Source organism: Pinus tabuliformis, chromosome 6 (genome assembly GCF_031772625.1).
Source record: "Pinus tabuliformis cultivar Carrire ecotype Pingquan chromosome 6, CPIR1, whole genome shotgun sequence".
NCBI lineage: Eukaryota > Viridiplantae > Streptophyta > Pinopsida > Pinales > Pinaceae > Pinus > Pinus tabuliformis.
The window spans coordinates 1853492243-1853564331 of NC_142292.1; the positions used below are offsets into that span (position 1 = coordinate 1853492243).

At 38.8% G+C, this 72089-nt stretch overlaps 1 protein-coding gene across 1 annotated transcript; it reads left to right on the forward strand.

Moving 5' to 3' along the window:
- Positions 1–7086: 7086 nt before the first annotated feature.
- Positions 7087–47855, forward strand: LOC149266432 (uncharacterized). Its single transcript, XM_089396392.1, has 5 exons — positions 7087–7364; positions 8634–8804; positions 27085–27174; positions 47238–47357; positions 47585–47855. Exons 1-5 carry the CDS (start codon positions 7191–7193, stop codon positions 47627–47629), a joined length of 600 nt encoding a protein of 199 aa, XP_089252518.1. The 5' UTR covers positions 7087–7190; the 3' UTR covers positions 47630–47855.
- Positions 47856–72089: the final 24234 nt, after the last annotated feature.

Genomic DNA, 72089 nt, shown 5'->3' on the forward strand with positions numbered 1-72089 from the left:
AACAAAAATCCCATATCCATTATATCTTGCTTTTACATATAGTTCATAAATTCCTAATTTGCCAACTACATTTAGCTTAAAAGTTCTTACAAACTGCTGGAGAAGTGAAATACATTTGCTAAGCATATCTAATTTAAAGAGAGAATCAAGTGTCGGGACAGAGGTTGTTTTTTGTTGATGTGTGAAGCAAATCCTGATGATTCCTGAAGCTGATTGTTCATTTCATTCTTTATTAATTGAATTCTCTTCATTCAGCTGATACTTGTTGCCGTGATCCATCGAGTTTGAATTTTCACCTGGTTTCTTGGCCACCAAGTCTTGCAAGGTATGGAGGGTGTGCGCAACGTGTGCGCAACGTTTGTTGAGCTTCTCAATGGATTTCTGATGCTCATTACATTGGAAATTAAGATATCCCATCTTTGTTTTGCATTTTTCTTTCCACTGGTTGTGGAGAGCTCGAATTTGTTCCAAAACCACTTTAAAGGACTTGCAATCGGGAAAGATTACATCAAATCCATGCTGGAGGGAGTGAGGAATCAGAAAGAAAAGGGGGGCAAAGAGAGGATAGGAAAGAAGTGGCGCAACTGAGGGGCAGGAGGGGATAGAAGGGAAGGACATTGAGAATCGAGGGAACTTCTCTGCAGGAAGGAAGGAAAAGCACGAGAGCATAGAAAATCGAAACAAAGAGTTGCACGAAGAGGGGAAGGAGGTGAGGGGAATATAAAGAAAGGAGGAGCCACATGGGGAGTCCGAGATACCAGAGAGTCATCATATCAATGGCTTTGATATGCATAGCAGTTAGAGGAGTGAAATTGAGGAGGGTCGCATATCTGCATTGAGGATAGAGCTTTGACTGAAGGGGGATATGATGAGATAATGACATTGACAAGTATTTGAAAGGAGGATAAAAGGATGTGATGCTTTCTGAGAACGGAATGAACAAATGAAGGGGAAGAATTATGGGATGGATTTGGTAAAGATATCCTGGTTTATTCTTGCCTGTCCTTGAGGTCTGATGCGAGCCTTGTTTGCATACTTGTCAACAATATTGTTATTTTTTCAGAGAACATGGAAGTAAGAGACCTCTCCTAAAAAAATTAAATGGTGTTGGATTCTGGAGATAATTTGGGCAAGATCGACTTTTTTGGGCTTCGATTTCATGACCATTTGTTGAATGAGAATAACAAAATCCCTAATTATGATTGGATTCATATAGTTTTCGCTGTTGAGGATTTGGGAACCCATTAGAAAACCATATCCCTTTGCTTTATTGTTTGAATCGATGCCAAGACCCCACTCGACGGAGATTGCGTTTGCACTAAGATGATCAAAGATAAACCCACCTACTCTTGCATAACCAGGATTGGATTTGGAGGCTCCATCGAAGAAAAAAAAGCAAGGTCTCTTAAGGGAATTTAACGAGGTTGATAAGTCCCTTTCATTCGAGCGGATCTTCCAATTACCAAGCTTGGGATGGGTAATTGTGGGAAGGCATCCCACAATTGAATGTCGATCCAACATGAATTTAAACCAATTTTTTTCTTCTTGTTAGAGAAGGTTTTCATCCAGATTCTTTATCCCTTTTGATAGTATGAATTCAGTTTCCAGACTCCAAGTTTTGGCCAAGATTTTTCGAATTTCTGGCTTTGTGCTTTGAAATATGAGCTTATTTCTAGCTAGCCATATCTGTCAACATAAAAATGAAGGGAGACTTATCCAGAATCTCTTTAACATGTTCTTATTTTTTTAAAGAGTAGGGATAACTGGATTTCCAATTAGCAAAGAAATCTAATATAATGAGACTTGAGTTGATGTGGACTTCGAGAGGATTGACCAAAATTTGCTAGCATTCTGCGGAGAATTCACAACTGATGAAAATATGTTGTGTAGTTTCTTCTGCTCTATGACACAAGGGGCATATAAAGGGACCATGAATGCCTCTTTGCCTAAGATTTTCTATAGTTAGGATTTTCCCTTTAAGCATGGTCCAATTTTTTTCTTTTTTCTTTTTTTTTTAGGTAGACTTTCAATCTTCCAGACTGATTTCCAAAGAGGCCATTCAGGATGATGATAGTCTTCTTGTAGCTTTCCATAACTTGATTTGACTGAGAATTCACCACATGTTGGATTCCATTTGAAATGATCTTGCTACCTAAAACTAATTGGTGCTGCTCCCTTTAGGTGGAGGAGAAGAAAAGTCCATTGGTTGCTAAGTTCGGGAGGAAATGTTGGGGGGTTCCATCCATCCCAAGAACTGTCTTGTTGATTCCAATAAGAGATATGGGTGAGAGAATAAAAGCCTCTGCTAATCATCCATGTCTTGAGAGGGAGAATACCTTGAAGGTCAGAGAGAGAGGTTTTGCCCAGGATGTTGTCACTCTATATATTTATATCCTTCCCTCCACCAGGGATTCTGGAAGTGTTTTCTTTGACTAGAAACAATTTTTTTTTACATAGTTTCCATAATTGGGTGCAAGGTCTAATGGCCAATTTTAATGTGAGAAGATACTGTTGAGAGGAGTTCATAAATATTTTTCTCTATCACCTATTTCCACCAAGTGATTTCACCTGTGATGAATCTCCATATAAGTTTTACTCCAAAGGAAATGTTCATTAAACTGGGGAGTCGAATAGAAGTTGCTCTCTTCTCATAAGGAGCAGTGACTTGATTCCAATTGACCAAGCTGAATTTCTTGGTCTTTGTTTTGCCACCTTGCCATAAGAAATTTCTTATAATTAATTCTATCTACTTTTGAATTCCAACAAGAGCTTGAATGATTGCAAATTGATATAAAGGAAGGGATGATAAAATAGATTTGAGCAATATTATTCTACTCGCTAAATTAAGCCAGTGCATACCCCAGTTTTGAATTTTCTTCTTCATCTTGTCTACAGAAGAATCCCAGATCTTAGCCTTCAAAACCTCTTTTGAAATAGGCAATCCCAAGTGTTTGAAGTGAGACCAATTTGTTTTGAAAAGAACTCTGAATATTTGTGAAATGCGTTGGAGAATTCTTATTGGGGTATTCCATCCATATATGCTGCTCTTTGCATTATTTAGGAAACCTCTTGAGGCCTCCAAAAATTTATCCAATTTTTTTTTGAATCTTTTTGCAACAATACACAAAGCACCCCCCATAAATAGGGTATCATAGACAAATTGAGAGTGGTTTATGCTCTTGAATCCTCTGTTGAAATGGATGCCAGTGATAGAGCCACACTGTATGATATGCTCTATATTCCTACTCAAAGTTTCTTCCATGATGATGCAGAGGAAAGGTGAAAGAGGACAACCTTGTCTAAGACCTCTAGAACTTTGGAAAAATCTCCTTGGTCTTCCATTGATTAGAGGGGCAATCCAGGGGCCTTGAATACATGCTTTTATAAGATCTATGAAATCAGGGGCAAATCCAAGCTTTTGTAGGACAACGATAAGGAAGGAGTGGCTAACTCTATCAAATGCGTTGGCCATATCGAGCTTCAGAATGAAATTTTTTTCTTTTCTAGATAGACTGGAATGGATGGCTTCTTGAACAACAAAATGTTGTCGACTATTTGTCTGTTTGGTACAAAACCGCCTTGATTTTCAGAAATCAAGATGGGGAGGAGTTGCTTGAGCCTATTTGCTAAAATCTTGGAGATAATTTTGTAGGATGAGTTGCACAGAGATATAGGTCTAAAGCAATGAAAGGAGGAGGGCCTAGATTCTTTAGGGATAAGAACTAGAAAATTGGAATTAGTGTTGCCTCCTATTTTCCTTTTTTCTAAAGACCCATCGAACCATTTTTAGGAGGTCTTTTTTTATGAGCATCCAGAACGAGTAGAAGAAGGCAATGGAGAAGCCATCGAGCCTTGGAGCTTTATCAGGTGAAGATTCCATATTGTAGATTGAATTTCCTCTTCCTCTACTTGTTTGGAAAGAGAAGAATTAGCCTCCTCTAAGACTAAATTAGGAATATGTCTAATGAAGTCTTCATAGCTAGAGTTCCCTATCTCAGCAGATAACAAGCTTTTGTAATGTTGGCGTGCTTCCTTTTTGATTTCTTCTTGCCCCTTTTTTTCAACATTCCCTTCACCTATGGTTGACTCAATGCGGTTTTTGACCCTTCTCATTTTAGTGGTATTGTGGAAGAAGGTTCCGTTCTTGTCTCCAACCTGTATCTATAAGTTCCTAGATTTTAAACTCCAGGTTTCTTCCTCTCTTCTATTATTCTTGTATATTTCCCAATATATTTCTTTTTCTTTCATTTGCATTTCTTTTTTGACCTCTCCTTCTTCCATGCTCTCTTGGAACTCCATTTTATTTTGATGTGGCTCTTTATAGTGCAATCTGACACATTCCTTTAATTTATTTATGACATTCTTTAACTTTGTTTCCCAAATGAAACTTGGGGAACCATTAATACTTTGATTCCAGGCTGAAGAGACGAGCATTCTAACTTCTTCAAAAATGGACCAAAGGGAATTATAACGGAAGGGAAGCGGTACCAGATTTTCACCTTCCCCATATTTTATAGCAATGGGCTTATGATCCAATGCAACCGAGGGGATGATTTTTGATGTCACCGGTGTAGAGTTAGATATGAGATTGTCTTGAATTAAAAACCTATCCAGTCTTTCTTTGATGTTGCATGGATCGAATCTTCTGTTGCTTCAAGTAAAATTTCCATTCTTTGGTGTAATATCCACTAGACTTTGAACTTCTAAGATGTTTTCGAGCTTGTCTCTGAAAGGGTCCGACTTAAAACTGCCTCCTTGCTTTTTATTTGTGTTCAGAATTAGATTAAAGTCTCCTCCAATTATAGATTTTCCTTTTATTTATGAGTCTAGTTGATCAACCAAGGATTGCCAACATTGCTCATTGTCTCTGAAATGAGAGGGGGCATAGATATTGAATACATTGATTTGAAATCCGAAGTTTTTGTTTCTGAGTTCAATTTTTATCCAATGTTTCTCTTTGATCAAACAAATAAGTTCCCAAGAGGATTGGTTCCACATTGTGCAAATGCGTCCAGAGGTGCCTATTGCATTTATAACTGTTCCTTCATAATACTTTATTTTTTGGATTATCTGGTTCATTTCTTGTTCAAATGACTTGGCCTCCTGAATTAGGAAGATATTGGGACATTCAGTTCTAACAAGATCTTTTGCTGCATTAACTTTCGTGGGATGTCAGAGACCTCTACAATTCTAGGAGACCCAATTCATTATTTATTATGGAATGGTGCTGAGGGACCTTTCCCTCGAATTGTGTGAGATAATTTTTCCTTATTTTTGACACCCTTTTCTATATAGGTCTCCATTGGTTGATGGGTTCCCATGGCTATTTCTTTTTGTGCTGCTTCATCTCTTATTTCCTTATTTGATTTCCTTCCAGTTTTTTTATGGCTATAAGGAGGAAAGATAGATTCCTTGGATTGGTTTCTTGTGAGAATCCTTTCAAAGGAGGGAGGAAGAGGGCTCGAGGGAGGGCCTGGGGAGATAGGGTGAGGGAGGAGGGGAGGAAGAGGGGATGAGGCGGGATGGGAGTGGGGGGAGGAAACAAAGGATTCAGGGAGAAGAGGCACCCTGCTAACTGGGGTAGGGTCAAGAAGGGGAGCTAGAGAGGCAAAGGGATTTGAATCTAGAGGCTGAGAGAGGGGAGAGGAAGAAGGGGGATCAACTTGGGGAGGGGGAACTAAAGAGGAGGGGATAAAGGGCTTTGGAGACTTATTTCCATATTTTTTGCATTTGACAATTTCCCACTGAGTTTCTTTTGTTTCAACTGATTCTTTTACTCAAGTCTTTGGACATCTATTTGTAAAATGACCGTATTCATGACATACCTTGCATTTGAAAGGAAGTTGCTCATAGTCTAGCTGTTGTATGTGAGCCCAATTATCTACCTTGATCTTCACTGCTTCTGGTAGTCCCTTTCCCAGGTCAACTTCCACACAAATTCTAGCGCATGCATGCATATTTTCTTTTGGTTCACTTTTGTCAATGTATTTTCCAAATGCATTGAATCTCCCCAACAATGAAGAGGAAGGTGAGGGAGACAAACCCAAACTGGAACTGCATTAGGGACATCAAGTTCGGGATCGAAGTCCAAGGTCCATCTATTAAGATATAGACCTCTCATGTCCATGAAATAAGGTCCATTTCTGAAAATAAGATCTCTATCTTCCCTGAAATCAAAATAGAAAGTGAAGTAGCCTCTACCACAGAAGCAAATGGATATTTGGCCTTGAGTTGAAGGAGCCTAGTTTCTTTCCACCAATTTTTGCACTATTTTTGGAGAGGGCCAAAGGCCCGTGAATTGACCAACCAATCCCCTCTCAGACAAAGAGAGAGCAGCTCTTCGAGGCAATGTAGGAGGCAAAACAATTTCATGAATATCTTCCAGTTTTTTTACAAACTTGGAAATAGATGGATGATCTCGAGAGGCACCAAGGGAGGAAATGAGATTGACAAATGCCATAGCAACAACATCAGGGGAGGGCAGGGGGGGAACAGTAGAGCGAGCCCCCTCTGGATCAGACTCCGAAGGGGCCATGGGAGAAGGAGGCAAAGGAAAGAGAAGGTCGAAGTCTCAAAGGGAGAGCGCAATGCGAGAGAACAACTTTTTTCTGACGTTTCCATAAACTCTATATTAATATCTCTTTAATGGTGGTATTTTAATCTTTTCTATTCCCATAAACTTTTACAAGGGGAAAAATGGTCCTTTATAAGAATAGAGTTGAGAAGAGTCCATGGGGTCTTGGATACACAGTGCTTGGGTACTTTGTTAAGACACTCTTTGATGTGAAATGACTAATTCAATTCATTGCCTCAAATATATTAAACATGATAATGTTGTAGTCCTAACCAAACTTATAAAAAATATTATTATTATTTTTATGGTGAATCTAATATGAAAACCAGATTGTTTTATATGAAAACCAAATTCATCAATCCGTGATTGGTCACGACTAATAAATTGGGTCGCACTAACAACGGTAAGAGTTTACTTCCAAACACTTATATACCAGGTTTAATTCAATCAATGCGCCTGAAAGAGTTGGATGCCTCTTTTATGAAAATTTTATTAAAAGAGAATATTTGACATGGAAACAAAGAATAATTACGAAGTTCGACATTAGTGCATGCTGGGTTTGTGGTCTCTGTTGCGAGGGTCTACCCAATGTCCATAATCGCTTCGTTCACATATTATGGACCATGCACTGTGGGATCACTTGCCAGTGCTGGTGAGAGCCAAGTCCAAGGAATCAGTGGAACACATACTCCAATCCCTCTGGAGAACTCGTAAGACAGGCCTCGATGCTCCAGAGAAAGCTTACATTCAAGATCTCCTTCAGCTCCCCGCCGAGAACGACTTGGACCCTGTAAGTTCCCTCTATCTTTATTTGTATTTGCTCTGCTTCAGCTCCTCCAACCTGCTCCATACATTGCATTTTATTGTAAATTCTGCTCTCGAATTTCTGCCAGCTACGAAAAACATTAACCCTCACATGATCCCTTTTTGGTTTCAATTCAAAGTGATTCTAAAACCCATTTATTTGACAAATTTATGTATATTGAAGTCCTTCTTGTTGTACTTTGCAAATTGCTGTGAATTGATTGGTCATCCGGTGGCATTTGCCAATTCAACTTTTACCTAGAGACAGACTAAACCTATGCTGGGTGAAGTGCTTCTTGTTATAATTTGCAAATTATTCAGAATTGATTGGTCATTCAATGGCATTTGCCAATTCAGCATTTACCCAGAGACAGACCAAAACCTCAATTCCAATGATGGATTGTAACCTCACGTGGGAAATTTATCTTTTTTATTTTATTTTTGGGGTTGGTCCAGCCTTTTCGTCTAGAGAGGGCGCAACTTCTTGGCTATGAAGCTACAACTACCAAAGACTTATGCAACCTCTTTCTCAAAGACAACATTAGCATGGGAACCTTCATCAACAGCACCTCTGCATAAGCACTGAATGCGTATTTACTATTAATCTCATTAACACGACCTTGCACCTCGGAAGTTTTGGTCCAGTGAATTATAGCGAGTAGACCCTAGCCCAACAGATGGAATCAATCATTTATTTACCTTTATAGGTTTATCAGAAAAGGGTATTTTTCTTCGAAATTTATGTTGGTTTTTGGCTAATAATAAATACATGAAAAATCATGTTGGCACTCTCCTCAAGCTGAAGTGGTTAATAGGACTGACAGAAACTGGCATCAGAAATCATGATAATAAAGAGGGCAGGCACATGTCTACTATATTGCAACCAAATATAATAGAAAAGGTCCGCTTCGCACTGATTTGAATATTTGAATAGTGGATTAATTACACAATCTAAGTTTCAGAGTTCAATTCGGGTTAAGCGCGAAAGAAGTAGATTGACAAGTACTTTAAGAAATGAGAGAAAACCATATACTTTATTTATATATAACTAGAGTGACACCCTTTTGCAGTTCAAACATCAAAGTTGCAGGCATATCAGTATCTATTTTATGAGTTGTAGGCATATCCGTATTTTTTTAAACCAGTTACTGTAATTCATGCCATGAATGAGAGAGTGCATCATCATTTACAATATAAAATGATTCATTAAAATTATTTTCTTCTGACCAGTTGTTCTTATGTCTGCTTCATGCAGCTTTTGGTATGCCTTCGCATATTGATTCGAAGGTGTGTTTATGAGAACTTCAACAAAGATGAGATTCAAAAGTTGTTCCCACCTGAGGTTCCTCCCGAGTTGCAAAGATTGCTTGTTCTGTTATTAATGAAGTTTCAAAGGGAATGGCGAGAGGATGCAGTTAAAGATCAGGTAGGTTGATTGTTTTTTCTGCTTTGTCAGCATCCTTTCCCAGGTTGCTGGACGAGTTCTGCCTTTTATTACCCTATATGCTGAACAAAATCATTAGATATCATGTACATGTCTGTGCCTTGGTGAATGATATTATATGTATGTTAGTAGATACGCATGTATACCACACAGATTTGCATGAGTTTGTGCATGCGCATGTCATATGTTTGTGTCGATCGATGGGTGCGTTTGTAGGAATATTTGAAAACAAACTCACACATAACACCCTCTAGAAGTTTGTCATTAATAGTATGTGGCAGATTTTCATCATTTAAAGTTACATATTATACACATTTTTTGTAAAATCATAACATAAGTCTATCCAACATAAAATGCATTGTTATCCTTCAAAATGGATGAACAATTTTGTGTTAACGAGAGGTATGATCATTGTAACTCGTTACATTTTTGTAATAAGACCCACTATAATCTTTGCTTCATGAAAATGTGCATTGTGCAATGCTATTTTGCATGACCTTGATTATAGCCTTAAAGAGTGTTAGTTTTTGTAGCATCAGATGTTTTCTAGCCACAAAATTTGGTGGAGAGGCTAGGATACATGAGACCTTCAAAACCCATAAATCGTTTATGAAAATTCCATCTAGAAGTGTCTCAATTAGATTATTAGCTGTTTTTTAAATATTTCCTACGTCTATACCTAGGGAATATGGTTAATTAATTAGTATTAATTGAGATAAGGTGAGAATTCTCTAGAAACTCACACGAATCGATCCAAAAATGGTCTGAGCCATTGATTAAGATTTAATCTAGGTCATTGGAGTCCCAACAGGAAGACATAAGAAGGGATCGATGTGGTGATGGAGAGTGCACCAGAGTCACTTGGAGAATTCAATTTTCCAGAGTAGCAGCTGTTAGTTGCCGGAGAATTCGAGCTTTAGTGAGGCAATAAAGATAGCGAGGGGCAGGGACAGTGATCCAGAGGAAGTTTTCCAGATCCGAAGAGGCAGCAACAAGAGGGCCGAGTTATTCCCAGTGAGGTAGCACAAAGGACTGCACAATTGCTTCAGAAAGGCAGTTTGATTTGCTGGAGAGAAATGCGTTCTCAGTTCCAGAGGCCGGGTAGAGGGTCTAGAGTGTCGGAGAGGCGATTTCCTCAACAAAGATAGGCATAACGACTTCATCAGAGGCAGGTTGGAGACTTGACGTCATAAGGTTTGCGCAGAGCAATGCAAAGGTTGACACAGAGGGTTTAGGAGGCCAAGTTTTCTGAACGAAGTTGTGCCGGGATTGCTTGTGGAATAAGGGTAATTTCCTTAAAATAATTTTGCATAGTTTTTTTTGCTGTTTGGATTGCCAATTGGGCATCCATAGATTGTACTTAGATTTTCACTGCTACATAAATTATAATAATAAAACCCTCACTGTTGCACTGATTTTCCCAAGTTGGGTTTTTCCGGGGACATTTGTCCAAAAATAATGGTGTCATTTTTATTGTGTGCTAGTATTTTCTTTGTTTCCAGAGCCATTATTTCCGCAATATTTTATTTGTGAAGGTTGCAGTGTGATTTATTTGATATTTGTCGTAGCAGATAAATTGTTAAAATAATTAACAATTAGAAAAATAAATTTCAGTTGCTGCAATAGGATTCCAGTTGTAGGAATTTTCACAAAGAGTAGTCCAAGGAAGCCAAGGTCCAAATGTAGTTTACCGAACAATTGGACATTGATTTTTCTATCAACGAGTTTGGTCATATCAATATCTCAACTGCGCATGAAATGCAAAATAATCGTGAGGAATAGGTGGGAGAATATTTCATCCTTTATGTTGGGATCACAGAGCGCCGAGAGAGATGGGGGTGTCTAAAGACACTGTTATTTGTTCTTAGTGGCCACCGAGACAATTTACTTTTAATCTTTCTAGCCTTTAAATAGGCTTCATTGCAGATGAATACCATGGGAAAAAACCATGAATACTCATATACCTGGAGCTAGAATACCTCCAATACCTTGACGAGTCAAGTTTACTAGAACAACCCTAACAACCCCCCACCTTAAACATGACTCTGGGAGATTTACCTGGTCCCATTCATCAACCTTCTTGTCTGAGTTCTCACATTCCCCCCACAAGCTAGGATAACAATACACCTGCCACCTTGGTACCTCTCCAAGTGGTCCATTCCACAGCTTGACAACTCCATGCGCCACTTGCATTGCATGTATGCCTGAGCATGCTCTGAAGACCTTACAACTATGCGTGCTCCTGCGCAACATGTTTGCCTCATCATCAGGTCTTACAACTTCTTAGGGGAATACATCTTCCTATCATAGGGTTCACAACGTGGACCAAAACTCTTCGGGTGTTCACACATCACACACACTGACTCATTCATTGAATCCATCTCCATTTTCATTCTGTTCATCTCCATTTTTTCATCCATCTTCATTCTTTTCATTCTCATCCATGTTACCACTCTCTCGGCTTCTATATCTTGCCCAAACCTGACTTTTCATCATGACTTGCACTTCACTGATATTTCTATCCAACGTCTCCTCCATTTACCAAACCATCATTACCATCTCACGAGGCTCTATATTATCACTTGGCCTACACAATGGAAACATTACTCAAGGCCCTGGGTTCTTAAATGCAATACCTCTCTCTCTTAGTAGAATAGCAATTGCCTTGCCGCCGCATCAATGACTAATTCTTCTCTTGTGTTTATCGCTGTGGATTTCCTCTCCTAAATTTTCTCTAGTGGGGGGATTCCTCTTTGCATCACTATTTTCTTTCTGTGGATCACAGAGCGCCAAGGGATATGGTGGTGTCTAAAGACACTGTTATTTGTTCTCAGTGGCCACTTAGACAATTTACCTTTGATCTTTCTAGCCTTTAAATAGGCTTCATTGGAGATGAATACGATGGGAAAAAACAATGAATACTCATATACCTGGAGCCAGAATACCGCCAATATCTTGATTGAGTCAAGTTTACTAGAGCAACCCTAACACTTTTAATACAAAGACTATGAAAATTTGACTGACAGTAGGATAGGTTATCATTTCCTCATGACCTTTAAGTCAACGAAAAATGAGCTTCTTAGCTTTTGTGACAATGCAGCAATACACTAGCAAGCAAGAATTAAATAATCTAGAAGGCACCTACCAAAGTTATGACAACATATATACACAATGAGGATATTATTTATAAAAGTTCAAATATAGAAGGTGTTCTCTACTTCATACCTTCACAGTCTACAGATAAGTACTCTTGTGGACAAGAATTGAACTTCTCATGGCCTCATTGTTCATGGTTGGGTATTATAATTTGTTGATATTCTATTGGCATTTAGCTCTGCTTCGCTAGGTCCTTGGTACATCTTTGAATCAACCCTTGGGGCTTTTAGGGTCTTCAGATTGGTACTGCTTTTAGCTTCCAGATATTCCCGTTGTTCATGCTAATTTATTCTTCCATACATTGTGTTTCTCATTGATAATGTGTTTTCAAAAGTTTTCCACGAACTTGCTTTTTACCTTTTTTCTAAAAGGAAATAGGAGATTCTATTAAGATATTAAAAAAACTGCATCTCAAATATGTTTAGACACAGTTAACTACCAGTCAAATTTCAGATTTTTCTTTGGACGTTGTCCTTATGCCCTTTTCATCTTGCTTAGCTCCTTTTAGAATTTCCGTAGTATCGATTATACCTTTTTGCTTTTCCTTTTAAGAAGCTTCCTTAGAATATTCCTAAGCATTTTGAGTGATTTCCTTATCAACTTGATCAACTCTGATGCCAAATGGATCACCTTGATGAAAAATCGAGTTCTCATCAAACACTACACTTCTGCTTACAGTAATCTTTTTGGTGTTTGGATCAAGAAGCTTGTATGCCTTGTAAAAATTACTGCTTCCAACAAACCAATACTTTTTTCCTCTATTAAATGGCTTCTCCCTTTTTTTCTTTGGTGTATAACTAGGGCATTCAAAGATTCTAAGGTGCTTGACCTGTGGTGCTCTAGCTGAGAAAGCTTATCCTGTACTCTTTTTCTGCACTGCATATGCTGGACTCCTAGAACTGCATCTATTGCGTCAGCCCAGAACCTATTTGGAAAGGCTATGAAAAGTTGACTGACAGTAGGATAGGTTATTATCTCCTCATGACCTTTAAGTCAACGAAAAATGAGCTTCTTAGCTTTGTGACAATGCAGCAATACACTAGCAAGCAAGAATTAAATAATCTAGAAGGCACCTACCAAAGTTATGACAACATATATACACCACGAGGATATTATTTATAAAAGTTCAAATATAGAAGGTGTTCTCTAGTTCATACCTTGGCAGTCTACAGATAAGTACTCTTGTGGACAAGAATTGAACTTCTCATGGCCTCATTGTTCATGGTTGGGTATTATAATTTGTTGATATTCTATTGGCATTTAGCTCTGCTTTGCTAGGTCCTTGGCACATCTTTGGTACTGCTTTTAGCTTCCAGATATTCTCGTTGTTCATGCTAATTGATTCTTCCATACATTGTGTTTCTCATTGATAATGTGTTTGCCTTTCAAAAGTTTTCCACAAACTTTCTTTTTACCTTTTTTCTAAAAGGAAATATGAGATTCTACTAAGATATTAAAAAAACTACATCTGAATTATGTTTAGACACAGTTAACTACCAGTCAAATTTCAGATTTTTCGTTGGACGTTGTCCTTATGCCCTTTTCATCTTGCTTAGCTCCTTTTAGAATTTCCGTAGTATCGATTATACCTTTTTGCTTTTCCTTTTAAGAAGCTTCCTTAGAATATTCCTAAAATATTCCTAAGCATTTTGAGTTATTTCCTTATCAACTTGATCAACTCTGATGCCAAATGGGTCACCTTGATGAAAAATCGAGTTCTCATCAAACACTACACTTCTGCTTACAGTAATCTTTTTGGTGTTTGGAATCTTGGATCAAGAAGCTTGTATGCCTTGTAAAAATTACTGCTTCCAACAAACCAATACTTTTTTCCTCTATTAAATGGCTTCTCCCTTTTTTTCTTTGGTGTATAACTGGGGCATCCAAAGATTCTAAGGTGCTTGACCTGTGGTGCTCTACCTGAGAAAGCTTATCCTGTACTCTTTTTCTGCACTGCATATGCTGGACTCCTAGAACTGCATCTATTGCGTCAGCCCAGAACCTATTTGGAAAACCTTTATCCTTCAACATACTCCTTGCCATATTCATTATGGTTCTGATATAACTTTCGAATACTACATTTTGCTGAGATGTATAAGGAACCATGAGCTGTCTCTCGATTCCTTGCAAGACTAGAATTTTGCCTGGGACATATTCCCTGTCATTATTAATCCTTGTGTCTTTATCCTTTAGCCACTTGATCTTTCTACTTCCACTTTGAATGCTTTCAACTCTATTCCACTTGAATGCCTTCAACTTTTCAAGTGCCCTGGATCTTTTCTTTAGGAATTAGATTCAGATATTTTTGGAGAAGTTGCCGATGAAGGTCATGAAGTAAATCAATCCTCCTTGTCACTTGGCTCTTATCAGACTACAAATGTCACTATATGTCAATTCAAGCACCCGTGTTGCTCTCCTCTTTGATTTCTCAAAGCTATCCACCCACTAATTGCTGACAATACATGCATCAGAATTCTTTATCCTGTCTCTAATTTGTGGCATTCCACTTACCATGTTTTTATTTTTCATCAATCCAGATATGGATGACTCTTGACCATATATTTTGTGCCAAAGAAAATATTGGGGCTTACGTACTGCAACCAATGCCGTACCCTTGATTACCAAAGTGTTTGACATATAAAGGTCCTTTTGCATAGTCCCTATGGCAACCTCTTTGTTCTTATCTTTGATAAGACGCTTTGTTGTCAAACTACACCTTTATGTTTAGCTTGGCTATCTCATTCACACAAATCAAATTCTATCTCATTCCTTATGCTTTGTAACTTTCCACCTATAGATTTGACTCGTATGCGTGATTATCCTTTACTTTCTAGATATCCCATCCCATAAAGTTACATCTTTTGTCAACTTATATTCAGTAAGATTCTTAAACAATTCATTTCTGTGAGTTATGTTCTTAATTTCTCTGGAGTGTATACACGATACACTTGATCCCTTCACTTCTTGGGATATTTGACACACAATATCATGGCGATGAATCGATGATGATCATCCTCTACCAAATTGCTTTTGGAAGGCTTGTTCTTATGAACCATATCTCTATCCTTTTCGCACAATCCTTTTTGAAGTGGCCAGATTCTTTCAATGGTAGCCAACCTTTTCAAGAATGAACTCCGAATACTTTGCTGTTGCTTGATTGGATAACTTTTTCTGTGATATTTTAATTCTGCAGTGAAAACATTGTGAAAACTCCCTTCATGTCCAAACTTCATATTTACTTGTTCTTCTTGCAACAAAAGGCCTGTCAATTCTTCAAAGGAGACTGCAGCTGTTTTCTTGATGATATTCAAAGTTGGAATGGGCCTCTTAAACAACTTTGTTAGACCATTCAGAATGATAGTTATGGCACCAATTCCTCCCCACAGAGAGTATTTTTCCTTGTTGTAAAAGTATTTCTTATATATACAGAAAATTATTTACTTCAGCAGCAAAAAGAAAAATGAAAATGAAAGGGTATTTACTTCGAAATTTATATCCTCTTCCTTAAAGCAAGTAAGGCAGCCATAAAATCAGAATAAGGGGCATGGTCTAATAATTTTGCATCCTTACTCAGCAATGATCCTTTTGCCAGCAGTTGCATACATACTTCATCTCTCCATAACTGAGAGAAAGTGACCAAAGAACTGACCTCATTTTTAAATACATATTTGGAGCAGAGTTTCCAAAGAATAAACAATGCAGAAAGTCTCAAACAGTGTCAAAGACAAGCCAGAGAATACCTATCACAGATCTGGAATCTCGCAACAAAACTGTGCTCCAATGCAGACGTCCCTGAAGAATGTTTGTCAACTGAGATTGCACCTGTACCCAGCAAGGCCTTGCAAAAGGGCATTCCTATAAAATTTGCTTCACCATTTCTGCCTGTGGACAAGAGAGGCAGAAACCATCATAAAGGCCACTCTTGGCCAAGTGAGCTTTGGAGGGGACCTTGATAAACCACCAATAAAGCAAACACCTGCAGTCTATAGCGTAGTTTTAAAACTTGGAACTGGTCTTCTATTTGGCCACCTATGAAACTGGGCTTCAACTCAGACTCGAATTCAATGAACCATTTTTTAAAAAAATACATAAAATAATTAATTTTTAATGAAAAAACATTATTTTGAATATCCAAACCATTAGAAACAAAGTATGCAAAGTTTACTCATCTATATACCATGGGAGGGTGAATATATCAAAATGGCTCCAAGTGCAATACATATCAACAATAAAATACATAATCACACTCATCTAACTCATCACAACTACTAGAAATGGGATCATCAACAGGAGCTACATAGACATCATCTCGCTTAAAGCCTTCAGACTTCTTAGGGACATTTGCAACCTTAGTAGTAGTACTAGGACTATTAGAATCACGGGTTGGCCAAGCTGCATGACTAATGCTTGGTGCTTCGCTTGTAATGTCCTCTACTAATTAATTGCCCAAGGGAGGACAAAGTAGCCTATCCAACCCCCTAGGTTATAGTCAATTATAAAGAGGAAACCCATTATTCAAAGTTTTTGGGGCAACATTGGCCAAAATTGGGTAATTAGAGAAAACTTGTGAAGGAATTGGGGCTAAGTGGAGGGAAACTTGTTAGCCCCTCAAATTAAAATTAAGAGATGAGCCCCAAACAGAGTCTATAAATAAGAGATTAGAACCATTATTCTCATGATGGTTGTTGGATACTTTTGTTTTGTGAGCTGAAGCTCTAAGGGTTTTAAGACCCCTTTTTATTTTGATTGGTTTCGGTGGTCAAAGATTTGACTCTAGCCAGTTCCCTCTTTTCCTCTAATATATTTGACATAATTTGTTGAGACACTTTTCATTTGATTTTGGCAAGCAAGGGTTTCTATGGAGTGATTAATCTGAGGAGCAATTCGGTCTGTCTAAGGCCATTTTAGGGCATCAGTGGAGCAATACTTGGCACGGGGTTTGATTAAGGCAATTTTATGGCAGCAGAGCCCTTATCTTGGCAACAGGTAGTCTGTTCTATAGCAGTGTGGGCATGTGAGGCAAGTTACAAGGGTTGAAGCCTTACTGTTGCATGTAGCCTGCCTTGGGAAGTTCCTCTGTGGCAGCAGATTGATCTAAAGAGAAACATGGGGGCAATGAAGTAGCCCTAAGCCATTTTCTGAGGTAGCATCTAGGCAATGACCCTCTTGGATTGATTTTTGTGGTAGAATAGGTTACCCAAGACAACGCAGATTCCCTAGAGTCCTATTTGAGATAGCAGATGCCTCAAGGCTTATAACAGCATGGTCATTTGGAGTTAGGCTGAGAGCGAGGAGCATCTTGTGATTGTGGATCCTATCTGAGTATTGTTTAGGGAAACAACTCATCTTTAAGCCATATCTAGGTACACCTTGTGGTAGCAACAAGGCCCATTAGGAAGGTGGCAAGTTGCTGAGGCAAGTGAGCAGTAACAACAGGATTGTAATTTGGTTAATTGTTGCTGATAGTGTTATTGTTGATACTGCTACCAAATTATTGAGGTTGTACAATAAACCCTACTGGTGTAACAACCCTAGGAGTGAATGTTGTAACTTGATGCGTACTGTTGAAAATCATTTACTTGTTTAGATTGTTGTGTTTTCATTATCGTCTCTGTTGTATTAAAAAGATATTGTGATACTGGAATAAAATTTGTCATCTATTCTTTAACCCTAAGGGCAAATTTTCCTTTCAAAGGGATATTATATGTGAAATTTTAAATACTATTACAATTATTGGATATTATTCTCCTACCTGTTCAGATTATTTGTTTACTGCAAAATTGCTTGCGACAAACACTGAATAAACACAACTGCAACTTCACGGAAAATAAATAATCACAGGAACTGAGAAAATTATGCACACACACAAATAATGAACACCGGTATCTTTGGACAAATGTCCTCGGAAAAACTCCCGAGGGAAAGCTAGTTTGCAGATGAGGGTTTTATTATTAAAAATTCTTCAGAAAAATATTACAACTATTTGCCGTAAGATGGCAAACCTCCAGGAAGTTATTCTGATCACTTCTGCAAGTCTCGTTGACCTCCTAGATGCTATTTGACCCAACAAAACAAATTCGGCCTCCCTCTGGAGTTGGAGCCTAGTTCTGGCTCACACGTGTAGCATGACAATAAACTCGGCCCTCCTGGCAACTCGCACTGGTTGGAAAAATTAACTCGGCCTCCGCTTGAAAATCTGGACCTCAACTGGCAAATTGATTCTCATGTGCAAATCAATCTCAAGTGTGAATTTCCTTGCTCTAGAATTTCTCTCCCTTTGAGCAATTCACACTACCTGCTAGGGTAATTTGCACTCCCTGCTGGAGCAACTCACACCATTGGAAAATTGACCTCTTTATGCAAAAAAATTGATCTCCAACTCTCATTGGAAATCTCTGTGAAGAATCTCTCCGAAAATCTTTGCTAAAACCCCTGGTGCTGATGTCCCTGCGCTGCCTCTGCACCCTTGCTATTACTACAATTGTGTCTTGATGTGTTCTCCAAATGCCTTTCGATTTCCTCTTATAATCTTTTTTTGAAGAATCAACAACCATGATCTAATCACAATCAATGGCTAAGATCATCTTGACCTTTTCTCATGACTTTTTCGGAAATCTCTAGAGGAAAATCAATTTGCTCCAGTTAATACTGATTAATTTAGCCATTTCCCTAAGTTGGACTTAGGAAATAATTAACTGCTTAATTAAATCTAATCATGGCCTTTTCTCATGAAACATTTTTTGGGCATTGGAGAAAATGTGTGTTCCCTAGCCTCGTAGACACAATTTGAGACTATAACACCTGTTCGAGCTACACCAACACTCCTTAGCGAGGAAGGTGTTCTACATAACACCCAACTTGTCTTTGAAGAAGATGAACCGCGCCTTCCCCAAAGCCTTCGTCAAAATATCTACTATTTGCTGATCTGTAAGTATATATTGTAGTTGGACAATCCTGCACTGCACACAATCCTTGATGAAGTGGTATTTGATATCTATACATTTGGAGTCCCTGACAACCTGATTCCCTGACAACCTGATGCAACTCTGATTGTCGCAGTGTAGCACTGTAGTCTTTATCCTCTGACCAAACAAGGCTACTAGTAGCTTCCGAAGCCAAATGGCGTTGCATGTAGCCATGCTAGTTGCTATGTACTCTGCCTCGATAGAACTTAGTGCCATGAACTTCTGCTTCCTATTGTACCAGGAAACAACTTTCGATCCCATGCTGAAGTAACACCATGAAGTGCTTTTTTATCCACTGTGTTCCCTACCTAGTCTGCATTAGTATAGCCCACCAACCCGACACCATCATCTCAAGCATATTTGATCCCATACTCGACTGTGCCATGCAAATACCTCAACACATGCTTTGCTGCTGTCCAATGCACTCTCCTCGACTCCACCATGAATTGACTTAGAAAGTTTACTGCATAGGATATGTTTGGTTTGGTGTTGACCAGATACATGAGAGAGCCTATCAATTGCATGTACAAGGTGAGTCAACCTCCTTTTCTCTGGATGCATCTATTTTCCTCCAATTCGTGATAATGGGAGTAGACATGGCCCTGCAATCCTCCATCCCAAATCTCCCCAGGATATCTATGTAATATTTGCCTTGTCCCAGGAAAATCTCGCCATTCGTTTGCCATACCTCCATGCCTAGAAAATAGCGCATGAACCCCAAATCCTTCATCTTGAACTCCCCTGCAAAAAACCTCTTGCACTCTTCGACGAGCCTTAGTGAACCTGTTAAGAACAAGTCACCCACATATAAGACAAGAATGAGAATATCACCCCCAATCACCAAGTAGAAGAGGTTTGAATCCGCCTCACTCTTCACAAAGCCCATGCCCTACAAGTCTCTGTCGATGCACTCGTACCATGCTTTGGGAACCTGCTTGAGTCCATAAAAAGCTCTTTTCAACTTGCACACATGGGTCTCACTACTGTATGCCACATATCTCTCTAGTTGTTCTATATACACCTCCTCCTCTAGTTCACCATTCAGGAATGCCGTCTTGACATCCATCTGATAGTTCTGCCATCCCATCTGTGTTGCTAATGAGATCATGGCTCGTATGGAAGTGTACTTGGCCATAGGAGAAAATGTCTCCTCATAATCTATTCCCTTATTCTGAGAGGACCCCTTGGGCATGAACCTAGCCTTGTATTTTTCAATGTTGCCATTTGCATCGTGCTTGATCTTATAGATCTAGTGTGATCCAACGACCGCCCTATCTGTTGAACTGGGTACAACCTACCAAATATCGTTCTACATGATCGAGGTGTACTCCTCAACCATAGCATCCAACCACGCCTGTTGCTGTGCAACCTCCTGATAACTGGAAAGCTCGATATTTACCAATTGACTGACTAATGCCATGTAGCAAGTGTATTGCTTTGGTTGTCTCCACTTCTCTTTATTGACTTACTAATGCCATGTAGCAAGTGTATTGCTTTGGAGGCCTCTGACTAAGGCTGTTGCTAGGCTTGAAAAAGGGCATCGAGAGACCCTAAGGGGTTGTGACCTAGGGTTGAGGCCTCAAAGAGGCTTGTGACAAGGGTATAGGCGAGGCCAAGAGGCCTAAAGCCCACAACAAGGAGGAAAGAAGAGGGAAGGAGGGCTAGAAGAGGCAGGGGAGGAGGAATAAGGAGAGAAAAGGGAGGACGAAGGAGGGATAAGGCCTCCGACAGGCCTTAGGAGGGAAGGACAAGGCCTCTAGGTCTTATGCCAAGCAAAGGAGGGCAGGCTGAGAGGGCTAGGCCTTATGACTGGGCCTACAAGGCCCTAAAAACTCCCACAACAAGGCTCCAAGGGTAGGCCGGGGCCCTTAGAGGCCTATTGCTAGCCCTTGGAAGCAAGAAAAGGCCGACGCTGAGGCTTGGAAGGGTGGATGACTAGCTTGGAGGGGGACATTGGGCTTAGAGGCCTTAAGAAATTTGAAATCCTAGCCAAAAAAAATTATTTTGCTTAAGATTTTCAATTTCACTGCAAAATCTTTAATAGCTGGTCCTACAAAATTTTTAGAGGCTAGATCTTACCCTCAAGGGCCTAGATCTAGCTCTAATCCAACAATATTCCTTTGATTTCACCTACATAAATAAATTTACAAGAGCCCAAAACCCCAATATATCCAAAAATTTAAAATTTTCAAAACCCCAGAAAACCCCAGTTGCTAAACAAGGGTTACAAAATAAAATAATTTACAAAATTATTATACAAAAAATATTTACACAATATACAAGTGTACAATGCTTAGAATTTTTTTTGAGAATAGAAATTTTGTAGATCTTGCAATGGTTATATTTATTTCAAAAAATAGATGTTAAACCACAACCTTAGTGAAGTTAGAAAATCACATAAAATATACATAATCCAAACATAGTCAGCCTGTGCCCACAGTTTATGAACTTGGAGTCCAAGGGCTGGGGAACCTGCAAACTCTATATATTTTCTCAAGAATCAACCCTTAGAACATAAAATGAATTAGATCACCTAAGATAAGCCCAAAAGTTACCAATAGAATGTTCCTATCATCTACAAATGAAATAATGATTTAATTAATATTTAAAGCACAAATATAAGAATGCCCGTACCCAACACATACTACAAATCAGTGAGACAAAAACACCACAAATTGCACCCTAAAGTCTTTTATTGTGATGATCAAAAGTTCCCAGTGGGACAGTGGCCTTACACCAGCTTTTACAAAGTTACATCAGAGTAGAGCTCAAGGTCCAGATGCCAAATATAAGCAAAAAACCTTCTATTTATAGAGAAATTCCTCCAAGTGGAAAATAATGGCTAGTTGGCTTGTTCCCTTGTTGGAAATAATACTGAGAGGGGGGGGGGGTGAATCAGTGTTATCAGATCAGTAAAACCTTTTCATTTCATGCTCAGAAACATATACGCGACTTCAGTTAAGTGAACCCGCGTGTACACGCGACTGTGTCTAAAGCAACTAGCGTATATGCAGAGATCTTATGATTCAGTTAATCTTATCTTCAGTAAATGCATCAGAATATTATTAAGCATATTAACAGTAAACAGGTGCAGTATAACAGAACAGATCATCACACAAAAGCCACACACATGAACACCATGATATAAGGTGGAAACCCAATGTGGGTGAAAACCACCTGCTGCAATTTGTCTCTTTCTTCTTTAATGAGAAACTTCTTTTACAATGTACTGGTGCAGTCCTTTACCAGCACGCAGGCTACAACCTGCAGAGGGCTACAACCCTCTTAGCTTTTGTACTAGCCGATCCATTTACTAGTACGTAGGTGCCTACCTACAAAATGCTTCTTTACTCGTTTTCCAGCTGCTAGTGGAAGGGAGCTACAACCCCCTGGCTCTTGTACTGGCTGATATGTTTACCAGTACGTAGGTGCCGGCCTACGATATACCCGGGACCACGTTTCATACATTTTCATACTGGATCCATAAGACAATCATCATTGTAGTACAACCTGCATCATCAATCACTGAAACACCCAATTCTGAATCACTGTAACCCTGTCAACAACAACCAGACAACATAGCAATAACCAGATCCAGCTCCATATTCAAATATCATACTTCACATTGTATACGCTACTTGGATGAACCCAACCTGCGTGTATACGCTCTTTTACCAAAACCAACCCGCGTACAGATCTGTAAATTCAACTTTAAAACTCTGTAGCTATATCAGACATCAAAACATACCCAGATCATAATAATAAACATGCGTCAGTAGATCTAGTCTATCCAGAGTCAAACCATATGAAGATAATCATTCCAACCCTTGAGATCTCGTTCCATCATTCATCATCCTCCACATGAGTGAAACCTTGGTTCAGATCACCAACCCATAACCAGCACTTGGATCTCACACTCCCTCAGATCTTCATCACTCATACTCATCTTTTGGCCTAATGATCTTCTCCTTATATAGCCTTAGGCCTTGTTCAATACCAAGAGCCAAAACCATAGTAACCCAATACCATCAACCTCGAAACTAGGGATCAACACGTTCGTCGAGACACCAAGGTCCAAAACCATAGGCACAACTTCCAAGGACTAACCGCCATGGACCAAAGGTACTTTTCCACATACACGCGCTTTTGCTGAAGCCAACCTGCGTGCACACGCGACTTGGGCTTAACGATCCTGCGTGTATGAACTTTCTCGCCATGCTGTACTAAGATCTGTCCTCATCTGTCCTCTGATTAAGTTGCCATCACCTGTACCAACCTCTGAGCACCTGAACCAACCTCTGAGTGAGTTGCCATCAAGGACAACACTTGAAACATAATGCCAACATCCCTGTCAAAATAATCTCTACCATCGATAAATCTTTGATGATCTTTTAATCTCTACTATTGAAATAATTATTTTTGAGGAATTTTCGAATTTTTCATTAAAACCCTTTTTTTATTAGCTCAAAAATAATTATTTTGAGCTAATTTCCTAAAAAATTTGACTTTGACTTAACCACCAAGGTCCAAGGGTCCATTGTTTTTTTGAAATTTCCAATATTCCCTTAGTGGGGGACCTCCAAAAATTAATTTCTTTTGGATCCACGAATTTCACATTTCTCTAACATTTTAATTTTTTACTCTAATTAATTAATTTTCTGGCTTAGGATTTAATTTTATTTTTGCCAGAAAAATTAATTAATTGACACTTGAGGGGATTAATTATTTTTCCACCTTCAAATATTTTAGCCATGGTGTCTAAGTATGAGGGATCATGCACTAAAATATTTTTTACATAATATTTTACAAAGTAAACCTTCAAAGGGGGAATACCTGTTGTTATAGATCCTCAAATAACTTACCCAATTCTGCGACATAATATGATCTAGTAGATCAAGTGACTTGTAATAAAATAATTTAGCCAATTAGCTTAAATTATTCCCAAATCACTTTTACAAAAGATTCGACTAAAACACTAGGACTCACTTAAGACTTTGATGATAAATTCCACCCTAGCTTTGGGGTGAGGCTGGAGAGAAAAACTCTGCCGATCATCCGTGTTTAGAAACACAGATAATCAGTGAGACAAAAAACCTCTTAGGATGAAATTCGTCACCAAAATAATAAGCTTACCTAGGTTGTTACATACAATACAAGGTTTTACTAGCATCATTTACATTACCAATTTTGCTAAATGGGTTTACAATGACTCAAAAAGCTGATGGCTGATGATCTTGATCCTTTGAAAAATATTTTACATCTGCTTCATTGGAACTTTGACAAAATGTGTGCAACAGGTTGTATATGGAGAACCATCTTCGTTTTGAGAGGCTTGGATGGGGATGTCTAAAATGTTTGTTAATAAGGCCAATCAATCTCCTCACCTATGTCACAAGGTTCGATGAACTTCACCCTTGAAGTTCGAAATTTGGTGAACCTGTTTTTTTTGTTTGAGGTTTGGCGAACCTCATCAAACCTCATGGCCATTGACCAAGTTCACAACTCAATTTCATGACCTCATGTTGCAAGTCAAGTGAGTAATCTATCCTTGCAATTTCCAAGTTTATGATTGTATTTGTAATTTTTATTGACATTGATTTCTTACTATTTTATGCTATATTTCATTTTAAAGTCTGTCTATATATATATATATATAGAGAGAGAGAGAGAGAGAGAGAATGGTGAACCTCATCAACAAATTTGAACTCAAACTGAACCAAATCATTGCTGAAACTGAACTCGAAATGAAACCATGTGACTTAGCTCCTCACCACTGATCCAAACTAGTTTCCTTTGGTCAAATGAATGTTGTAGGAATTGGTAAGTGGCAAGTGGTCAATTGAAGATTGAAGCTAACATTCAAGGTACACATTTTTCTCAAGGTGTTGGAATGGTTCTAACTTCTTAGGGGTGGACTTACTTTTATTACGGATATACGAAATGAACTGTTGGTAGATTGAATATTGACAAAAGCATAACTGAGCAAAGGAACTCAAGGCCTAAAACTTATTTGGTCAGTATCTTGATTTTTGTTTTACATGCTTTCATAAACATTGTTTTCTTTTGACAATCATAAGTTTTCCCACATGATGTATAACGTTGGGATGATATTACTGAATTCACCATACGATTTCCTAGAACCATACAAGGAAATTCGACACCACTAAGCAACCTTCCTTATAAAATCAATTTGTACATGTCATTGTTTTTATTTTTCATTTGTTTGACTACTTTATATCTTCACATCTCACCTAGGATTTACAAATGGGTTCTTAATGTGCACTTGTTGGGGGATCTGAACTTGAGATGTGCTAAGCACTGTCCACTTTTAACATCCTAATAATTGTAATGTCCAAGATTTTTTTGCTGCATGTCACCTGCCATTCGTGTAGCTGACGGGTGGTCCTTATTTGAGGCTAGTTTGTCCTCTTTTATTTTGTTGGCTCGATCCACGGGGATTTGAACCTTGGATCTCATGGTTTACATGGTACTTCATATCATGGCGATTGCCAATTGAACTTCCCCCTGTGGGCGAGGCTAGTTTGTCCTCTTGATAATTTATAAGGCATCATTAATTAGATCAAATATAGAAAGCAGCTATGCAGGCATCTATGATTGTTTTCCTGGGGAAAATACATTGGTTGCAACATGAACTCCATCAGATTTTTTCATCATACCAAAAAGCAATCATACATCATAGCAGTTTCCTTGGGAGGAGACATAGAACATTCCTTTCTGATCTAATTGCCAAATACTTTGTAAGATTGCCATTTGCTTTCCAAGATGGATTCGCTTTTTCTATGTTGGTCAATCTTTCCTGTACAGTTCTCTTTTCTCCTTTGGCATCATTACGTGGCCTTTTAGCTCATGGTGATTGCACAAGCACCATGCTTGATGTTTTGGTTTGAGTAATGCCTGATTGATGCTAATGCCATAATATTGGCGGCATGGTGAACTTCATGTCAACTAACAATTCCTACGATAGATTAAATCATATAGTTAATATTTCATTGACATTCTTCAACATTTTTTAGTAAACTTCATCATTACACAAGAAGATTATGATATGATTTGCTTTCGTGGCCTAAGTCACCCATGAAGGGTCAAGAGCAGATTTTTTTTGGCTAATATGCCATGATAACGTGTTTAACCCAAAGTTGGATCAGACTTGCTTTTGGTCCCAACTGTGCTGCCAAGAGTGGGGGGACCTCCCATAGATTGGAACCTTAGTGATTTGTCTGATAAGCCATCAGCCTCACCATTGAACTAAGTTATAACACTCCATTGGCCAATTATACCTCTTCTCTGGATAATTTTGAACTTTAGTAGGTCATGAATAAAATATACATAAATGTATACAAAGGTTCCTCCTGTAGTATAACATTAAATTGCTTCTGGCTGGCTGACTACAGCTCAGTTTGTGGGAACCATCAAAGGTAAATATCTGATATGCACACTTGCACCAGCAGAATTTCAAGGTGACTGTGCTTCATTGATGCTTTACATGTGGTTTTCCTGCTTCAGGAAAAAAAATGTATACAAAGGTAAACTTACTCTTGTAACTTATCCAGGTCCTATTTTATTTTGAATTGACTTAAAGAGAAGCCCAACTTGAAATCAATGTTACGTTTTCGAATCTAGTAATTTGTAACAGGAATCCTCCCATATGGTGTTGAGAAGAAAGCTATGTTATAACATATAAAATCAACTTTAGATATTAGACATTGGGGTAGAGATTTATTTCTTTGAATATGATTGATGGTTATTTCTTTTAAAGTTGAATGATGGTTATTGTTTTGTACAGTCCAATCGAATGTATCTAGTGCATGCCTTAGAAATTTATGTGGACAACTAATGTAATTGTAAAATATTAATTTTATGAGTGGTCTCCATGGTAATTTGGTCTGCATCATTTGGGGCTCATCATACCGATTCTGCTTGAGACCAAGAACATGTCTCTTCTGTTTTGTACTGTTTTTCAAAATTTATGTAGTCATTTAATGTAGTCCCTTGATGCACATGTTATTCTACTTTCATTATGTAAATATACAGAGTCACATTGAGGTACTATCTGTGAATCACTAGCGAAAATGATCAGTAATGGATGTAACACACCTTATTAATAGCAGCATTATGTGTAGGTATCTTTACCTCGTTTGAAGGCGATGACATGGAGTATGGAAAATCAAAGCACAACACCAGCAAACCGAATGGCTGTAATTAATTTGAGGGTATATCCATTGGACAAAAGAAATTTTAGCTCATAAACTGGTTTCAATGCTCTTATTTTCTTTAACTTCTTTAGAAGTTACTTTTATTATACAAAAGAGGATACATAGTAGGCGTTGTGTTGATTTACAGTCTGCATACAGATACTCCGTATAGAAATTTTAGTCATTTATTCGGGTATGGTATTTGTTTATGAATCTGGATGAATTCAGCAGTGGATAATAAAAGATGAGTTATGAGAGAAGAGTAGCATCGATACTTTTTCTTTTTTTAAAAGGAATGGGTATTAGATTATATTAAAAAAGCTGGGTTCTGGGCCAGGTCCCTTACAAAATTCTTCATGTTCCAGATATTAACTGCTTTCAGGAGCACAAAATGTAGATATTCTGTTCTTGTGACAGTTTTTACCTTGCTATAAGCTGGGCAGAAGTCCCCTAAGATCAAAATATATCTACATAGCATCAAAATATATCATAAACTATAAACTATCTAACGGAGAATAAAACAGGTTCAAACAGTGTGGCCATGCCAATTGTGTCCTAGCTTCATTCTGATGCTCTAGCTGCCCCCACACGATGAGCCTTTTCCTTGCAGGGTCAATGCTAGTCCAAGCTGCCTCCGCATTGAACTGGTCACAACTGCTGAAGTTTTCTTCCAATTCAGCCACCCTTATGTCCAGGGCTGTCAATTCAATTTGGATCTCACCCTGTAATTGCTCCAATTTGCTCCGTTGCGGTTCATGGTTGGTTTCCATGAGCAATTGGAATGATTTTTGTTCGTCTCCTCTATGACACTCTTCTGTTGAAGGGTAATTAACAGCCCTTGCAACTAGACCTCCAGGAGTGAGGTGGGGCGATATGAAGCTATAGTCCCAAAGCAACATAGAGGCTTGAGCAGGGTCCATTGAGGTGTCCTTCTCATGGATCATTACCTTGCTACAGGGGCCCACAATATTCAATAGCAAGATGGATCAGTGTTAATTGATGTAGTCAGATTCCGAGGTGACAGTTGTAGACTAGTTGCAGTCAGGCGCTGAGGAGTGCAGCACAGTGTTGATGACAGCGCAGGTGGGTCAGTGCAGAGTTAGCAGCGGTGCAGATTCCTCAATGGACAATGCAGAGGCTAGCAGTGGTCAGATGCTCAGGAGATAGATGCAGCACATACGCAATTGATTTAGTATTTTGGATGCTTCTTAGTTGCAGTAGCAGCAACAACGGTTGAGAGGGAGTTGTAGTGAAGATGCAGAGTTGGCAGCAGTATAACAATGTCAACAACAACTCAACTAAAACATCAAAGTTGCGCAGTGGTTGGTGGGCAGTGGCAAGTAGTCACAGTGGCCAGACATTAGCAACGTGGCAGAGGATGATACAGAGACATCGTGTTGTAGCAGTTGTGCAGCACTAGAACACCTTCCTTGCTAAGAGGGAGTGTTAGTTTTTGTAGCATCAGGTGTTTTAGTCTCGAAACTTTGTGGAGAGGCTAAAACAAAAGAGTTTGCCATAACCCAGAAATCGTTTCTGGAAATTCCACCTAGAAGTGTCTCAATTAGATTATTAGCCTATTTTTATATATTTCCTAAGTCTAAACTTGGGAAAAGTGGTTAATTAATCAGTATCAATTGAGAAAGGTGTGAATTATCTAGAAACTCACATAGATCAATCTAGAAATGATCTCAACCATCGATTATGTTTTAATCTTGTCCTTTGGAGCCCCAATTAGAGATTATGAGAGGAGGTTGATGGGTAGATGGAGAACACACACTTGACACACTTGATATCGATTTCCTTAGACAGTTTGATCCTCCAAAGAGTAATAGCAGTTGCCGGAAGAGTTCGAGCCAGAGAAGGGAAGAAGAGACAGAGAGGGGCAGGGATAGTAATTTGGAGGAAGTTTTCTAGATCCAGAGAGGCAGCGATAAGTGGCAGAAGTATTCCATGCAAAAGCTGCGTAAGCGCTGCACAAGAGTTTCAACAAAGCAGTTTGATTTAGCTGGAGAGGAATTCGATTAAGCTTCCAGAGGTCAGGAAAGTCTTCTAGAGGCATGGAGAGTCACTTCCAGCAGTAAAGACGGGTGGGATGGCTTGATCAGAGGTTGTATAGAATCACATGTTCGAGAGGCAGCACAGGGACTGCACAAGGGTTTGGACGACCAAATTTTTTGGAGGAGCCAAATGCCGAGATTGCTTGTGGAGTGAGAGAATTTTCTCTCTAATTACTTTTGTCAATACTTGCTGATTGGATAGCCAGCTGGGCATCAATAGATTGTACTCAGAGATTCTCACTGCTGCTTAATAATTAAAACCCCAGCTGCTACACTGATTTTCCCAAGTTGGGTTTTTTCGGGGTCTTTTGTCCAAAAACAACTGTCATATTTTTATGTGTGCGCGCGAGTATTTTCTCAGATTCTAGTTTATCTTCCGCATAATTTAATTTGGTGAAAATTGCAGTGGTGAATTATTTGTTGCTTGTATGGGCAAATAAACTGGTAATTGATTTACAGTTAGAAGAATAATATCTAGTTGCTGCGCTGGAGTGTCCTCTAGGCCTCCACAAATTTTGAGATCAATCCCATGGCTAGATTTGGAATTATCCCAAGCCCTAGCTCCAACTCCATTCTTGATCCTAGGTTTCATTGGTTAGTGGCTTCATCAAGGATCATTGCATTGAAAATTCAAGTCAAATCTCATCTCTTTGATCCTTTTCTTCTCCTTTACCTGGTCAAAATCCTTAGTTTGAAGTTTCATCCTATATTTTTGATCTTATTTGGGTCCACTAGGGTTTCTTTGTGGTCCCACAACCTTGTTACACTGATTTCACAAGGATCATTCAAAGGGCCCTATTCTCTTAGGTTTCTTAGGTCTAGGGTATTCTGAAGCGACAAAACTAGAGTTGTGCTCTAAATGTAAATACACAATATATTGTAGTAATATTTTTATTAATAAGATGAATGTACAAGAGTGATTAAGTCACTTATATACCTAGGCAGGTACTTAGACATACCTTTCCATTTTAACTAATGACTATTTTAAAATATAACTACGATTATTTATTTGCATTTATTTAATTTTATCTAAATTATAATCATAACATTGCCCCTCTTCAAGGAGCTTTGTCCTCAAAGCTTAATCGTTGAAAATTGCTTCACGTACCCACGTCATTTCGACATGTATTTTTGTCGTAGTAAAATCTTGAAATCGAGTTTATCTATTTTCCATTCAATTTTTTTTTTCATTGTCTTATATGTACTCTCCATTTTATATATATTTTCATATATATATATATATATATATATATATATATATATATATATATAACTGGAGTGACTTTATAAAAAAGATATTATACATAACTTTGTAATTTCAATAAAGTCACTTATAATAGATTTATAAAGTTAATTCAATTATGAAATTTACTTTGTTTAGTTGTATTTAGAGATATTTTTTTTGTTTTGTTTTCTGGATGGTCACCATACACGTCCGTACGGTCGTGAATCCTACAACAGAATTTACCATCATGTCTGCACAACGTTTTTCTAGATCGATGGAATTTATAATCATGTCCGCATAATGCTTCAATAGAGTGCTCGATAGATTGCTCGCTAATTCATCGTTTGTTCCCTTATCCCGTGTCTTTGATAAAAACCCATCTGGAACAATAATGGTCACTGGCGGATGAATAGGAAGATGTCAAAGTTTCTCCCTCAGCTCCCGTAACTGAGCACGAATCTCAATGGAATCGAAGAGCTCCTGGAGATTTTGATTTTGACTATAATGTTGGGAGTGTAGGCTGCTCGACACAATATCGAATCTTATATTCATATGATTCTTATTTTGTATCGTGGAATTTCCACGGGTTATAATTGCCCCAAATTTTGAAAGGTGCCTTTGGATAATTCCGGTAGTGATCCTATCCCTATGCATGTTAACCCCGTCTCTATCAGAATAGTTTTTAATATGACTATTTACAACGTTTTGAACAACATCACTTACTTTGGGTTGCACGAAATCATTTGTGAGAGGCCGTAAGGAGTCCCATACTGAGGGTTTGCCGTGAAGATGGGGAACGGAAACCCGCCAGAGTTTTTTCAATTCACTTACAACATAAATCATAGTTGCTCAATCTCCTTGCCATATATTGCCTCAAATGCCTGTTTGAAGATATTTCTAATAAAAACGTTATTTTGAAGTTGCCCTCTTTCTACAATATAACTGAAACGATGCACGTCCCAATCAATCTCAAAATAATTTGGACCCTTGAAAAAATTTTGTTGAGGACGTGAAAGAACTGGTTTTTCATTGTAAGCATGAATAAGATTATTTTTAGGAACACACTGATGAAGATCTTTTGGATTCACCACTCATCTTGTGAGTTTGAACCCTTCTCTAAAATGCACTAGAGAATCTAGAGCAAAGCCTTTTACTTTCTCAACTTCATCATCAATAAATTGTCGGATGCTATCTTGGAAATGAGCAGTGATTTGTTTAGCACAACCTTTAGATAGCTTAAAATACAGTAGAACACTCATCCCTGAAATTGTTGTTCAATATAATGGCATCTAAATATCTACAATCAATAGAGGTGGAAATATGAGCAATATGATCTATTTTTTTGGACATTCAAAAACATCTACACCAAATGGGTAAAATGCAACATGATTTGGTACAAAATCCGTTTTCTTGTCCCTAAAATAACTCTCCTTGCGAAGCTTGAATGTGGAAGGTTCAATAAAAGACCAACATCCTGGCATTGCTTTTTCGGCTGGACAATATGGTATCTGAGACCTTGTTAGAGGTCTGTCTAGAAACTTTGTTGAAGAAAAGAAATTAGTGTTCTCATGTCCATATGTCAATTTGTGCTTGAAAGATAACATGAGCAATGATGTCTTCTTTCTAAGGGATGGTGGACCAAGGCTTAATGGTCTTTTCTTTTTAGTGAAGCTGGCATTCAAAATCATCAATCGAGCTAAACAAGATTTGTTCAAATGCTCCCCACAATGGTCAAGTACCCCTTCTTCCTCACATTCTGAATCATCTGTTTCTTCTGTCAAGGCGTTGGAGTTGCTTTGAGGGGCTTCTGACACCTTGGTTTTCCCATTTCTGTTTTCATTTGATGAAACAGGGACTTCACTGGTATTTCCTATTTCATCAACATTTTTTTTGCCCATGAAATCCATTTGCTTCACAATCAACATTATTGCCTTGATTAGAGGATGAAGTAATAGACATATTGTTTTCTGGAATTTCATCTATATCACCTTCAGGAGTACCTAATTGAACATATTCAGACATATCACTTTCTGGAATTTCATCTATATCACCTTCAGGAGTTCCTAATTCAACATATTCAACATCTTTTTGTTGGTTAGAGCATCCTTTATTGTTAGTCTCTTTCAAGTCAATGTCCTCTTCCATTGTAGGTGTTGAATCTGGTGTTTTGAAAGCCTTTAATGATTATGCAAATGATTTTTTTATTTGTTGTAATGCTTCTCCAATTTCATTTAACACTTTAGATTTATGATGTTTACTTAATTCCATGATTTCATGACTTAAACTTAATGGCATATTGTGCAACGAATAACATCTAGAGGATCGGATGGCTTTGATACCACTAAAGTGACAAAACTTAGAGTTGAATACACAATGTATTGTAGTAATATTTTTATTAATAAGATGAATGTACAAGAGTGATTGAATGTTACAATGAAGGTCCACTTATATACCCAGACAGGTGCCCCTTCATGACTGGACATGTCTTTTTAGACATGCCTTTCCATTTTAACTAATGACTATTTTAAAATATAACTACAATTATTTATTTGTATTTATTTAATTTAATTTAAATTATATTCATAACATATTCCTTATCAAGATATATTTGTGATCCCTAGTTCTAGGTTTCCTTTAGCCCTTCTTGAAGAGCCATACATCTTGCTTCTTTAGCAAGTTATCCCTATCATTTGAGTCTCTCCTTTGAATAGGCTTTCGAAATCACTACCTCTCCATCATTGATCTATCAATTTTAGTGATTTCCCTTGTACTAGGACTCCTCCCATTGGTGAAAGTCTGTAAAGAGCAGGGAGCTTTAGCTGAGGTGACAGTGGGCTATTGCTCCATTGTTTCCACTTGGTCTAGTAGTTGCCCCTTAGGAACCCAACCTAGGACCCCTGCTAGATTGAACAGTAACCATCACCTCCTATGGTTGCACATTTAGGACTTTCAAGGCATGGTCACCTAACCCTTTTGGCTTGCACTGACTCATTGCACTAAGTTTAGAACACCTCTCCCTTGCATAACGCACTTTTGGAAAATAGTGGCCCTTTGCAAAAGTAAACTATGCCATACAAGGCCCTCTTCCCTTCACTATGCAGTGAGAATCCTTCTTAGGCTAAGTGACCTAACTTTTATTGCCTCCCTCTGTGAACTACGCAATTCCCTTTTCTAGTGAGCCCTCTTAGGCGCAAAGTGCATCTTTAGTGAATAGTCAGCCATTGTTGAAGAAAACTACGCCCAATAGAAGGATATCCCTTTCAGAGCGCACTTCAGGAAAACAAGGACCCTTTGAGCACACTTCGGGAAAAATTCAAACCCTTTGAGCACACTTCGGGAAAAATTCAGACCCTTTGAGTGCACTTTGGGAGAACCAAGGACCCTCTATCCCTTCAAAAGCGCATAGTGCACTCTCAAGCAACAGTTGGGCAACCTTGCCCACTGTCATTATGCCTTGTGCTCGCATTGAGCCTCTCTGGTGCATGACACACTGTTAAGCAATAGTGGTCCCTCCTTGTCCTTTGTGACTCCGCCCTGTGCCCAAGTAGTCTCTCTCTCTCCTTGAGCGCATGGCACACTTTTAGTAAACAGTGGCGTCATCTCTTGCTCACTGTTCGGCTTAACTGCGCTTTCACTGTCTCCTACTCCTTTGAGCCTAGTGCATGGCGCAATTTTAGTCAACAAGCTCATCACACTGCCCCTTGCACTTGCCCACTATGTTGGACCTTGAAGAATCCCTCCTCATAGCACATGGCGCAGTCTTAATGAACAGTGGTGCCTTCCTCAGCCACTGTTAAGCTCAACTGCGCTCTCCTCATCAAGCCCTTCCTTCTTAAGTACTTTCACAGGCCTTCATAAGCAACTTCTTCCATGAGCAAGTTAGAGCTAGGATATATGCTTTTAAGTTTGATTTTGCCTTGTCAGAAGTGATCTTCATGGAAAGCTGGTACTCAAGGAAGTTGTCAAGGAGAAGAAGCACAAAGAGGAACAATCACGAAGACATGAAGTAGATCCCAGACCATGACAGAATGAAGACATTGCATGAAAACCTAGAAGGTCTCGATGCTAATCCAAGACCCCTATGGAGGGTGAAGATGAATCATAGATCAGATCTACCATCAAGAATGCAAGACAAAGCATCAAGAGAGCAACTTGGCATTGCCACATCATCATGAAGCTCCATGTCATCATTGTCAAGTTGTGACTTGTACAAGTGTCAAAACAATGTCATATGTGTCCATGTGTTATGCCATATCATTTGTGGATGTAATGATGTAATTATCAAAAGGAAAGTGACAAAATGTAATGTGTGGAAGTCCAAGAGTCACATGTGGAATATGAAAAGTCACATGTGGACAAATGACTCAAATTTAAGTTTAAAGGTCATTTAGGAGTCCAAGAGTCATGAGGGAAGTTCAAGAGTCATAGGGAACATGAAAAGTCACACCTCTTGTTACAAATACACCCTCATAACTCAAGCAAAAGGCTTTTGGAGGCTTAGGGTTTGGAGAGCTAGCTTTGGCTTCTCTAGCTTGACATAGGAGAGAAGATTATTCCTTGGAGAAGTAAGAAGTGACTTAATGTTCCACTATTGGAACTAGTGTTCACCATTGTAACTGTGTACTTGGATCTTTCACTTAATAATCAGAAGCTCAATGAGCCAACACATTTTCATGCATGTATCTTGAATGTAGTAAGACTATTCTTTAAATGTTTGTGGTATGTGTTTTGTTCACATGTACTAAGGAAATTGAACTATTTCATTGGCTTTGGTACTTATCTTGTTGAATATGTGTTGTATGTGTTTTACTGATCGTTGTGTCTATGTGAACTATTTCACTAAATGACTAACAAATCTTTCCTCACTCTCGTGTGTCTCTTCTAGGATAGTACTATTACTTTCCTCTTAGAGACTCACTTGTGTATCCCCTCATGAAGGTCTCCTTTTACACATTGCAATTGGTGCTTCACAATGTTAACTTGCTGATTTCAAAGGATGTGTGTGTAATCTCTTATGTTATACATTGCAGCCAAGGCGAACCTTGAAGTTATGGTGGCTGGGCTGATACTTCAGATGGGGCTCATACTCCAAACAGTGTGAGGTCTAATTGGGAATGTGGAGACCCCTTGTATGTTGGCAGTATCCAACACCGTCAACACAATGAAATTTGTTTAAAACCCCAGGCCCCAATTTTCTAATTTTGATACACAAATTTCTTCTTGTTTGTTGCTATTGAATGAGCTACCCATTCGAGATTTAGGGTTTCATGAAACAATTTAAACTGCACTCTTTCCATGCCACTAGTCGGTTCAACCCACATCCAACAACAAGGGTGTGAAGCTAAGTTGCACGAAATGCTGAAATGTTTCAGAGTTTCCGAAATGGGTACCTTTAGAAACATCACCTCCTAAAAATGGAAACATCAGCGGAAACACCGACTGAAATGTCATATATGTATATATGAAAAAAAGTTATAAATAATTGAGTAACACATTATCTTGCCAGTAAAAAGGAAAACCCATATATGAGAATTTAGAAGGAAAACCAAGTATATATTAACTCTCATAGATGATTACATGATGGTTGAGTTTCGGAGTTTCAGGTACGGGTGCGACCTAAAACGTTGGGTTCCTAGAAGTTTCGTGCAACATAGGTGTGAAATGATTCCTCAACACAAGTCCTAGAGCTCCACGGATGAAAAGTTAACAAAATACGAGGTTCAACCAAGTGGAAAATATGTGCACTTGCCACTTTTTCCATTCGAACTTCCCCTTGTTGTCAATGTCCTCAAGACTAATACTTTGAATACTTGACCCACCATCTCCTTGAAGTTGCAATTGAAATGGCTATCATGATGATATTCTCTTGAGACACCTAACATTGAAGATAAGAAACCTATCAACTCCCTTCTTTTCCTATTTTAGAAGGATATCTCTAGATAGGGATTTCATTCATGTTTTATAACTAACATCACTAATGTTGCTTGTTGTTGAAATGGATTAGTTACAAGATCTAGACATGCTTTCCAAACTATCCAAGAAACAAAAGGGACATGTGATTGAGCTAAGCCTCGATCAGGAGGAATCTACAAAATTAGAAGCAAATATTGGTATCCTTGGGCCTATTTATGTAGATAAAGATGCTACATGGATGCAAGAACATGTATAGATGAATAAATTTATATTAAATGTTCTGAGAAGAGACATTCAGAGAGTTGTGACTTCTCCTTGGTGTACCAACCCTCATGCTAGTGTATACCAATCCATCAAGTAATTACAACTTCACATAGTGGTTGCCAGACCTGTTGTTTTTCCTTGTGCAAAGGTTGTCTCCTAGCTCATCAGCTAGGTCAACATTGATAATTGATTGATAGGGATATCACAAACAAGGCCATTGCTTCCTTTAATACATTGGCCTTAGATGTACGCTACAAATTCCCACTAGCAAAGTAGACCTCAACCATGACTAGATGTTGCAGTTTCATTTTGTACTACATTAATCTCGTGAATTGTTGGTGGGCATATGCCAAAGCCTTCAGGGCCAAGAGGACAACAATATATGCCACTAGACTATTAAGGACCTTTTAAGATTAGTGTGGTCCTCATTAGTAGATTGTATGGCGAGGAGGATGCCACTCAATTCAAAGATTCTTGGGTCCCGTTGGTATATATAGTCATAAAAACATGAACTTTTCAATTGGGTTACCATTTTGTTGGCTTCCATGGGCTATCTCCAAGGCCAAGCATACAACCCAAAGCACACACCCAATGTTCTTTATGTCTTCATACCTAGATATCACCTGCATTGTCAACCATTTCCCTAGAATGGTTTAATAGTGGTAACCAAGTAAGGCTCCCATTCACATTTACTGCGAGAATTTGTGGGAGAACTGGTAAATAATTCATTGCACATAGATTTGCAAGAAATTTGTAGCTTCACTCTTAGTTTATCTTTTGTGCTTTTGCAAAACATATATTAGACATGTTGGAATCACGATTGCCATTACACCAAAACCCGCAGGTGTTAGTAAATAGATGCATCGCCACAGTTAATGGATCCTTGAGAGGCGGTTAAGCACATGTCACGAAACATGTGGGGAGCGCTGGATTATCCAATGCCCAACAATCTCCCCCTTAGCGCAAACAGGGTGTGATTCGAACTCGAGACCTTTGGCTCTGATACCACTTGTTGGAATCACGTTTGCCATTACACCAAAACCCGTAGGTGTTAGTAAACGGATGCATCACTAGAGTTAACGGATCCTTGAAAGGCGGTGAAGCACATGTCACAAAACACACGGGGAGCGTTGGATTATCCAATGTCAAACAAGACAAAGCTATGCAAGAAATTAGGGAAATTGGTGACCAGTACGTCATTGACATAATGACATACAACTGAGTTTTTGAAGCTATCAAAGCTTTGCATTTGCTCCCGAGACAAGAAGTGGCCTACCAAACTTTTGTGCACAGAGTCAGAGTAGCACTTGCTTGAGACAAGAAAGCCTTGTGGCCTCCATTGCCTTTCAACGTGGGAGCCTATGGCTCTAAATATGTTAAAAGAATTTTGCTTTCCATTTGGTGAAAAAAGATTAAGAAGACACTATCCCCTGAAAATGGTCAGTTGACATTCCTGAGCTTGCAAATATAGATGACCTCACCAAAATGAGGTACAAGAAGAGAAGGAAATACTCATAAGGGCCATAACCTTGGATGAGATAACCTTCAAAATGGGTAGCAACTCCAGAGGCATGAAGGATAAGAGAAAGGAACAGGCAGAAAAGGAGTGAATGGAGGAAGAAATAGCCTAGAAAGAAGGAATGGAAAGGGAACCAGGGCAACAATAGTAGTAGAAAAAGAGGGTAGAAGAGGAAGCTGAAGCACTGAGGCTTTAGCAAGAAGATGAAGGAAAGAGGAAAGAAGAAGAAGAAAGAAAATAAAAGGAAAATAGGAAGGAGGAAGAGGCAAGAGGATCAAGGTCAATGGACTTTGGTCCTATAGAGACCTCATATGGCATTCCTGGGATTGCTATGATAGGAGGTCATTTCCAATTGGGGGAACTTGGATTGGGAGGATTCACCCCTTCCAAGATAGACAAAGTGAAAATCATCGACTCTTTTGTTTTTGACAAGGTAAGAGGTAAAATAATCAAACAATCACTTACAAGTTTGAACTTATTGAGAGTCCTTGAACTCATGGTCACAATTGAAACACCTCTGATGGATGATATCAGACGAGACCCAATTGCTAGAGTCCATAGGGGTTGCATTTTGTTAGGCCTCAAAATTGAATATCAAGAACATGCTAGATAAGATAAGATAATTTTATTAATGTCCTCGGGTGACCGCAAAAGTAGGTCAATGGGACTAAAGGATACATCCAGTGTAAGTACAAGACATGTGAGAGTGAAAATGCAACTCCATTGTAACTCCAAAGCTAATAAGACTAAGATATGACTAAAATAAGACCGACGTGAAATAAAAATACAAATAGAGAATGTATAAAGTCAAATGAGATGACCAAAAATGAGAAATGCAATGTCTGCTGTTGGACTGTGCAACTCCAAAGAAGCAAGGGGGAGCTGAAAATCAAGCCAATGGGGTTAGCATCTCCCAAATCTGATGGCCGATAGTGAGGGAGGTGAGCAAGGCAATCTCTCCCTGGATTGTGCGAGCTAGAAAAATAGAGGAATACAAGCTAAGAATACGGAGGCCAGAACATGAAGTAGCTCCTTATAAAGGCAATATCACTAGCCTAGCAAAATTCAAAGCTTGATTCTTTGAATTGCAAGATGAGCTCAACCGGTGTTTTAAAATTTGGCCGAGTTGAATTGGAATCGGTTGAGGCGACCGAGTCAAACCCCTGCTCGTGCTGGCTTGGCACAAAAACCGGTTCAATGGTCGGTTTGTTACCGAACTGGGCGAGTCGGTCATCGACTCGGCAGGCTTGGTTTGTTACTGAACCGCCTTGACGGAGTTAGACTTAAACTAGCCGAGCCAGTCAAACCTGGTCAACGACACATTTTGGAGGGAAAGCAAACTCCAAACTTGCTTATTTTTTGGTTTTAGGTTTTCTATTTGTGCTACTACTTCTATAGTTGTAGTTGGAGACGGTGATGAGGAGGAGGAGCCATGGGTTTCCCTGTCTGACTCTAATTCAGAGTCTGAGCTAGATGACAAGGAGTAGCCAATGGTTACTAGTGACTAATGACTAGTGATGCTTTACTTTTGTTGTAGAGGTCATTTAGAGCCTCCTTGGTTATTTGTTTTTGTTCTGATCTCTATATCATGTATGTATTGGACAGTGCACTGGGTGCCATTTTGATATAATGGATATATTCATGAGCCTACTTTGATCATATGTTGTCTTCTCTCTATATTCTAATGCTTTGTGTTTGGAAACATGAATGAAAATCTTTAATATTATGTTTTTTCATAGAAAAAAAACACTTAATGTATTTTTTACAATGACTGCGTCATTGAAATCAAACCGTCCGAGTCGATACCGAGTTGGAGTCGACCCTCGACTGGTTTCGAACCCGAGTCGGAGTTTTAAAACATTGAGCTCAACACAGTCCAAAAGAAAATGTACACAAATCTTAAAGAGTTCGAGGACATCACCACTCAATTCCTCGTATATTTAGAGATGATCAAAGATAAAAATGTTGTATGGAGTCTAGTGCAGCATGGGTGAGTGGAAGAAGTGGAGTCTAGCGCAACAGAGAAGGATACACTAGAGGATCCTTTGACGATGACACGGACAAAATACCAACTGAGTTATCTAGCTCTGGCGGCAACAACAGGTACAACATTAGAGAATGATATCACAACCTCAGTAAACAATTGCAAACATCTGTACCTTGCTGTGGAGAAATTCATTGAGAGATGTCATATGTTGCCATTGGGAGATATGTGTGCACCTAGTCCCATGACAAATATTTTGAAAGAGTTAGAAGACAACATCAAAATAATGCGTGTTGTTGAATTTTCTAAGTCTATTTGTTAGAAATTTAATCTGTATTCTGCTGGTTTATTTCTTCTACTTGTAAATTCTGAAAAAGTTATTTAAAACATTTAAATATTGAAATAAACACAATATAGTCACAACAACTACAGATCATCAGTGGAAAGAAAACAAACACACAAGTGACATCGTTATTTTTGGACAAATGTCCCTGGAAAAACCCAATGTGGGAAAACCGTTGCAGTTATTCTGAGGGTTTATTATTATGCAGTATTTCCTTGAGTACAACTGGGTGCCTAATCGGCCCACCCGACAGAAAAATACATGGCAGCAATACCTTTATATTCGGAAACAGGTATTCAGAAAACCTGTCCCATGAAACCCTCTCCGACACAACTGCAGCTTAGCGCTAGCCCTTCTGGCCTCTGCGTCAACCCTCTGAGGCACTGCGCGGCCTTTGGGACCCTCTGCATCAGTCCATCAGTCTCTGCGTGGATGACGCAGTCCCTTTGGCCTCTGTGTGGCTTGAATTGGTTGTCGCTCTCTCTCTCCCTGCTTCCGCGTTGGTCTCTCAGTACGATTTTTACTTTGCTCTTGCAAATTGCCCACAGCTTCCTTCGCCTCAACAATTGAAGGACTGAGCCTCTAGGTTCTGCGCAATCCTAGTTACAACGAAAATAGCTCCTTCAGCCACTGTGTTAACCCTCCTGGTCTCTGTGTGAGCCTCTCTCTGCCCTCCTCAGCGTCTGCGCTGGCCTCTCTCTGGCGCAAACTGATGACGCAGTCCCTCTGCGTCAATCCTTCCTTTGTTGCTTATGCAAGGATCAACCACTGTCACTCGGGACAATTGATTCTGCTACAAATGCTCTGCTTAGCTAATGCCTTCAACTCTCCTGTGATCCGCAACCACCCCTTGATACCATGTTGAATTTTCTAAGTCTATTCGTTAGAAAAATTGTTAGACATGCATGGAATGTGAACAGAATCTGAATGATAAATCAATGAATTTCATTTCCATTGACAAAGATATACATTTATATTACATTCATATGACCCTTGGTTTCATATTCCAAGGTCTCTTGGACTTCCTTAGACTATTCAACTTCCATACCAACCCTTAGAGGATTAGGTGTCCAACATTCCCCCCTTAATCCGAAGGGTTATGTATGACTCCAAGAAGAGAGTTGTAATACAAAATGTGCAAAAATGCATGGCAACACTAGGCTGAATGTGCTCTCTGAAATGTTGGTATCAAAGGAGGTGGTTTAAGGATGACCACCAACACTGGAATGCTTAGTGCAGTTCCTGGAACTCTTCTAAATCTGGCATGAAGCTAAGGTCTTCTGCTAGAGGAATTTCTCATGATGTTTTGAAGAGGGAAACCTTCAACCTTGAAAGGGAGATCTCACCCCGCATAAAAAGGGAGAGCCTCAACCTGAAAAGGGAGGTCTCAACTTGTGATGGTTTAAGGATGACCAACAACTCTGGAATGCTTAATGAAATTCCTGGAACTCTTACAAAACTGGCAAGAGGCTGAAGTCTTCTGCTAGAGGAAGTGTCCTCAATTCTTTGAAGAGGTATCATCGACTGAAGGCATGCTCAGGGGCATCTTTGTCTCTGGCTACAACTCTGAATCTGGTATGGCAGGTTGTGGCTCAGGCTCACTTGATGTGGCTTTGAAGTTTGTAGATGACCATCATTCCCCCCCGTCAAATACAAGGTGAGAAGATGAAGAGATCTCAACTGCAAGACTTTTCAATATTCGAGAACAAATCCTGTTGTATGAGCGAAATATCTTCTTGGCTGTTGAAGCCCATTGCCAAGAAGCGATCCATCGAAGATGAATCTTTGTTCTTGCAAGAGGTTTGTTTTTGAAGCAACTGTTTGAAGAATCACTGGTTTTATGACAGTGCTTACATGGATGAAGATCAAAACAATGATCTTTCATATGGCCAACTCGGTCACAGTGTTGGCATTTCACAATCTGTTGTTATTGCTGTGGAAGAGGAGCGGAATTTGGAATGGCTGAAGGTGAACTATCATGAAGGAATCCAACACTCTGAAATTGAATGGGCTTTGAGTAATCTGGAATATGAAAGGACACGTCCTTGTCATATCCAAGACTAGTTTTGTGCTTGTTGTGGACAAGCTCTTCCCAAGGTCTGATGACCGACTTGGGAAGTGCAAACTGAATTTCTGCATCTACAAGTAAAAATGCTCCTGAGAGGGGCTCAATGATCTGATCAATTTGTTGCTTATGGGAGTCTGTTTCAATGTTTTGAATAGAAACGAGTTCAAAATGACGACTCCACTACTGTAATTCTTCCTGATTTTTTTTAATTGGATGTGTTGACCGCTGCATATTCTAGGAAACATCGATTTGGAACTTCATGTTGAATATAGCGACCTAATAAATCAAATTTTGCACATGAATTGAATGCAGGTTACATGAATCGAATGCAGGTCAGATAGGGAGCAATCAATGCCAACATCAAAGGTATATTATAAAACTCTGGTGCTAACTCCAATCTTCAGACCAATATGATAGTTATGGTCCCTCTTAGATGTGCCTCCATGATGCCTGATGTCTTTGAAGTTCAGGTAAATAATCTTGTACCTTCTCTCTTAACTGGTTCGAGAGAGGGACATCATCGATAACCAGTTTCCTTCCTTGTCTCAAACACCGTTAAAATTGTGGCTCGATTTCACAAATGCACCAAATGCAGTAGATAAAAAGAATCAAGAGGATTATTTCCAACATATAACCTGTGCAAAGATCACGCGTAAGGAAGTTAAGTACATAGAATGGTCAATACACAGGGTGTTCAACGCTCCAACTGGTGCAATGTCAACCACTAAACCTTTACTCCAAATCTCATGCATGTTTCCCACATCTAGCTGCTTTAGACCCACAAAGGTGCATTCTCAACTCATTTCAACTGTGGTTTCATGGGCCCGCTTTTGCTCCATTCACCGTATGCCTAAACATGCATTAAATAGCATATGGAGGCAGCGTGAATAGAGTGTTCCGCTGCGCAGTAAGGGTGTCATAACAGTGGAGTGTGGTGGTTTGGAAGGTGCGTTTGCAAGCAACATATCACCAATGTAAACCGGTGGGGGTTATTAAAACCAACGTAAAATGCATATGTCAGTGGATTGGTATGGCGCAACTGGGATGCTTGTTGGCTTCAACAGAGAGAATCACATTCAATTGTGGACAGGGACGTTCAAAACGTTTTGAACTCCTTTGACAACAGCGGATTGGGTAGCAGCGGTTGGAGGGTGGTATTGCAGGACCGGGGAGTATCACACTGTTTTGAACAGAAACAGGTTGGCCATACCAGCTCCGTCCTACGGCCTCCTCTATACTCCTGCGTTATACTCCTTGCAACGTTGTATTCATTGTAGCTCCCTCAAGGTATTACGTTACCACTGGTGTGCATCTTGTTAGAGAGACAAAATTACTAATCAATGACACCGTGCTTGCCTACAAGTATGGCAAGCAGTGGACAGTATTGTCGATTTTGGAATTTTCAGCAACGTGACCATCACACCAACAAGAGACAGAGAAACAACCTTCCCCGTAAAACTCGTTATAAGCAAGCTCTAGGTGTGCAGACAACACATAGTCACTCGGTAAAATAATTAACATAGTCAGTCATGGTAATGAAGTAACGCAACCTCTAACGACTTCCAGTATAACAGTCTCAATGCACAATTTTCAAGATTCCAACCAACACTCAATGCATACACATTCACAAAGACTAATGAAACGATATGCTAGAGTGCCCAGGTGCAACAGAGCAACATTAGAATATTTCTATAAAAAGAGAAATGGCAGACAAATTCTGGAAATGATGCAAAGCTAACATGGAATGTGAACATAATCTGAATGATAAATCAATGAATTTCATTTCTATTGACAGAGATATACATTTATATTACATTCATATGACCCTTGGTTTCGTATTCCAAGGTCTCTTGGACTTCCTTAGACTATTCAACTTCCACACCAATCCTTAGAGGATTAGGTGTCCAACAAAATTAATCTGTATTATGCGGGTTTATTTCTTCTACTTGTAAATTCTGAACAAGTTATTTAAAACATTTAAATACCGAAATAAACACAATACAGTCACAACATCTACAGATCATCAGTTGAAGGAAAACAAACACACAAGTGACACCGTTATTTTTGGACAAATGTCCCTGGAAAACCCAATGCGGGAAAACCGGTGCAGCTATTTTGAGGGTTTATTATTATGCAGTATTTCCTTGAGTACAACTGGGTGCCTAACCGGCTCACCCGATAGAGAAAATACATGGCAGCAATACCTCGATATTCGGAAATAAGTATTCAAAAACCTGTCATACGAAACCCTCTCCGGCACAACTGAAGCTCAGCGCTGGCCCTTCTAGCCTCTATGTCAGCCCCAGGATCCTCTGCGTCAGCCCTCTGAGGCACTGCGCAGCCTTTGGGACCCTCTGCGTCAGTCAGTAGCCTCTGTGTGGATGACACAATCCCTCTAGCCTCTACGCTGTCTCTGCTGGGCTCTGCATGGCTTGAACTGGCTGCTGCTCTCGCTCTCCCTACTTTTGCACTGGTCTCTCAGCACTGTCTTTGCCTCTCTGTCCAGTACTCACTGCCCCTCACTGTTGATCATTGATTCACTTTTGGTTAGCAACCCCGCTCTAGCAAAATGAATGATTGATCACTCTAATGTGTCTCCAACTGACCCTCAAGCCTCCTCTTACACTTTTCTTGTTGACAATTCAACGGCCGAGATTAAGTCCCTAATCAACGACTAAAATTAGATTTGGCTTGATCCTCGTTATTTAGAACTTTCTCACCCATTTTATATTATAATACACATTAATATTTTAATTTTCCTAAGTTTAGACTTAGGAACTCATTAAAGATATTAATTATTTTAATATTGCTCCATCCGGGTGGAATTTCCCCAAACTTTTTCTGGGTCTTGGAGATCTCATGTGGCTTAGTCTCTCCACCAATTTTCATGGCGAGAGCACATCCGATGCTACCAAAAATCAACATGTGTAATTGGAATGACTCCCAAAATCACTAAGGAAGTTCCAAAAGAACACATTGCTTGCCTTTTTAATCTTTTTTGATTACCTTAAAAGAGAGATGGGGCCCATGCATAGGGAGCTAATATTGTACAAAATTGCTTTTGAGCAATTGATTTTCAGATGTGTCATAGGAATTTCATCCCAACATCATGGGCCACCTACGTTCAAGATAAGGAACAAGGTTGATTATAATTATCTTGCAAATAAAGTGTAATCTCATTTAGTCTCTAGGAAAGAACTAGAAAAAGGAAATTGAAAGATTATAACTGCCAAAAAGAAGTTTAGGAAGTCCCAAGAGGCAGTTACAGCCTTAAGGCTTTATAATTCCATGAATGCACTGTAATAGTGGTTTTTGGCTTATTGTGAGTTTGAGAACTTCTTTAGGAATTCTAATGAGAAGAAGCCCTGATGGCCATTTTTGAAGAGCAATGTTCTTATGTTGTGTATGCTGTGAACTTGTTTTAGTGTTGCATTATCATTAATATCACTGTAGGGCTGTATTATTTTATTGCTGACTATTTTGCAATGGATTTATGGTTCTTATTGTCTTGTTCATCTGATATGTTGCTTTGAGTTGGTAGATAGGAGATTTTGAATGGTGGAGTTTTAACGGACTTCTCTGCTTTGCATCTCTGTTTATGCTTATGTGTTTCTGTATTTCCTAAATAGCTTTCTGTTTCAGAATATCAACCGGAACATACAGCCAAATTTTTATCTGCTGATTAAAATATGCTCTTAGTTAGGATTGGTTAACCATTAGATTAATTTGCATTTTGCACAGAGGATATCGGCATATATTTATCCACATTCCATATCTATTTCCTCATTGAAAGTAATTGCCAGGTGAGAATCTGGATGTGTCTCCTATCCCAGACAGTGTGAAATCTAAATGGGACTTACATTGGGGAGTACTTCTCTCTGTTGAAGGGCACGCATCAACACCCCTCTTGAATTCTTAAGTATGAACTAGATGTCTAAGCCTGTGATATACGATCTTGCTATTATAAAGTTCTTTTGTGCTTTCCTGTATGTGCCTGAAGTTTCTTTTCAAGAGTATTCATTGGTTATTTAATTATTTCATCTTTAATGTGGCTATTGAAGACTAGTGTTTTTGCACAAGAATGATGGGCTGGCTAATATCCTGTAGAATTTATGAATGATAAGAGGCCACCTGGGGCAAGATCTGTGATTTCTATTGTAGACAGTGAGATTGATTATTAGACACTACAAAAATTTACTGTATAACTGACAGTTACATGCTATCTGTCTATTTGTGTGAGAACTGGAAATTTCAGAATTTGTAACTTGGTCAGGCAGTGGCTGTGAAATAACTCAAATACATATGTACAAAACTGGCATTGGAAAAAATGAGTGAAAAATTACGTTTTATATGTATTTTTGCTTGTTCATGCAATCTTGTTTTTACAACTTTGTAAAATTCCAACTTTTGCCAGACTAATCTATATGTATTGTATGCCATCGTATGCAAGCAAAGCATAACATCATCTGATTTTTTTTCAATGTCTTTGGAACATAAGATACAATGCCTTTTGTTTTGGGTGACTGTGGATGTCAAACGCAGTTTGATCTTTGATGCTCATCAAAGAATGGTTTAACATATCATGATAGAGAAGAGGTTCATATGAAAAAAATGCTCAAAATGTGATTGATGATTGGTTATGATTAAGAGAAATGTTCTAGACTAGCATGATTTCTAAAATTCATCTATATTTGGTCGACAAATGCAGCTTCAGGAAACTACACAATCTTCATCTGGAGAAACTGATGTCAAATTCCAGATAACGAAAGACACTTTGGAGGCCATGTTGAGATCTATGTACTACATAAGAGACCAACTGTCTAATGTTGTAAGTATATCCAATTATATACTGCAATAAATTTCATAAATTTAGAAGTCAGGACAACATTATTCATATTTGTACAGTGTAGTTTTTATTGGTATTATTAACTAGTTGATTGAAATGTTAATTTGAATTTACCCCATAACTTTCTGAGACTCGCCATAATAGGCCTACTTCAACGCGAACTTTTTAGGAGACTACTATGTAATGCAATTCTACGTGTTTGTTTTCAGGGTGCAACCTCAAGTGGGCAGGCTTTGAGGAAGGGCCAGCAATAATGTATTTGAATATAGCAAAATCAATAAATGTTTTTGGTCTGGATTTTGAGATATGAAAAGCGAGAATTCATTACTTTATAAATATTCCAGTGAGTGGGTGGGAAAAAATATTCAATAAGAAGGGTTAAAAGAGGGAAAGGGATAGTAATGGCCAAGGGCACAAATTGGGAAGGTAGAAAATACTAATTGTAATATCTATTCACATTGTTATACTCTTCATACAAAATTATCCTAGAAATAAGTAGTGATGATTTTTTCTTGCCAGAGTAAGCCTTTCTATTATTATTCTTCTCACCCTTGAAACACGAGCATGAAGGAGAGGCGGGATATTTATGGTAGTTAGCCTGAATTGCATGCTCAATCTACTATGAAAATTCCATGATTGAGTCTTGGATTTTTTGTGTAGTTTATAGCTCCCATGCCATCTCGTCATCACCATCTCCTAGCCAATCTAAGATAGCTTATACATAACTCCACTTCATCATATATCTATGGGTAAAAAGTTGTGCATCTAACCATACCATCTTTATTATGTATTAAAATGTATGAACATGAGCTATCTTGTATGTAAACTTGTACATTTATTAATCTTTTAGTATTAGGTCTCATGTTTTCTTATTTCAATAATTATAACAGGCCACTTTCATAAGCTCATACTTCTGTATTGATTTTCTAGTATTAGGTCTCATGGTGTCTTATTTCAATAATTGTAAAAGGCCACTTTCATGTAGTAAGAGTCTCAACACTTAATAGTTACCTGAACTGAAGTTATGGTTTCTTCCTTTCTGTATAACCAAGGGTTTCCCCTTCATTTGTAACTCATATAACCTGATCAATATAATTAACAAGCTACACTGCAGAGCTCTTCCTCGATATTATTTGGATGCGCTTAAACATTGTTTTTCCTGTTGTCATTTTCTATTTATTTGGGGTTTATTGTTATTTTATTTATTCTTGTACTATTCGAGTTGCAATAGTAGTGCAGCTTTGTATGCATGCAAATTAGTTTATGAGCTACAAGACTGAGATTTTGGCAAAAAGTAATCAAACTTAGAATTTTGATAAATACAAAGAATCACGAAAAATAATCACTTGCTGATTCTAAATGATGTTTTTTCACATGACAGCTTGGAAGACTAAGGCAGGTTGAAATAGTGATAGAAAGACAAAATGCAATCCATATGATTTTGAAGGTGATGTTGGAATGCATACATGGATGAGCAAGATCAAATTAGCCTTTAAAGTGCATGACACTCATAAAGAGGAATATAAGTTAAGCATTTCCCTTTGCTTATAAGGGTTGATGTATACAAGGTGTGCAGCTTTCAACATGTTTATAGAGGCAATATCCCAAAATGTTTACGGTGGAAAATATCCCAAAATGTCAACGAAAACATCCTAGAATAAACCTTACAATGTTCTACTCATTTTAATGCCCCACATTTAGGCCCTTAGATTGGTAAACCTATATTATGATGTATGCTAATATTTTGTATTTGTTTATTATTGTTAATTTTAGGTATGTTCTATGCTTAGAGCAATTTATTTCAATTTTCACAGTTAGCTCAATATTTTTTCCAGATTAGCAATCACATCAGCGTTAAAGTAAATTGCAGATAGAACATAAACATAGATCGCAGAGGACAAGCCAAGACAAGAGGAAACAAGATGTGGCACTAGCCAAGGAAAAACCCCAATGTGGGGAAACCCTTGATCATTTCTTCTTATATGTTTTTCAATAGTTCAGCAGAGAGAGAGATAGTACATATACAACAAAAGTCAACACTTTGACTTATCTAAGTAAGAGCATAGATCATCTCTAAGTAGATGATACATAAGGTAGCTGAACTCAGTTGAAGACATGCTGCTTCAACTGATTCTCCCAGATGACTCCATCACCATGCTGCACCTATCATTGTGCTGCTCATCATCATGCTGTACCTCACTGTGCTGCACCATGCTGCACCCATCATCACTATGTTGCATCTCATCATGCTTCATCAATCATGACTGTACCCATCGCTGTACTACATCATGTACCATTGCTGCACCATGTTTGCCATACTGTTGTTTCATTGTAAGCATGGCTTTGCTACTATCCCATTGTCACGTTGCTGCTATCATGTTGTCATTATAACATTGCTGCTATCATATTGTAATTGCTATCATGCTGCCCATGCATCTTGCTTACCGTACTGTTGTCTCAATTGGCTATCGCTGATGTCCCATCATAGCTGCTATCCTAATTGTGCCATGACATCGCTGCTGTCACAATTGTATTGCTGCTTTTCCATCAATTGTGCCATGCCATAAATGTTGTCCCAATTGTATGCTTTCACTGCTGTTTATACTATGATTGGTTAGGGAATCTGGTCATGTTGCAACAACCCTTAACCATCCACCAAAACGGCTCTTAATCTCTGCGGCCCTACTAAGGAAGAGTCCTCCACATACGTGTTGTTGTTCTGGGCACAAATCTGACCCAAAACCTCTCCACGCTATCCCTGTTTTGAAGTGGTTGGGTTTGTGGCCTACCACAGTCCCATGCTGTCACCTACAACCCACTCAAAATAGACTTCCCTTACCTTTTCGCTGCCCCAAACAATCCTGCGTTCACCCTTCTTCAACTCGGCCTCCAAGCTCAGCTCCTCGGTCCTCTAACAGCAACTCGGTTAGCCCTGAAACAAACCTTAACTCCCTCCCTGCCTTGGCATCTTCTTGCTGCCCTTTCTTGCACCCAAGACACCTCAATAGACCTGCGGCTAGGGCTTGAACATACCTGCGGTTAGGGCTGGGCAGACCTGTGGTTAGGGCAGATTAGATCTGCGTGAGTAAGGCTGCCTCCATCGTGTGATTTCTCCATCCTAGGACCGTGACTAGGTTCCTTTAGGCAACGTATAGAAGTAGGGTCTCCTCCCTTGAATAGCTGCTAGATCATCCTCCTTAGGATTGCGTTAGGGAATCCTCCTTAGGAATGCGTCTAGGGCTTCATACTAGGGCTCTTTACCTTCTGCGTTTTAGGGCTTCCTCTTTTAGATTTCTCTTCCATTAAAACCCAGAACAAGTGGAGAGAAATCGAGAGTGAAGTGTGTGTAGAAATGACTATCAAGTCACCTCGTTTTATACTAAAACGTGGAGCACATGTGTGGGTTATTTGGTTGCTGGCCGACTTTGACGAATTATCTTATAACACAAATAAATTCATAATTCCATGAATACTTATCAGAATCGGATGATCTTTAGATCAATCCTACACCTCTCGATGAGAGGGATCCAAGAAAAATACCAACTGCCATAAATAAGATGACCCACATGAAGTTTGGCCTTAGTTGCCAATTTTAACACTCCCTCTCAACTAGGGAGAACTCCATCCGTTGATCCATCTGCCAAACTGTACTATCTCTGCCATCAGTGCCCTGCACTACTCTCCTGAACCATGAAGAAGAAAAATTGATCGAGAATGTCTCATACCATTCTCTACTGACCCGAAGTTAGTTCCATATGAAGAGAGTGTGTCATACCACTCTTACTGATCCCATATCAGTGCCAAAAGAGAGTGAGTTATGTCACTTTTATTGACCTGAAGTCAGTTCCAATTGATCCGAGATCAATATCAAAAGAGAGTGTCTCAAACCATTCATACTGATCCCAAAATAGTTTCATTGATCATAGATCAATGGAGGTCATCCTAGCATAGGGAGTACAATAGATACAATGATGCGTCCATTGATATTACTACTATGGTCCCTAACCCCATTTCCGTACTCATTGGCCAGATGAGAGGTACTTCCCATGAGTCCTAGACTACATGGGTAGTGTTATCACTTAGAACTCAAAATCTGATGTATATAATTTTCTATCCTAGCCCGATGACAAAGGTCCTTGTTAGTTTAATTTCGTTTTAATTTTCTTCCCCTAGGATTTGGAGTTTTAAAGAGTTTCTTAACTCAAGCCATTCTCAATTCCCATTGGTTCTCCTCCACTCATCGGTGTTCTATAGCCACATCTTGTCTTATCCGAGTCACCATGTCTTTTAGTAATTTCCCAGCATAATTCCCATTCGCCAGTTTTGCAGCGCAATTATGATTAGGCAGTTTCGCAGCGCAATCATGATTAAGCAGTTTCGCAGCGCATCATGATTAAACAGTTTCGCAGCGCATCATTAAAATTTAAAACTAACAGCGCTGCGAAATCATGGATTCGTACTTCCGCAGTGAATCTTTCCTGAAATATCAAGTCCGTTAGGTGAGTCATCAACCATGTCTTCTCATGTCAGTTCATATATCTCTCCTATCACGTTTTAACGCTCATTGCCACCATCACCACCACTAGATCTGTTGATACGCATGTATTATCATTCCCAAGAAATTTCACCGTGCATAAGCCTTAATGATGGCCGTAAGTCTTGCATGAATGACAAATCTGCAAGATTATGTCCTGAAAGGTTTTAAGCGGAAAGATTCAAAATTCAAGCGAGGCTGATAATCAAGCGAGGCTGAATTCAAAAAGAAGCTGAATCACAATTCCAACCGGAGCTGGTAGTCTTTGTGTGCGAAGATTTGGAAGAATCCATGGAGAAAAAACAGCACAGATCTGGTAAACCTCTAAGGACTGAACCCGAGGGCCTGGATATAACACTGAGAGATGAAGGGGTGAAGAAAGCGTTTAAAAATGCCGGGTGCTGGAACTTTTGCAAAAAGTTACAAGGAGGACATGCGCAGGTAACTAAAGAATTTGCACTAAACTTCACTGGTTTAAATTCAAAGGTAGCCATGTTAGAAGTGCAGGTTTCTCCAGAAGCAATATCTGCTGTGACAGAGATCCCAAGAGGACAAGAGGAATGGTTTAAAAATTTCAAATTTGACATGAATCCTTGTAAGGAGTTTTTAAAGGATGCATATGTAAATGAAGATTTGAGTAGGGGAGTGCCCAGAAATTATGTCAAAGAACATTATGCTCTCTTACTCACTTGCATACAGAAATATTTGACTTGTGAAGGAAGGTATAACAAGGTTTATTCTTACCATTTCAAACTACTTTTGCATTTCACCGGGAAGGTCTCCATAGACTTACCATTTTATCTTTTCCGTAGTTTGAGTAAGATGTGTGATAAAGTACAGCTGAGAAAAGAAGATGTCTGAAACCTCTTTGTTTCATCATGGTTTGATCAAGCTGCTGGTTTTAGATGGCCTCCAGAAGATAGACAGAGAATGGAATTCTTTTATTTTTATGGCCGGATTCCAAAGCAAGACTGGCCTCACTCCTCAACTGGCCAGAGATTTCACAATAGCTGAGTTCCAAAAAGAGGCAAGAGCCAAAAGGGTTCCAAAGTCACAACTAAGAAAACCAGTGAAGCCTCTCATCATCCAAGATCAACCTCAGCAAATAACTAAGGAAAAGGCTCAGGGTAAAAAGAATGTACCCGAAACAAGCACATCTGAAGCAGTCTCAAGGGTAAGAACAAGAAGTCAAATAATGAAGGAAAAAGGTAAAGCTATAACAGTTGAAGAGAGCCTAGTGTCCAAGGCAAATTTGAATGATTTATTACAGGCCATTGAATTCGAGCAGTCTCTACCAGTCCAAATTGAATTGATGCAGTCAGAGCAAGAAGGTACCAAGAAATCCAAGGCTTAAATTTGATGAGCCAGCTGAAGAATTCATTTTTAAACCTAGAAGACCTATGACAAGGAGATTCTAGCAAGTATAGGAAGCACTGCCGAGAACAGAGGAAACAGGGGAAAAGACACAAAAAGACATGGGTAAAACAGTCATTGCATCTCAAGAAGATAATATAGCAGCCATACAGAGACAATTAGAGTCAGCCAAGTATGAAATTGCTAAATTGAGGAAAGCCGCTAGGAAGCATGCAGCCATACATGCAAAATATTATAAAACCCTATGGAAAGGGAATGCTGCTGTAGAAGCTCAGCTGAATTCAGTGGTTGATGGCCATTCACAATTTCACACCTGGACAGTACCAGCAATCAAAGAAGCCAAGTATATCAGAAGGATTAATATGCAACTAAGAGCTGGGAATAGAGCTATGAGGAAACAAATTGAAGATTTGAAGACACAGCTAAGCCGGCTGCCTGCTAAATGAGTTTTTCACTTCAAGTAAGGTTTTGTTTCAAATTTTTGACAAATTTTCTTAATCTTATTTCTCTGAGGAAATATAAACCCCTATTCAACATGTGGAAAGTCGAAGGGAGTTTTTGGCAATCAAATACTCGTTTGATAAAGATCTCAGGTCAAAGGCAAACTGTTTCAAATAATTCAGCAGTTTCGTAGCGCGCTACGAAACTGCTGAAGATGTTGTTTTTAACACAAATCAAGTAGTTTGAATTATAAGCGGGAATTTTGAAAGGGAAACGTCTAAAAGGTGTGCAAGACATCCGCTGGAGCGAACAACAGTCAATCAGATCAAGACAGATGGATGTTTAAAAGGGTTGAATATTCAAATCCAATTTTGAATCTTTGTCATAAAGCCCCTTTATCACAACTCAAAATATATCAAATGATTTGCTTGCAAGGAATTTTTGCCTGTACACATGTTCATCAAAAGAGCTTACAACGCATCAAGGACGTGGCAGTCTTCCACATCTTGGGTAATTAAAAGCTAAAGAACATGCTTCTGTGCATTTGAAGATTTTGAAAAAAAAAACTGAAGCCGAGAAACAAGGGTAACCTCCAAATATCTCTGAGCAGTTAAAAGTTTCAACATCCAAGGTCAACATGGGCATTAAATACCTATCTCAGCCATCTCAGCGAAACTGAAAGAGGACCAGGTGTCAAAGAACGAGGAGAAACCATCATGCATATAATATGGAGTTAGAGTCATAGTAGATTTAGAACTCTAAAAAAGCTCCAGTTAGCACTTTATTGTATTTATTAGTTAGTTAAATAGTTGATATGTGTCATTAGAGGTAGTTATCGAATTCCCCTCATGCTGGAGGAGGAATCTCGATCAGTTAGAATAAGAATTCTATATATAGCTGAAACAACAATGTAATGGGGGTTGGAAAACTTTATGACAGAGCATTGTATTTGGCTTATGTAAAGACAGAGTTTCAGTAATATAATTTGGCTTTATTTCTCAGGATTCATGAAGGATTTCTATGTTCAGAATGTGTGATCTTGTCCTTTTATAAATTTTTACAGTTGTATAAATGTATAATTACTCAGAATTCACTGATTGTGCTCTGATTTCCTGTATGCATTTATAAATTGTGGTTTTATATGAGTTATGTTCTGAATATTCAAATGCTGAATGCCCTGACTAAAATGTAAAGTCAAGATCCTTGTTTATTGAGGTGTTGTTGACTCCATAGGCCCAATGGAAACTTGTTTAATGTTTTTCCAGCATCTATATTTGTCACAGTTATTTCACAAAGAGTTAGCCATCTTATCTTAATCAAAATCATTAACCCATCTAGAGAGAGCCCTCTCAGGTTGAGGAGGCTAAGCCTCAGCCTAAAGTAGGTTTGAAATAGTTACTTAGAGTCAACCTGACCAGCAGCCTATCAGGGTCTGATTTTGAGATAACAGGTAGGATGCCTCGATAGGAGAACCACTTATCCTGTCCATAAGTCGCCATGGGGTAACACAGGGGAAAGTTAAACCATTCACCCTGTACACAACACACCATTTGGGGAGGGTGAGTCGACCTATGGTCGCTTGTTGCTCCAAGAAGTACCCCAAGGCCCCGGAAGCTCCCAGAGCTCAATTCATGCATCATGCAGGACCCTCATAAGAGGGTGTCTCAACGACTCCAAGTCGTTTTGGAAAGTCACAAATTTGACTTTTCCTCGGGGCTTCGACAGAATGTCTGCGACTTGCACATCTGTCCCAATGCGATGGAGCCTTCTTTCTCATCGATGTACCATATCCTAGACAAGGTTGTATATGATGTGTATCTGCTGGAGTAATACGAGATTCCTCAACAAACGAATCCCCCCCTGGTTGACACAGAAGATCGCGATGGTATCCATATGTGTACAAACAACTCACTGAAGAGCTTCCACAACTAGGCAGCTTCACACGAGGTCATACTCGTAGCTATGCATTTGGTCTCAGTAGTGCTTATAACAATTGTCTTCTGCTTCCTGCTCATCGAGGATATCGAAGCAAAACCCAAAGAGAACCAACACTCAGAACTCCTCACTGCCTACCTAATCAACATCAAAATAATTAGCAGCTTCACATTTCTGACAGTGTATCTCAATCCGTGAGAGATTGTGCCCCGAAGATATCTCAGAAGATTCTTGGCACCAATCCAGTGAGGCTCAACCATATATGAACTCACCATACTAACTGCAAACATATATCCGGACGAGAGTTCTCTAAGAACATCAATGCTAGTATGAGTTTGTGAAACCCAGAGGCATTTCCCAAAACAAGTCTGGTATCCTTACCACATAACTTATGAAAGTTAAGATCCATCGAGGTAGTTGTGGGTTTGCAGTTCACCATTCCAAATCTAGAATCCAACTCCCTCTTACTTCTGCAAATGAGAGGAACTGCACCCGTCAGAAAGATGTTGTCCTCAGAAGGTGCCGGTATGAGACGTCTATCATCCACAACTTTCAAGCAATGGCTTGGATCGGCTTCACTCCTAGTGAATCTCAGCTTCATCAGATAGCTATCAATCCTCTCATACTACGTCCGAGGTGTTTTGCTTCAAGACATAGAGGGCTTTCTTCCAACTGCATACATGAGATTCCCGATCATGAATCTCAAATCCCTTGGGTTGTTCCAAACCTATGGATCTGCTACATGAGGGGAATGGTCCCCTTGTAAGATTTTCCTTCGGTACATCTCAGTCATGTACCTTCATGCTCCTTTTGAATTCAGGCATCCCTGTCACCATCTGACTCACATCGGGTAGGGCCCCATAAAGTAGACTTCCGGTGCTATAGATGAGATGTGTCAACTGACATGGTCCCCAATGGAGTTCCTGCAACCTGATACAAATTGCCAACCCTGAACCCATGAGTAAAAGCATTTTTGAAAATTTCATTCGTACCTTTCCATCGATGAATGCCACCCTGAAACCTTTGACTTCCATTGCTGAAATGGACACCAGGTTCTTCTTGCGATCAGGTACATAAAGATATTCTCGTAAATGAATCGAGTTACCTTCATTCAATTGAGGGGTAACATTCCCTACACCCTTTCTGAGATAGGTGGCATTGACTCCAAGTGTAATCCCACGATTGTTTCCATCTCTACCAAATTAGAGAGAGCACCCTTCTATCTGATGAAGTGCCTTGAAGCACTACAATCAATAAGCCAGATTCCCAAAGAGTCTAAAGGAGAGGGCCAATACAAGATAATGCTTCTTTATCTTATCAGAAACAACATTTGATTCTTCATTCCTGGGGTTCCTTGCTTTCTTGAAGAGTCAGCCGTTTCCTTGATGACCTACATTACCGGTCATTCCTCTGATCATTGAAGATTTCCCTGGAATGATTGTTATCATCATCAAGTGATGTGTCTCTACCATTCAGACACTCCTTTGCATAATGGTCGAACTTATTACAAACAAGGCATCTGTCTTTCCTTCCACCCTTAGATCCGGACTTCCAAATGAAGTGATCTTTAGGTAGGCCATCAGAAGCTTCCGCTGTGCCATTATGATAATATTCTCTGCTTCAATTTCACCCTTTGTGAATTTGAAGAGGGATGAGGAATCCGTTGATCCTTTTGTCCTTTTCCCAACTGTCTTCGGTGATTGCTCTTTCACTCTTGCTTGGGCTTTGCTTTCACCTCAGCTCTGATACCATGTTAATTTTAGGTATGTTCTATGCTTAGAGCAATTTAGTTCAATTTTCACGGTTAGCTCAATATCTTTTCCATATTAGTAATCACATCAGCATTAAAGTAAATTGCAAATAGAACATAAACATAGATCGTAGAAGACAAACCAAGACAAGAGGAAACAAGATGTGGCGCTAGCTAGGGACAAACTCCAATGTGGGGAAACCCTTGATCAATTCTTCTTATATGTTCTTCAATAGTTCAACAGAGAGAGAGAGATAGTACATATAAAACAAAAGTCAACACTTTGACTTATCTAAGTAAGAGCATAGATCATCTCTAAGTAGATGATACATGAGGTAGCTGAACTCAGTCGAAGACATGTTGCTTCAACTGATTCTCTCAGGTGACTCCATCACCATGTTGCACCTATCATTGTGTTGCTCCTCATCATCATGTTGCACCTCACTGTGCTGCACCATGCTGCACCCATCATCACTATGTTGCATCTCATCATGCTTCATCAATCATGACTGTGCCCATCGTTGCATTGCATCATGTACCATCATGTGCCATTGTTGCACCATGTTCGCAATACTGTTGATTCATTGTAAGCATGCCTTTGATGCTATCCCCTTGTTAGCATGCCTTTGCTGCTCTCCCATTGTGATATCTCTGCCCCATGCTGTCATTGTAACATTGTGGCTATCATGTTGTCATTGTAACATTGCTGCTATCATACTGCCATTGCTATCATGCTTCCCATGCATCTTGCTTACCGTACTGCTGTCTCAATTGGCTATTGCTGCTGTCCCATCACAGTTGCTATCCCAATTGTGCCATGACATCGTTGCTGTCCCAATTGTATTGCTGCTATCCCATCAATTGTGCCATGCCATAACTGATGTCCCAATTGTATGCTTTCACTTCCGTTTATACCGTGATTGGTTAGGGCATCTGGTCATGCTGCAACAACCCTTAACCATCCACCAAAACAACTCTTAATCTCTGCGGCCCTACTAAGGAAGATTCCTACACATACGTGTTGATGTTCTGGGCACAAATCTGACCCAAAACCTCTCCACGCTGTCCCTGTTTTGAAGTGGTTAGGCATGCGGCCTACCACAGTCCCACGTTGTCACCTACAGCCCACTCAAAACAATCTTCCCTTACCTTTTCGTTGCCCCAAACAGTCCTGCGTTCACCCTTCTTCAACTTGGCCTCCAAGCTCAGATCCTCGATCCTATAACAACAACTCGTTTAGTCCTGAAACAGACCTTAACTCCCTCGCCGCCTTGGCCTCTTCTTGTTGCCCTTTCTTGCACCCAAGACACCTCAGTAGACCTGCGGCTAGGGCTTGAACATACATGCAGTTAGGGCTAGGCAGACCTGCGGTTAGGGCATATTAGATCTGCGTGAGTAGGGCCTCCTCCATTGTGTGATTTCTCCATCCTAGGACTGTGGCTAGGTTCCTTTAGGCAGCATATAGAAGTAGGGTCTCCTCCCTTGAATTGTTGCTAGATCATCCTCCTTAGGACTACATTAGGGCATCCTCCTTCGGACTGCGTCTAGGGCTTCATACTAGGGCTCCTTACCTTCTGTGTTTTAGGGCTTCCTCTCTTAGATTTCTCTTCCACTAAAACCCAGAACAAGTGGAGAGAAATCGAGAGTGAATTGTGTGTAGAAATGACTATCAAGTCACCTCTTTTTATACTAAAACGTGGAGCACATGTGTGGGTTATTTGATCGCCGGTTGACCTTGACGAATTGTCTTATAACACAAATAAATTCATAACTCCATGAATACTTATCGGAATCGGATGATCTTTAGATCAATCCTACACCTCTCGATGAGAGGGATCCAAGAAAAATATCAGCTGCCATAAATAAGATGACCCACTTGGAGTTTGGCCCTAGTTTCCAATTTTAACAATTATCTTATTGTGGCTCAACAACATTTGGCGCGAGGATACCTAATCATGTTTTGTTAGTCTATGATTATGCAATTGCATGGTTATAATGATGAGTAATGTAATAAAGATGTTTAAATTCTCAGACATATATGCGATGCATGATGATGTGGGGGTTTGGGGGAGAACGATAATCGATACTTATGAACCAATGCCCAATTGAGTGACACATCTCCACAGCCCCACCTCCCAAGACACACAAAATAAAAAAATCATAATAGTATACTAATGCCCAATTTGGAAACACAAAGTGAATTAATAACTTTATAATAATACCTTAATACCTATATATTAATTAATGAGTACATTAATCTATACATTAATACATTAATAAGTATTAACTCTATATTTATAGAGTTAATACTTATTAATGTATTAGTAAGTATTAACTATATGTTTGCCTCGTCATGCAATTTGCATATATATGCGTGCGTGTGTGTGTGTGTTGACACAATTGTTTCAAAATCTAGTAGGCCTTATGAGAGGCTTCACAAGGCAAGGGCCAAACTTTGTTGCAATAATGAGAGAGATTATCATTGTCACTTCAATGATTTTCCTCCTGCTCTTTAGTGAAATTGCACCACAAGGGAGGCTTCCTAGTGATCACCTAAAACGTATTCTATGTTATAATGGCTCAAGATGATGTGCATGTGGACTAGGTAAAGATATTCTTCAATGGACAAATACACAATTCTTTCAATATAGGAGCAACATATCATATACCAAGCCCTAAAAAAATTATGGGTGACCTAGGGTTTCAAGATATAGATCAATAAAGGAATATCTAGGCATACGTGCACCAAGGAAAAGGGTTGCAAATGATGTAATTAACAAAGGAGAGGACAAAACCTCAAATTAAACCTTAACTTGAAGCCCTAACTAGGGTTAGGGTTATTCTAGGGAACAAATTGCTTAGGAAAGATGATGTTAGCCCTACTAAGGCAAATTCAACCATGTAAAATGCTAGATTTTGCTTGAAAGTGATCAACAAGGTCAAGCCAATTAACCTACAACGTATATCCAAGAATTTACCTAATTGAATTTGAACTTACAAACTAGCTTAGTGGCTTGCCTTGAAGGACTTGGAAAATTAAAGGAGTAGAAAGTATAGAACTTTTTGTAATTTTTGACTAGCACAAGGATTCATCGTGCCTATTTCCACTTGGGTGATGGAGTCTTTAGGGCTAAATCTAAGAATTAATAATAAAGTGAATTAATGACATTATAATAATATCTTAATAACTATACATTAATTAATGAGTACAATAATCTATATATTAATGCATTAATAAGTACTAACTATAGATAGAGATAACTATATGTAGACATAACTATACAATAGTGTATATACCACAATAAACATTTATATGTAGACATTAGTAAACATTAACATACATTAGAAGACATTAATACAATCACTAATAAACAAAAAAGTGGCATTGCAATGTGACATGCAAAATCAATGCCAGATTGTGATGTTGTAATGTGATGAATAATAAATGATGTCACAATGTGATGAACAAAAAATAATGCGACAATATGACTAAAAACAATCGATGTTGCAATTGTACAAAAAAAATTGTCACATTTAACATGGTAGGCCATACTCAAATGGGCATCATGTTCAACCATGTTCAACTTGTGTATAATAGTAAACATGGGTGTCGTGGTCTATGATAATCCACATGGGCATTGTGATTAACCATGATCGACCATAATCATTTATAGGTAATTGATGACAAACAAAATTTGATGTCACATTGTGGCTAACAATATCAACATCATAATGTGATGAACAAGAAACAATGTCACATTGTGACACACAATGTAACGAAATAAATGCTGTCACAAATTGACAAATATAATATGATGTCACAATGTAATGAATAACAAACAACATGGAAATTAGACAAAAAATGATGTCATAATGTGACAAACAACAAACAACATCGCCATGTGACAAATAATAGATGACTCCACAATGTGATTAACAACAATTATAATGTCACAATGTGATGAACAACAAACAACAGTGCAATGTTATGACATAAAAATGTGTCAAGAAACTATTATCAATATAAATATATATTATAAATAATAATAACTTATTATTAATAAAGGGACACATATGAAAGGACATGACCCGACCAACAAACACGACTTTTATGAAAATGCACTTCCTGCTTTGCATATCAACAAGACCCTCATTGTATTCAAACCATATCATTCATTCACACAATATACAATATATTATTTACTCTTATATGGACTTCTTTACTATATTATAAGTATTTTGGATTAATTAACTTGTAAATGAACTCTATTTGTCACATTTGATATTAGAGCCACATTTTTTTGATCACTAGGCCTTTGGTCAAGCTTTGGCCATATACTCAAAATTTTTGGAGTTTCTCTAGTTTTGACGTCCATGGTAAAGCAAAAAAAATTAGGCCTTTAAAAAGAAAAACATCAATTTAATAAAACAAAAATGTTAAAAAATAAAAATAAATTCCAACAAATTGTATAAAAAAGGGTGTTACAAAAAACATTGTATCTCTGGTATAATTTTCTTTTCTTTTTAAACGAAAATATATTTTTAATAAAAATAAAATAAAATAATTAATTAAAAAAGAGAGGAGAGAAAAGTGATAAAAAACCATGAGTACGATGCTAACACTGTCGACAATATATTTTCTGCTTCAACCTCGTCCACCATACACAGTTGCCACTGCTACCCTCCCCTCTTGTCCACCATACGAACTGTCATATGATTTGTTGCCACTATGCTGTTGCGGTATATCAACCCACAATACACTACCAATCATAAACAATAATATCCATATAGCCACTAGCCACTTCACATCGTTTCAACATCCGACATGTTCATACATTATATGTAAAATTACAATTAATGTGTTTGTACTTTCCTACCTCTCGTTCATACAACAAAATTGTAACACCATTTTCTGCCAACACCACTTTCTCCAACAACTATAGGGTTGTATGTTATTAAAGACAAATGATGATTGCCATTTTTCCAAGCGTCCATAATTATTTAGTAAAACTATTGAAATAATTACGCCACAAATAAATAAAATGCATATAAAAAAATATTAAATAATTCTTAAAGGCCCATTTTAAATTAAAAAATATAAGGGCTATAAAAGGTTATATATACATATATATATATATGAGCAAGACACATTAAAAAGAAAAATATTAAATTATTGGATAAAATTCATAAATTGTTGATAAACGCAAAAAGTATTAGCAAGACACATTAAAAAGAAAAATATTAAATTATTGGAAAAAATTTATAAATTCTTGACGAACGCAAAAAGGAGAATAGTAATAGAAGATTTCCCAAAATTTTTAGCAAAGTTGTTTTCGAGCCGTTTAAAATCAAAGGAACAATTGCAAAAAAGAGATGTTATTATCTCTATTGTTCTTACTCAAGATAATAATTATATTAGTACCAAATATGCTAACCAAATAGTGATTCCTGAATCTATAGGAACCCTCCTAAGCACCTTAATTTATTTTAAACATATTCAGGATACCATACAAAATCCTTTTTAATAAAATAAGTTATCCATTCTAAGGTCACATAGTTACAAAAATAATAAGCATTAGTAAATTTTTCTTTTAAATTAATTAATCCATTGAATAATACCAAGCAACATAAAGGATTTCCACATAAACATAAATCAAGATACACATACCATTAACTAAGACTTTTTCACTTTGAAATATTCCTTTAGATTTTATAATTTATTAATTATTACAACCAATAATAGTACATGTATAATTGTTTTTAAGGACCACCGCTACCATTCACCAAGGGGATTGAACTTGAAACTCAGAATAGCTGAATCCCACACTCTCTTAATGTTGTCTTTGTTCATGTGTAGAAATTTTGTCCCTACTGAATGTTGTGGCTCACCGATTGACCTCCTAACCCATTCCTTGGGTACTCTTCTTCCATACAGACTACTGAGCTACAATGGGGATGTACAGAAGAAGAAAAACACTAGTATGTTGAGGATAACACTCCAACTCAAGAGTTTCTCACTCAAAGAGCCTCCACTTCCACCAAATTCACCATAGAACTCAATAGTCACTCTAAGCACACAATAACATTAGGATAGTCATCCAAAAATATGGCAAAAAAATCCCTTTCTCATAACTCGCTCATTGTTTTATAAAAGGTTTCAATGATGACACTTGTCAGTTCATGAAAAAATAATTGTTTTCATTACTTCAATAATTTGATTATTCATCTATCCATATGTCAGCCTCTCACCAAATCTCTTCTAAAATTATTTTCTTAATTTCTTATTAAAAAAATTATTTTCCCTCACACACACATGTTTCTTATTTATTCTCCTATATGTCCCTTAATGCCAAATTTTACTCCTTATTTTGTGTTCATTAACTCAAGTCAACATGTAGGTCTTAGATTTTGTTGCCTAACTATTCCTTAATTTTCCTCAAGTTGAAATCTTAGTTGGAGATTTGTGTGTTATGCTTTTCCCATATGGAGTTTCTCTCATGAAATTCAATTTCTCAATTTTTAAATTATTATTCTTTGATTTCATGCACACTCATGTTTTTCTAATGATAGTAGAATTGTCATTGCAGAAATGTTTCTTTTTTAAAATCTATATTCCCTTTTCCTTTTTGTATCAGAACAATTATGATACATAGGGGTTATTAATATGCATTATATATTTGAGGTTTTTCAAGAGTGAGGAGGGTAGGGTTACTTATTTGGTTTAGCTTTTATATTTATAACTATCTTCCCTTTTCCAAAAGTTATTTTAGATTTAATTTTTCCAAATCCCACTTACTTACATTATGTGAATTAATGTTCATCATCATTACATGATCATGAACCATTATTTACCTTCCATCTTTTTTTTTCTTGATGCCAAGGGTGCCAAGTTGGTCCTGCCCTTGAAGAACTTCTGTTTGAAGTTCCAAGGGTTCCATGTCTCTTGCCCTTCATGTATCCATAATTAAGAGGGGAAAATTGGGCGCGATGACAAAGACCACTGTCATCTCTTGTGTTGCCCTCTATAGTGAGACTGATGGTGCCAGGGATCAATGAATTTTCCTTGATGCATGCCCCCTAGTAAATCCTTGTGAGGAACCCAATTCAGGGTCTATCCTCATGACATCATGAGCTTTGAGGCGAAGGTATCCCAATACCTTCCAACCCAAGTCACAATGGGAGTGCTAAAGGGTGTGTTGTCGTTGCGACAAACACGCTCCAAAATTTGCCTACCCTCCAATTTTGGAACCTACTGTGGATCATGCGATCGGTCATTCCATTGTCACTTCTTGGTCAGTGATGCTTTTGGGCTCCCTTCTTGGATTGGAAGTGTTGAAGTCACTTTCTCACACATGCTCAGTCTACAACAAGTGCATGAGCATATTATTATTCGCAAGCTTAAACGAGCATAGCAAGGTCCATCAAGACTATGCCTGTGCGATGTCTAATGATAGTCAGTACACACTGACATTGACAATTTCTCAATTCTAGTTCCGTTTGTATTTCTATTTCGGTGAGTTTTGCAAACTGCCGCTTCCGCACACCTTTGTTTTCACGAGTGTCATTTTCATCTTTTTGGATGTCGCTTTCGCTTGCTTTCACGCTAATTAGTGTCGTTTTCTTGTTATCTTTGCTCTGGCATGTGTTACTTTCACTTTCGTTCACATACCGCAAGTGTTGTTCACACTGTAGCAATTGTCTTCTATTCAAATGTTAAGTGTCGCACGATGTACATGAGCTTGTTTTGGTGGTTTCAAGAGGTTATATTTGTGCAAATGAGTTTATCTCACCATGTAGAAATTCATCGCACTCATTTCCAAAGTTTTAAGCACTCTCGCACAAGTGTCATCATTGTCATCGCAAAGTGTATCTTTAGTGTCACACTTTTCGTAAGTTGTCACACTAAGAGAAGTATGTTCTCATGTGTTCCAGATGATCTATGTTGTGTCGTCAAATCTCTTAATGTGTGATCACAATCAAGTCCTATCATTGTTCACATCAGTTTCATTGATCCCACACTAAGCCAAATTTCTGAATATTCCCAACAACTTAGCCTCATCCGACCTTCTTGAACTGTGTATTGCGCAGTCTCTGCCCTCAAGCTACAACCTTGCCTCTTGACACTGTGCAATGCGAAGTTCCTGCTTCCCAGGACTATGCACTACACAGTGTCATTAGAGACATTTTGAGGTCTAAAATGGGTCTCTTAAGAAAAATGTACAACCAAAATAAACTTTATAAGAACCAATAGGATTCAAGATGACGATGTCAACCATGGGGGATGATTCACCATTTTTGGAGTAAAAAAGTAAAAATAAAAAAAAATAATAAAATAATACTTTTTGAACTTGTATTTTCAACTTATCTCTCTAAGGTTTTACTCAAATTTCGAGCGGGAGTACCCTTTGATTGCAAAATTCAATTCGTCATCCAAGGAGTACCCATGTTGCATACTTTTGATGGACCCTGCTACACAAAAAATGAGAAATACATGAAACAACGTGATTGCAATCACGTTTTTCATGTATTTCTCATTTTTAGTGTATAAGGGTTCATAAAAAATATGCAACATGGGTACTCCCCGGATGAGGAATCAAATTCTGCATCAAACGAGTGTTGTCGCTCGAAATTTTAGTAAACCCATAGGGAGATAAGTTGAAAATAAGAGTTGAAAAAATACTTTTTTCTTTTTTTCCCTCTAAAATTTGATGATGTAATGTTATCTTATTTTATTATTTCCACTATTATTTTATGATTTTCTTAGGAGGCCCATTTTAACCTCAAAATTCCCCTAATGTAGTGCTCAAAATCAGGTCGTGGCCTCCAAAATTGTGCAATTCAACCCTCCTCTCTGGCCCCAACCGCGCATTGCACAATCTCTGAGCTCAAGATCAAATCCTGAGCTCTTGAATTGCACAACTGCGCAATCACTAGGCCTGTTATGGCTCCCACAATTGCACAAGTTGCTGAATCAGTTCAAAATCTCTCAGCCTGGCTCACTAAATCCCAAAACTACGCAATTTCTCTCTCCTACCTAGTCAGTACTTCCCTGGCTCTTGAATTGTGTAATTACGCAATCACCTGGGATCCTTTGTTATCCAGAATTGCACAATAGGATGATCCAGTGTCCATCCTCTCAGCTTGTCACACTTAGCTCCCAGATTGTGCAATTTTCTTCCTCAGTCCAGCTTGAACTGCACATTGTGTAGTCTCAAGGCTCAAGCTTCACCCCTGACCACCTGAGCTGTGCAATTGCGCAATTACTAAGCCTCTTTTCCAGCCTGTCACCTGGTTTTGGCTCAATCAATGGATCAATATACACCGTCTTAGACTGGGGGTTTATCAGACTGATGTCATCTCGTCAGGAGTGGATTGCAAATGCAGGTACTTTATCATGCTTTGGAAAGATGATGAAGAAGGAGATGGAGAAGGAGGAAATGCTAGAAGAAACATATGGAGTTGAAGAGATAAGATGATAATCAGATGAGAAGGCAAAGGAACACCGGACTATAACAAAAGATGGAAGATCAAGATCACATGGAAGACTCCTCATCTTCAAGTCATAAGGAAGAGGAAGAAGAAGAGCATGCACTATCTTTTCGAGAAGACACAAAGAAAGCAACAACAAAGAATGGCTTGACATTGCCATGTCATAATGTATTCCATGTGTTAGAGCCTAGATTTGCCTTAGGCTGAAAAGGCAAGGTTCTAGGTCCACATCAAACCACGCTCAGCCTCATAGCTAGCCCTATGAGGATAGGAGAGGGCTCTCTCCGGGTCAATCTCAGCGAAAGATGATCTATGGGGCTTGAGATGACTGAAATATAAACTAATTTTAGGCTAGGTATGAAGTACATGGATTTGTTTTGAGTTTTTGGGGATTTTGTTGGAAAAAGGGACAGGCAAATTTTGGGTCCGGGGATGAGGCCAGATTTTTTGTAGAGTTCAGGTAGGGGCAAGATAGGCAGTAGTTTTGATGCTTTGGATTAAATGAATGGGTGGATCAGACTGGTGAAGAGCCAAGGAGGGCAAGAAGGTCTCAAGGGTCCTCCTCAAATAGATGAAAACATAAAAAATTAAACAAAATATCCAGGCATAGCAAAGCAGTCCAATGAATTCTACCTTAATCACTCATTTGTTTAATTGCAGAAGAAAAGAGTAGGGAAAATGATACACATAAACATTAGTAAACTTACAATTACTTAGAGAAAAACGCCATCAAAACACAGAGCCACATGGATCCCAACAAGTGTTTCAAAACCCTGGTCTTTCCTTTGCCAAAATTGCAGAAATGAAATGTACAATAGAGTGCCAAGCAATCCCTAGTGTCCAACCCTGAAAATGACTTAGAAAATACATGATATAGACTAGCCCAACCCATTACCTTGCCTCTAGGGGTCGAACTCATCATTCTAGGAGCTGTTTGAACTAATTCTAAACAAGGAACTAAAATCTAGGTAGTCAAACAACTTACCCCTATATGCTAGGAAACTGATTCATTCATTTAATTTTCACCTTTTAGTGAATGAATCATCTAGAACAAGTAAATATGTGCCAAAATTACATCATAAGCATCAAGTTACATCAAGATAGATCAATAATTACATCAAAAATTCAAACTAGTCAAAACTATGCGAAATTCTGAGCTGCTGAGTGAAAAACAGGCCAAAATTCTCTGTGCACCGCGCCAAAATCTGTATGCATTGCGCCAATTTGGATATGATTTCGAGGCACTTCCTGAATTCAAAATTGAGCCCAAGTGTGCTTGTTGGAAAGCCCTACCTGTCTACTTTCCAACCCAAGTGGAATTTTTGGATTTGGATGTCATTTGCCCCTCTAAAACCTCAATCTACCAAGACTGCTTCCTGTGTGTCAAAATAGGGGCAGTGAAGTCATTTTTAGGGTGTTTTGACCCTTTATCTAACCCAGAACTTGATGAAATCCTTAGGTAATACATGAGCATACATAACTTTTGATTAAAAATCCAAAAATGCAAAGTTTTCCTCCAGAGGATCTCCCAATTGTAAGCGCGCGCCAAGTGGCGCTACGCGTTGGGCAGAAAACCCTGTTTTAAAGCCAAAAAATTCAAAATTGACAAAATTTTCTCCAAATTCCTTGAAATTTGGGCTGAAGGTGCCTCATCAAGTGCCATGCTCAACCAAAGAAGCTTTGACCAAGATCTGAAGACGATCATGCTCCCTTTGCCTCTTTTGCTTCTTTGTCGCCTTCTTCAATTTTGCCTTCAGATTCCTTATTCGTGCCTTGGAACTCATATGTCGCACCCTGTAATGGAAAACCATGTGCCTCAACAATGCTTTATCTCTATCGGCCTTGTCCAGCAGTCTCTCCAAGTGGATGTTGATTCTTTCGAGCCAAGATTCCTGATCCTCATTAATCTCTTGCTCCAATGAAGTGAGCTCAATCCTCCTCCTTTGTGCAGCTTGGCGATTCTCGCGAATGTTTTGTAACTCCATGATAGCTTGTTGATCTTCAAGCTATTTGTTCCTCTGCTCCAAGTATTTCATAGTCCACTTAGCCCTCTCCAAGTCAATGGATAAGGCTTTGATCTCTGTTTGTTGCTCCTGGATGATCTCTCTAAGATGTGCACTTTGCGGGCCCGTATTTGTATCATCATCATGAATCAGAATGAAGTCGGTATTTCGTTCACCTGAAGGCCCCTCATCCTAAATTGTCCTCTTGCCTTTGTCCTGTACCTATGGTGCTGATGGAGGAAGCGAGGGCCCTTCCACCCCGGGTGGAGATAACACTCGCTTTGCTGTTGCAAACAAATGTCTAGTGCCCCTCTGATATGTGATGAATACCGGCACAATAATGGTCTCATGGAACTCATACTGATGAGAAGGTCCACTTATCTCATGCCCAACTTCTGAAAACCCCTGTGAAGCTCTGAAAAACCATGGGAAATGAAATCATCCCATGTGATACCCTGTAAACCAAGCTGATGCACAACAATGACCTTGATGAGTGCATAGTGGTAAATACTGTTGTGCTGCTATTCCGGAATCTTCTTCCACACAAGAGTGGTCATCCTCTTGATGTTTTGGCACATGAAATATGGAATGTTCATGAATCTCACTCTCGTGAAATGCATCAATAACCTGATATGGTATGCATAGAGGCGTGAGAAGCGACCTTCACAACTGAAGTATCTGATAATGAGTCTCATCAACGGCGCATAAGATTCCTTCAGAAACTGAAATGGGAATACTCTCCTGAGCTGCTTCAAATAGCTAGGCCTGATGTAAGGTTCATAATATGATCTATCCAGCTGCTGCCCTTTGTTCCACTCTTCCCCTATATTCGGTATCCCAGTGGCCTGAGAGATGGTTTCTGGTGTCAAGGTAAAGTTTACTCCAGCAAGAGTAACATGACTATCATGCAAATGTAAAACAAACAACCGAACTAACTCCTGATGATGCTGGATCTGAGCAATCATCTCACAATACTGAAAGCATGACATTTTCTGAAAGCATGTCATTGCAAGCGGGCAGGCCTGCAATTGAGCTAGGGAAGTAGGCTCTTCTCTGACATGTCTGCCACCTTTTCGAGGCCTTCTCGGCACATTAAGCTCAGTGGTTGAGTCACTGCCTTGCTCATATTCTTGCTCATATGATGAATCTGTCTCTGTCATGGTGCTACAATGTGTATGTTGAGTGGGTGTTTGGTTTGGCAAAGAGGAATAAGTGATGTGTTTTCAATGCCAATGTGCCACAGGAAAATGAGGGAATGTGAGGAAGAATATGGGACAGGGGGAAAAGTAGATGATGGAGCTTGCTAAGTGAAATTTAAAATATGCAACAGTCACTTTGAGGGATGAGGGAATTTAGGGATTTTGAAAGTGATATGAGGAAAGGGGTAATGATAAGAAATGGTAGTGTTAGGGATAGGAAAACAAAATGGGAGACAAGTGATATGAATGCTTTTAGAATGTAGGGGAAAAGGAGAGGGACTGTATAATGTTGTGACAATGAGTATTCAACATGAAAATGATTTTTTTTTTTTAAAAACACCATTTGAAACCCTAAAGAGCAACTTCAACAAAAGGATAAGGTTTATGTTTTTGCCATTCAAACCTTATATTCTTCTCTTCAAATCATAGCAAACACCATTTAAGAGCAATGGCTAAGGCTCACACACTTACTTGGATCCAAAGAAATGGCATGGTTTGAGTTTTGATGATAGCAGGAATATAAATCTGGCCTGTAGGTTCTGTGCGCCGCGCACAACCCAGTGCATCGCACCTCCTGGATGCGCCGCGACAGTGTAATTTTACACTGCGGAATTTTGCCCGATGCGCCGCGCGGCCTGTGTGCGCCACGACCTCCTTCAATGCGCCACGTGGCCCTTCAAACACTGTCTCGGCTCTTCAAACAAAAAACTCGCTCCTCCAAACCTCCAGTTGATATCCTTTGACCTCTTGGCACAACAAAATGTGTTTCAAGTGATGAACATGGCTCATGGAGTAATGGGTTTGATCTTAGTTGAGGCCACAATAAGTTTTTGTGTTGGAGGTTCTGTGTGCCGCACGCAAACCCAATGCGCCGCATAGCCTGGATGCGCCGCGCCCTTTGAAAAATACACAATGTATGTCGGTCCTGTGCGCCGTGCTCTGTGGGTGCGCCACGACCTATCCCAATGCGCCGCGCTCTGTATTCCAACACACAGTCGGCCTTCCAAACTTCAAGATCGACTTCTCTCTTGGATTCTTAAATGTCTCTTGATGCAAATGGATCAATAACTTGAGAAATATCTTATATAGAGATGGATTAAATTTTTGCTTCTCAAAAACCCATTTTGTAATGTTTTTAACTTTGGCACTTTTTGCATTTAATACAACTTTTGTCTTTTCAAATGTCTTTCTGCTTTTTGACTTGAATACTGAACCTTTTGGCGATTGTTTCAGGGATAATGGCATGTTTTGACAAAGGAAGACCAGGGCTGTGCCTGGAGATTTCAACGACTGAAAAATTCTGAAAATTACATGGAAATTTATTACAAAACGAAATGACGAAGTCATAGTCGAGCATATGATGATGAAAATATTGAAATTGAAAACTTATTAAGGACCTCCCTCATGAGTCATGCTGGCATTATTGGACACTTTGAAGACGCAATTTATGAAACCCTAGACCTAGTGACTGAAATGAATCTGCTAATCAAAAGACTAAAACAGGGCTGTAAGTGATTTTAAAACTTGATTTTAATGGATAGACCTGAGCCAACAATGATAAGACAATGAGGGGTAATGAATGACAAGACCCTTCCATCAGATTTATGGCATGCTCCTAGCGGAATGCAACTGAGTGAATCAAGCGATACACCTAAAAATGAAATGCAAAAAGAGAAATGATCTCTGACAGAGGGATGTAAAGTCCAACTCTAACACCATGTCATCAGTGTCATGTCATGTCGTGTCATGAGTCATCATGTGCCACATCATTTTTTGGAATATGTAATTCAATATTGGAGAAATGTATTGTAAAGTGGAAGTCCAAAGGACATGTACAAAATATGAAGAGTCATGTAAAGTCAAAAAGTCATGGGAAGTCAAATAATCATGAGGGTAGTCAAAGAGTCACAAGGAAGGTGAAGCATCACCTCCCCATTGATTATATATACACCCTCATTGTATGAGCAAAGGAATTTTCAGCTTGGCTCC

Bases quoted from the DNA above. Each gene is read 5' to 3' on its own strand.
- LOC149266432 (XM_089396392.1), top strand. From the start codon at position 7,191: ATGGACCATGCACTGTGGGATCACTTGCCAGTGCTGGTGAGAGCCAAG. The intron at 8,805-27,084 runs GTAGGTTGATTG...CATTATGTGTAG, and splicing joins AGGATGCAGTTAAAGATCAG to GTATCTTTACCTCGTTTGAA. The intron at 27,175-47,237 runs GTATATCCATTG...CGACAAATGCAG, and splicing joins TGGCTGTAATTAATTTGAGG to CTTCAGGAAACTACACAATC.